Below are 72,089 nucleotides of genomic sequence, written 5' to 3'. Positions count from 1 at the left end.
TACCTCGCAATACGTGCCAGTTCAGTGCCAAGTGAGAGGGCATTTTCTATGGCTGGAGAAGTCGTTTTAGCTAGAAGGGAACTGCCTCTGCCTGACCATGTGGAGCAGCTGGTTTTACTTCACGACAACCTTTTATGTTCATCTCAGCAACGCGCTTTTGTGCTTATGGCAAGCTAGCTTTAAACAATACTCTGTACTAGCCATCTTCTCTGATATTTCCATGAATAATGATATTGAATAATGTTCGAGACTTGGACACTTTTTGTGCAGCCACACACACCTTTTGTGTTCATTTATAGTTGAACTGTGATGTTCTTGGGTGCAAAAATAAATGTTTAGTAGTGGTTAAATGGTTGGTTGGTTTGTGGGGTTTAACGTCCCAAAGCGACTAAGGCTATGAGAGACGCCGTAGTGGAGGGCTCCGGAAATTTCGACCACCTGGGGTTCTTTAACGTGCACTGACATCGCACAGTACACGGGCCTCGAATTTCTCCTCCAAAGAAATTCAACCGCCGCGACCGGGATCGAACCCGCGTCTTTGGGGCCAGCAGCCGAGCACCATAGCCACTGAGCCACCGCGGCGGCAGTGGTTAAATGCGTCGGTACTTGATTATTCGATATTCGATTCGATATTCGGAACCAAATATTCGTATTCGATTCGTATTCGAAAAATTTGCTATTCGCACACCCCTACCTAAAAGGCATGGACGAATATAAAAGGATGCATGGCGAACTGAGAAAATATTTTTTCTTGGGGCTGCACTCTTTCTTAAGCTGCACTCTCAGCTCTGGTGAATAAGCACTACAAATGAATTCTGAGAAAAACTGGTGTTTAAGGAAAGGAAATGGCGCAGTAATTGCCTCCCATCTGACACCCTAGGAAGAAGGGAGGAAGGTGGGAGAGAAAAAAAAAGAGAGAGAAAGAGGTGCCGTAGTGGAGGGCTACGGAATAATTTCTACCATCTTTAACGCGCACTAACATCGCACAGCACACGAGGGGGTGGAAACATTTATGTACAGGTATAATACAGGAGGTTATGCATGAGCTGACCCAGAGGGGGCCAGCCCTTACAAATACTAGGTGGAGGTCACTAGTTCGGGACCCCATTGGCATCGGCCGCCGCCCAGGCTCGCGCGACAAAGGCCCGTTGGGCCTGCAGGTCAGAGCAGCCGAGCAGGGTCGCCTCCCAGTCCTCCCGGGTTGGGTTGGTGTGAGGGCGGATAGCAGGGTTGGAGGGGCAGGCCCACACCATGTGGTAGATGTCCGAAAACTTCTCCGCACAGTGCGGACAGCTGCCCGAGAAAGAAGGGTCGAAGTGTTTCAGAGCTGCCGGGCACAGCAAAGTATTAGTATACAGGCGGAGCAGAAGCCGCTCCTCCGCCTTTGACAGACCTTTACACGGGCGGGGATAAAGTCCATGGCCAGATTGATAGAGTAAAACGATGTCTTTGAAGGTGTAAGCTGGAATAAATTCGAGTTCCTGATCGTCAGGGTCGGAGGGGAATGTGCGGTGAGAGAGCGCGCGGGCGGCGGCGTCAGCTGCCTCATTTCCCTCAAGGCCCATGTAGCGGGAGCCCAAGCGATACGCCGGTGCGCGGGGTCACCGGTGTAGACGCTGTTTTGAAGAATGCAGTAGGCTAGATACGGTACCCAGCCCTGCTCGACGTTCCGACATGCCCCTCGCGAGTCGGAAATAATTGTTTTTGAATTGGAATCAGATGCAGCCAACGCAATGGCGACCTCCTCCGCGTGTGTTATGTCACGGGCTCGGAAAGTAAGGCCGTTCACTGTTTTGGATTGGTGGACGACTGCGGCTGTGCACCATCCCCCATGGTGGGGGCCTGAGGCATCCACGTAGAATACGCTGGGTTTCGATCCATAGTGGCGGGCCAGGGCTTCCGCCCGCGCCAGGCGCCGGCCATTATGGTCCTCACGATTCATGTTCGCGGGAAGAGGGCGCACGTGGAGGGCGCATCTCCACTGGGATGGAATACGTACGCGCTCTTCCATGAGAGTGGTGTGTTGGATGTGTAGTCGGGCAAGGAGGCGGCGGCGACCCGACGATGTCTTCGAGAGACGTGTGTATTGGTTAGTCAAGTGGGCTTCCCGGAGCTCTCTAAATGTGTTCACCATGCCTAGCCCCAGGAGGCGCTTGTTGGAGGTGGTCACGGGGAGGCCTAGAGCCCGCTTAATAATTTTGCGGAGGATGACTTCGAGTGAATCCTCGTCTTGCTTCCGCAGGTGGAGGTATGGAGTCGAATATAGAATTCGACTGGTTACAAATGCATGCGCCAGCCGCAAGGCGTCCTTACATCGTAACCCCCCGCGCTTGTTAGAAACCCGGCGGACCAAGCGGCCCACCTGGTCCCCCACCAGACGGAGTTTGGCCACTGTTGTTTCTGACCGTCTGTCTTGATGTATAAAGAGCCCCAGTACCCGGACTTCGATATTTTCAGGGATTGGACCTGTCTCGAGAGACAATGAAATTTTGGCTGTGCACTTTTGTGAGGGGCGTATGTGCACAAATTCAGACTTTTGGGTGGAGCATTGGAGGCCGAAGCGGCGAGCATAACGGTCCACTATGGTCGCCGCCTCCTGCAGGTTAGCCTCAATGTCTGCAAGGGAACCCTGCGTGGCCCACAGGGTGATGTCATCAGCATACAGCGCATGCTGCACACCGGCGACAGCGCCCAGCTGGGCTGGTAGGCGCATCATAGCCAAATTGAATAAGAGGGGAGAGAGCACCGCGCCCTGGGGTGTACCCCTGGTTCCTAAATGAAAAGGGCCATGTTCTTTATCCTGGATCCGAATGTAAGATTGTCTGTCGGTTAAAAATTGCCGAATGTATTGAAAGGCATTTCTGCCGCAGTTAGTTTGAGAGAGGTGGGTGAGAATGATCTCGTGGGTAACGTTGTCGAATGCACCCTTCAAATCCAAGGCGAGTACGACCTTGTCATTGTGAGGGCATTCCACGGGGTCGAGGACAGCCCGATTGAGTTGTAGCAGGACATCTTGTGCAGATCACACGAGCGCCTTTGCGCTTTGCCTCCTTTCAAACGCGGTCACCGCTGCCGGGTTTGTACCCGGAACTCCGGCTCAGCGGTCGAGCGCCCTACCCATTGAGCCACCGCGGCGGGTACGAATTCAGAGCAAGATCGAGCGTTTTTCCATCTCTATTTGTTGGCAGTCATTCACGAATAGACAATGTATGAAGCAGAATTACTTAGCACATGTCATGTCATAAAACAGCTCAAAACAAAAGAAGAAGGAAAGAAAGGAACGTTGAAAGAGCGAGTAAAAAATTCAATTTGTCCGCGGGCAAGCGCACGTAGTACATGCCAAGCACGTATTCGCGACGGCAGGAACTCACGCTCCAGGCAGTCTCCGTTGCCATGCAGCTCGAAAGGCAGCGGGCAGTAGCAGAGGAAGTCCACGCAGCGCATATTGGCGCTCCGGTGGCTGCACTCCTGGTGGTAGCGGCAGGCCTCGTACAAGGACTTGGCTGCGCATGCGTTTCGAGGGTGTGACACTGACGTCTTAGCGCTATAGGCTTATGGAGCTCTCGATGAGGCTCCTTGAAAGCGAAGGCCACTTGCATTGATTTCTTCAAAAGCGAATAAAGCCATGATCCGGATCAGCAGACCACGATGAGCATTAAGAACAGTGAACGTATTTTCGATTTTTTAACCTTCATTGTAGCTCGTTTGCCGCGGTGTTGAGGTCTTATTCTACTAAGATTACTGCCTTTTAAAAGGCATAAAAGAATTTCTTCCGGGTGCCCGTCAATGTAAATTAAATTAGCTTGGAAAGTGCACCGCAAAATAACCTACGAAATTTCAGAAAGTACGCTATACTTGGAAATAAATTCTTTTGGTGCGTGCTGATCGATCACCGCGTTTCACAGTCTACAGAGCGGCCGAAAAGACGACGTTGGTACTTAACTGTATGTCAAGGTCGTTTCGTGTCCACTGCGAGCAGCTATGATTGCTTCTATTAGCCATCGCATAGACCTAAGCGATACATCCAAAATACTTGGCCACGCGTGACCGAAGCAAGAGGCTAGAGATATGTTGAGACTGTATACCCTTAACGGCCTTTATTACCGTGCGTTGTGCTCAACGCCTTGAGGACCTCGCAGTCACCGTGAAGTAGCTGCGCCGTTAGCGATTCGAAGCGACCGACCGGGCCTGAACCGGAGACTGGAACTCACCTGGCAGGCAAGTGTCGACGCCTTGGACCCGCACCGTGACCGGTGAGTCCGACGCACAACTGCACACCCACTCTTGGCAGGAGAGCCCTCGACCGGCCATGCAGTCTCCGTCACGGGTGCACGGATGGCCGAGGCCTCTCTGGTCGTCGCCGTCTGCGGTTCGCGCAGAACGCATCAGGGGATGGTGCCGCGGGTCACGCCAGATAGCAGAGAGGGCCTGCCACTAAGAGCATGGTGAATGCAGTTTGCCACTGTCCTCCTTAACTTTTGCTCTCGCTCTCTTTGTGTGACCGAATAATCAATGTTCCCATTTGTCTACTTGCTCTTTGTTATGCATAGAGAACATCTATATGCATGTGCAGCTGATTGGTTGGTTGGTTGGTTTATTGGGTTTAACGTCCCAAAACGACTAAGGCTATGAGAGACGCCGTGGTGGAGGGCTCCGGAAATTTCGACCACCTGGGGTTCTTTAACGTGCACTGACATCGCACAGTACACGGGCCTCTTGAATTTCTCCTCCAAAGAAATTCAACCGCCGCGGCCGGGATCGAACCCGCGCCTTTCGGGTCAGCAGCCGAGCACCATAACCACTGAGCCACCGAGGCGGCCTGCATGTGTAGCTGCATCGGCCGGCTAGATGCAATATATCAGATGGAACCTACCCCTATTAGACTGGCTATTGCCATTTTTCCGTCCCCCCCCCCCCCCCCCCCTCTGTGACTGTACAAGTAGTGCTCTCATTCGCAGACTTCTTTTTTATTGTGTATATGGAGGACAGTTTTGCATTTGCTTTTGTTTTGATACTCAATACAGGGCAGTAACCGCTCGTATTTTTCATCTCAGTTGCACGTACAGGGTGAATAAAATGTTCCCATGCCACAGGGTCTGTCTTTCAGCAGTATGATCTGTCAATTAAGCGTCCATGAAGCTACGAAGCTTCCCTGAGGTGAGATTGTTACTTTTGTATAGGCTTTGAGCTTCGAAGGCGTCATAAATGCTCCAATACACGTCTCAAAAGCGGACCATATCCCAGGGAACTTTTGACGCGTCGTGCATCTGTGTTTGTAAATGAGTACACATGGCTGGTTCTATCACCTGCAGAGGCAGCCACATTCTCAAGGCACGGACAGCGGCAGCTTTTACTGATTTCTTCATTTTATGAAATATAGTAACGGAATATAAATTGGAATTTTATGCTGAGCTGCCAACACTGGGAGAACCTCTCTTTGCGTGCACAGATTATACAGCAGTTGAAAAAATGTAGAAAGGAGCTTTCAGCAACACCTTCTTCACTCGACGGTTGCATGCCAAAAAAAAAAAAAAGAAAAGCCCTCCTTGTATACAAGGAGAGGAAGGAACTTGCCTTGGTCGTCAGCATTAGTCGACGCTGTAGTTGCGTAGCTCGAATTTCTCGCCGCCGCTGCTCTCGCGGTGGCAATGGCCGCATACCGTGGTGGCGTCTCGATTACGTGGCCCCCAAACGGCGAACTGCACGTGTGTTCAGAAAGTGTGTAGTGAATGTTTGCTGAGCTGTTTTGAAATTTGCTCGTCATGTCCAACATTCTCGAACGAAAATTTTGAATATTGGAAAAATATAAGGTACTGTTGTGGAAATATTGAAGGGAATGATTCATCTTCCGATGTGTAGCAAAACCTTTAGTTTTCCATCATTCGCATGTAGTAACTAAGACTGCCATTGAAAACCAACGGGGAACGCTTTTGACTAGCGAAAAAATGCAGTCCTGTTGACGGGAGTATTGATTATTATACTGAAATCTTACAATATACGAAAAAATGGCGTTCATAAACTCTTTCCTGCTCAAAAATGCTTTTGTCCAGAATTGTTGGTTACGATTGCTTGTTGAGAATAGCTCCTAATGAATGATGATGACGATGATTTTATTTTAAGCCATAGCTAACTGGTTGGTCTGCACGAGGTGAAGTTGAAGATTCATTTTTTCAAGCGTTTCACCCCAGAGGAGCCGAGCATCAGGCCAAGAGAAATATTGCACCCCTTGGAAAACTGGCGGCTATAAACCGCACTAGGGATTGAGTCCCGCACCTAGAGGTGATTAATCAAACCTCTGCACCACCGCTGCGGTCGCCTTTCGATGGAGGCAAAAGCAGAAATGCTGACGTACAAGACACTCGCTGCACAATAATGAAGCCCTGCAGCTGGTTGAAATTAAACTGAAGCCTTACAGTATACTTCGTGCTTCGTAGCCCGGGTTACAGCATTGACACGCAAAAAAAGAAATAGTTAACCCAAACCACCTCGAATAGGGAAATGTGATGCAGAAAACTTAGGCGAGCGAATATCAGCAAGATTAGCTCAAAGAACGTGACAAAAGGGTCGTTCTGAAATTTTCAAAACTCCCACACACAACAAAAGTAGGGGGGGGGGGGGGTTATTTTGTCACTACAAGCGAATTCAGAAAAAAAAAAAACTGTGGAATTTGAAAAAAAAGTGAAAATTTTAAAGCAAGTATGAGGGAAAGTTTCAGCAGAGAGCTCGACAACTTCGAACATTGACAGGCAGTGATAATGTATAAGCGCAAGTCAGCTGCGGTGGTAGGCATTGCTTTGGTGGTCGCTTTTCTTAACGGGATCCGAACACAGATGGGCGCTGCCCGCCCTGTGGAGAGATCTCCGACATCTTTCACATAGTGTGGGCATGTACTCAGAATCCTCACCTTCGCCCCCCCCCCCCCCCCCCCCCATCCGAGAGGCATGGCAGACTGCCCTCCTCAACTGCTCCACACTGGAGTCCCAAAGGATCTGGTAAAGCGGGCGCGAGACGGGGCCTCGTCGTGCGGTGTCCCGGACTAAGGATACCGACCATGCAGCAGGGTTTTGGGTTTTCTGACCCTCGAACTCTCTTTGAGTATGAAAGTTTTCATCATCATCATCATCCAGTAAAAGAGAGAGCTAGTGCATTAAATTAATTTCACACAGTGTTCCCGCACAGCTCACGCATAGGCTGTAAACCACCCGATGGCAGGAACTAAAAGCTGTAAGCTCGTCGTAAGCATATTTCCTCATCATTGCTTATGAAGAGAACCATGTTAAATGTCCTGAGCGCAGACCGCGATTTACTGACCTGATCGGGAGGCCTCGTCAGGACGCGATAAAAACTCAATTCTTGGGCGAGCGATATGTGAGCGCACCAACGAAGCCGATCAGAACATCTCCAGTTTTGGCAACTGCAGTTATTTTAGATCTGTTAGCGAAAAAAACTTCGTAGTCACCGCTTAACAATCTCCAAACGCATCTTTCATCGAGTTCATTCTGATGTCCAAGAAATCGTACTACTTTGAGAATCAAATTTTATGGGCGCGATATTGCCAGAAGTATATGCGAGAGTTTTTTTACGGATGATTGGCCAGCCGGGAAAATGACAAAAATTAGGTCATCACGAAAATTCAATTTTGTTTATGCAGTGCACCCATAGGATGGGTACCGAGCAGATTGGTTTGGGCTACGCGTCACTGACACTTGCTTCAAACGCATCGAGGATATTTGGCCCGGCTATACACAAGCGCTGCTCGACAGTGAAGCAACACTGTCGTAGAGAGCACACCATCATGTATCGTGGTAAATAAAAGGGGGTACATCATGTATCGCAAAAGTTTCGCAGACCACCGCATTGCATTAGCCCGTGCTCTGGCTAGAGACGATATCATGAGGAAACAGCAAGAGAGAATTTGGCGAAAGGAAACTCAGCTTCTATGATATCGGGTAAAGGGAAGAGAAATCCAAAATAGGGGATGGTGATATTGACAACAGATACAACGATGTAGGTGACACGGACGATCACTCTTCTGAGAAGTGCGCCAAAGCAGCTTGTGAATAGTGTGTTTACAACGAACCCCATCGCTTCTGTTTTGCATCGCGTTTCTGGCCATGGCGGAAATGGCCCAGATGACTCCTTTTGAAAGGGTAACCCAGGCGTGAAACAGGAATTCGCAGTGAATTGGCGTTCTCGCGTGTGGCGGAGACTGCTACAGGCAAAACATCTGTTTTCGATGGTACGCAAAGCAACACATGGCTTTCGAGGCTGTCCACGCGGCCGATTAGAACTGGTTCAAATAGCCAAAGCCAGGTTGCCGACAGTGCCCGCACCGCTCTTGGCCCCCTTGGCGTACGCAAACTTACAGGATGTCCCGGAAGCTTCTCTCGGCGTACGTAGCCTGGATGAGGTACAGCGCTGCCACGGCGAAGACCTGCATGGTCGCCGCAGAACGAGTCGAATTCGTAGAATCTTTTTCTCCCTGACGATTTCACGCGCTGGAACGAATCGTCTTCTTCGTTGTCCATTCGCACGTGACTTAGGCCTACAGGACCTTAGTATGGCCAATTTTATTAGAGCATCACACGCCTAACATTGAATTCCTGGTTTGTTAATAAATTTTTATGCCATGCTAAGTGCACTGTTGGCTATGAGAGACGCCGTAGAAGAGGGTTTCGAATTAACCGGGACCATTTCATATCACCATCGTCGTCGTCGTCATCATCATCAGCAGCAGCAGCCTGACTATGCCCACTACAGGACAAATGCCTCTCCCATATCTCTCCAATTAACACTGTCCTTTGTCACACCATATCACCCCAAACTTCTTAATATAATCCGCCAACCAAACTTTCTGTCGCTCCTGCTACGCTTGCCTTCTCTTAGATCCCACTCCGTTACCCTTAAGGACTAGCAGTTATTTTGCCTTCGCATTACACGACCTGCCCAAGCCCATTTCTTCCTCTTGATTTCAACTAGGATGCCAGTAAACTGCATCTGTTCCTTGACCAACTCTGCTGTCTTCCTGTCTCTTAAAGTTAAAGAATCATTATTCTTATCATAACTCGCTACATTATCCCCCATTTAAGTTGAACACTCTTCGTTAGCTTCCAGGTAAGGACCACTTGGGGTTCTTCAACGTGCAGTGCAATAACACAGCACACGGGCCCGTATTTAGTACTTTGATCAGAGTGTACTCAACGGCTACTCCCATGTATAAGAAGCGCGCATTTAGCTTTGTCTTTGCAAGTAGTCTTTCTATAGACGCATATTTTCTTTAATGTCTTCTCAATGTTAGATGCAGACGTAAAGTTGAATTTGGTTGCGCTGTGTCAAATGAGTGGTCACAATTCGTATTATTTGCACTAAGAAGTGCACAGCGCGCTGATTGCCTAAAGCACAAAGAGCTGAGCTCCGGGAGTATATAAAGAAGCGCTATATGACTCTCCCGAGCTGAGCACCACAGTCAGCGATTGTGCAGAACGACACCCACATAGTTATACAAGTCACGGTCGCTCAAACGCACTCAACAGTAGCCCAAACCCAGGAGCCGCTGCGAGGTATCTCTCCCATTGCTGGCCGACTTCCCTCAAGAAGCCCGGTGCTCCTTGTGGTCATAATAATAAAAAAAACAAAAACAAGAACAAAACGAAGATCCTTGTCAGGCTTAACCTAAACAGATTAAAGCTCTCTACCACACTTTATTTTTGTAAGAAAGCGGAACAAAATACACGAACATAACTGGGCCCTTGGTTCCAGAATCCAGCATGGCAACTTTTGCCGGAGACGAAGTCGTTGTACATGTAAAGGCCAGAAAAGAAGTGTATAATCTTCAGCTCGACCAATTTCTCTGCTATGACTAACTAAGCAAGAATGCCCCCTCTAGGGGAATCGCTACGGCCGTGTCGGCTCAGATGTCCGGGCAGCAGGGAAAGCGGAACTTGGCCGCTGCCCTGCTCAGCGCCGGTGCCACCTCTTCGGCGACGACCCGCTCGACGAGGTCCTTGGTGACCTTCTCGTAGCCCAAGGTGAGTTTCTGGTTTCGAGGGTCTTCACTGTCTAGCCCCCAGAAGCGGGTGGTCAACTTGTCGAAGCCACTCAGCTGCGTCAGGTTGACCGCGGGGTCCTCCCACGGCGCGAACCGGAGGACGAGCCGAGTGCTGAGCGGGAAGACGGCGCGCACTGCCACCCGAATGGTGTCGTTGCCGTCGTACGTCAACAGGCTGTCCGCGTGCACCAGAATGCCATAGAACCTGTGAGTCAAGAGGCACGGGTGAGTGCCCTGTGTGGTGACCCAGTGAGTATGGTTTGGTCGCTGAGGCATGTAGATTGCGGGTACAATCCCAGCAGCCGCAGCTGTTTTTGCAGGGAGATGAAATGGAAAGAAGCTCGGTGTATACGTAAAGAAAACCAACGGACCGACCGACCGACCGACCGACCGACCGACCGACCGACCGACCGACCGACCGACCGACCGACCGACCGACCGACCGACCGACCGACCGACCGACCGACCGACCGACCGACCGACCGATCGATCGATCGATCGATCGATCGATCGATCGATCGATCGATCGATCGATCGATCAATCAATCAATCAATCAATCAATCAATCAATCAATCAATCAATCAATCAATCAATCAATCAATCAATCAATCAATCAATCAATCAATCAATCAATCAATCAATCAATCAATCGAACTATTTCCCCCAAAACAGGGAGGCTTTGAGGCATAAGAGTTACGGAATATTGTTGCTATAGCTGCGCAAGTAAAAGCTTAGTACACAAAGCACTAGTGCGCAGCGCCCCCTGGTGTCTATGGATCCTCACGCCACTCCTTGTGTCCGTGTTGTGATGTTACTACTCTGTCATACCTACACCACTGAGCTCATGCAGCTACACGAGCGCCTGTAAACGCACCATAGGAAACGCACCAGGAGGCTTTGCTGAACTTGCCTGTTTTGTGAGGTATTAATTTATAGCAGGGAAAAATCTTATAGGGAAAGCGTTCGCCGATAGCATCGGCTTCTTGGGTGCATTCAAAAGGGCCTTTCCGTTTAACTCGGCGTAGTATGATTTGGATATCATGAGCTCGGGAAAGTGATTTGCGCAGACACTGTCGCTTGGTTGAATTATTCCTGTTCTGGACACTGCCCGTCATCAAAGTTCTATGCGAGTAGGCTCCGCCGAAGCTTTAAAAAGCGGCACTCCATCCGGGCAAGTCTGGTAGCCCGATCTGCAGTTGGGCATGAAGCACTTCCTACTCATAATCGCGTCGAGTCGGCTTCTGGACCCGGCTGGACAATCAACACATCGCAGCCGCCAGGCACACAGGCCGCGCCGACCGTCCTCGGGGTCGACTCGTTCCACCAAGTGAGCTTGTGCAACGATCACCGTGATTGTTACCTCACCGCGCTACAAAAGGATATAGACCGCACGAGCCTTGTTCGTGCACGGTGCCCACGACAACGAAGAAGAAGAGAACCTGACGCTCACATCTCGAGATTCACTCTGGCAGCACAAAATACAGAAAAGCACACCTTGAAACGCCACCAAAAGCCGGGAACTCCACATAGCAGAGTCCGCCATTACGAAACCAGTTAGCCCGTGGTCCGCCGCGCAGGGCGAGTTGGTGCTTAATGATTTCGTAAAAAGACAACCACAGGAAGATGTCACACATACACAAGTGTCGTCTATGTTTGCGCTACAACTTCTTGCGAAATCTCTCCAGTCTTTCTCCAGGACCTTGAGGTTGATAGGGAAGAGCAACCTGGATCGCGCAATCCATACCGGTGGCAGCACCTGCCATCGCAGGGCAGTGGCACATCGCTTAACCGCTTCACCACGGCTCCAGGAGTGGTATGAGGACTGCCAGGGATCTATGAATGTAAGGTAACCTGTAAGGTATTGTCGGAAACCTGCTGGACGCCCGAGCCTGAAACCGAAATCAAAGTGAAAAACCGAAGCGCTCGCGCATCTAATTCGCATTGGCCTAACCACGCTAAATTGTTCGCCACTTTCTGTAGCTTATGCTATATATACCAAGTGCCCCAGCTGAATGTAACCTAACTTTTGAACAAGACGAAATGTCCTAGCCCAGTGAAACCAACTGAGGGTTGTTCAGAGCCCCATGGCCTAGTCTGCAGCATTTGTTCTTCAAAGTTAACTAATTCATTGTCTAATTAGTTAATTTTTAATGATTGCCTTCAGGAACATAGTGTTAATGTAAATGTTGTAGATCGCCTCGAAAAACGGCTAGGAGCGTTGTTTCATCAAGGTATGATTTAGGTGGCTTTATTTATTGGTCTTAAAATAAAGCTGTCCGGAACCAGCTGCTAGCGCACATCTCTGCCCCAATGTGCGCGCAAAGTCTCATCGGAGACAGAAGTTCAGAAAAATCAGATTTTATTCTCTAAGATGCGTATCGGGACGTGAATTGGCACAATCGTCACATGAAATCTTTTTTATTGTGCGAGTTACGGTTTAAGGCCGGTAAAAAAGCCACTTTAAGTAAACAGTATCTTGGTGCAAAGTCAATAATTAAAAAGTTAGCTAATTAGGCTTATAATTAGCTAACTTTGAAGAACGAAAAAATACTGCAGACTAGGCCACGCGACTCTGAACAACTCTAAGTTGCTTTCACGCGGCTAGTGCATTCAGTGTTTTTTAAACGCTTGGTTATATTTAGCAGGGACAACTGGTATGAATATACATACATAGAAAAGTCTTGCTTGGGGCCGGTTTACGATATACGCAACAACAATAGTTCAGGCTGTCTCTTCTCATGTCTGATCCATTGCTGCATATATAGTGCATATGTTGCGAGAATATGACGTGCCTGACTGCTAAAATGTATACAGCGAAGTTTACACCTCGTTGAAGGAAACATTTTTGTATAGCTCGACGTTTCGATCGCAGGACCGACGTTTTTTAAGCGTGATTTGTCTTCGCTGGTGTTTATAGCGTTTGGACACAGAACAGATGAGCAAAAAAACGGATAGAGAATACAAAAATAAGTAGATGAAAGTAAAAAATGAATACACGCGGATAGGAAGGAGAAAAGGGGTGGGAAGTGGGAGCCGCACGAAGAAGCGAGAGCGCGCAGGACATGTAAGCAGCTCGGAAATATCTTCAGTCTTCAATATATCTCTACGTACGTCTGCCAAACGAATTAACTATCCAATCAAATAAGTAGTTAATTGTGAACTACCGAACTGCAACTTATCTGCTACTTCTCCTGGTGACAAAATAAAGAATACATGGCATAAACCACCTGGTCACGAACTCGGTCGTTGTAAATTGTGCGTGCTCTGTAAGGAGTAGTTTGAATGAATTACAGGGAGAGGCATACCTGACGTCACAGAGGATGGTAACTCGCTCGGGGAACTCTCCGACTGAGCTGTTGCAGTCAACCCAGCGCTTCATTCGCTCGTGCTTGCTGATGTTGGTCGACTGGAAAAGCACCGAGCCGTAGTGCGAGCCGTGGCTGACGTCGCGGGTGAAGGCTGCCAGTTGGATCGGGCTGCGAACCTCCTGGGGCAGCCTGTCCTCGAGGACCTCGTCCACGTAGTCGTTAACCCTAGCTGGGTGCACGGACTGAAGAAGCGCAGGCGCTGTGAAGAGAACAAAGCGACTGTCTATACCTATCTCAGGCTGCGTTCCTGGTACCAAAAATGTGGCCCGATTTCACTCTGCTTGACGTATAGTTGGAGGTAAATGACATAGCTAAAGAAAACACAAAGTGAACAAGGGAGGGGAAATCTCAGTCTGCTAAGCCAACGTTTCGACAATAGCACTTGTCTTCGCTTCAACTGATGTTCTCTTGTCGAAACATTGGCTAAGCTCCCTGAGGTTCTGCTCTCTATTGTTTAGTTTACTTGTGTTGTCCACAAGCCCTTTTTTCTGCCCTATCCCTACCATAGCTAAAGAAATGGGGATGGGGGGTGTTCAAGAACAATACACGCTGAAGTCTTAGGGGAATCCCCTCATCTCTGCCATATTCTTTAGCGGGCGCCCACGGTTCTTCTCGTAACTCACGTAACGAAGCAATGCAGGTTTGTGCACACTTCTTTAAAAATTCATTTACTTTATATTTTTGGCGCCTCGCTCCTCAAAGCATTCATTTATCAATTATTTTTGGCGCCTCGCTACCTCAAAACATTGAGGGCAACGGTAAATGCTGAATTCAGTATATATATTCTTGTTTGTAGTTTAAGTATTATGTGTTTTAAAGTGAATTTCAACGTCATCATTAGTGGCGGACTATCTAGCATTCTTTCCATCGCTAATCTTGGAGCTCAGATATTTCTGTATATCCTCAATTACTGCTTTGCGAGGGCTAGCGCAATTTTAGTGCTTCGCATTTGTGGCGAACTTTCGGGGCACGCATACCACCAAAAATAAGACACTTCGAAGTCTTAAAAGTCAGTGTGGCACTACAAACAATACAATGCCACTTATATGCTTTCATGTGAGGGTTCCACCATTGGCTGAAATTCGAAGAAACATGGAGGCAATGGTGAGGTGCATCGCAGTGCTCTGTTAGCAGCAGGCGGCCGGACCTGAACACTGTCTGTCATTGGCTGCTACATGCATCCAGTGGTAAGCTCCGGTCGCCACCACTCAATGGCCGGGCAGACGCTTGAAAGCCGCGGCTATATCGAGTGACCACTGACACGCGAAATGGGCAACGGAAGATGGAAAGCGTATAGAATACGGCCCCTGCCATTTTTATAGAATGCGGCTCCTGCCGCCTCTCATAAAAAAATACTAATCGGAGTCATTATCATAAAGATTACTATCCCCCACCTTCACTACGATAATAAAACTCCCCAAAGACAACGCTGAAATAAGGTGCAGCGAATTATTCCACCAGAATCAGATTCACATGTACACATAAGCGCCTCACCTGCCAAAACCAGGCCAGCCACGATGAGGTACAGTAGAGCCATCTATATCAGAACAACCAGAACAAATGAGGAAGTAAATTCCAATGTTATTTTGCAATTTTGGCGTAAAGTGAGAACGCCATTTTATATAGGTTCAAAAGCATGCAGTTTGCGTTCCGGGACGGCGTCTCGTTAGTTTCACACAGTTGTATGGTTTGGTTTGGCTTATGAGGGTTCAACGTCCCGAGGCGACACAGGCTATCGAGACGCCGTAGTGAAGGGCTCCGGAGGTTGCGGCCACGTGGGGTTGTTTAACGTGCACAGACATCGCACAGCACACGGGCCTCTAGAATTTCGCCTCCATCGAAATTCGACCGCCGCGGCCGGGATCGGACCCGCGGCTTTGGGGTCATCAGCCGAGCGCCATAACCACTGAGCCACCGCGTACAAGGTACTAAAGGAACTTAACTAGAAGAACCTCTAATTACAGCCGTAATAAGTGATCATTCTTAATCTTTCGCCGTTTCTTAGCCCATAAAACTTTTTTAACCGGTTCCATTGAATAACTGGAAAACCAAGTTTTCAATTTTATTATTACGGAATTACAATATTATTGAATATTCAAGTTATTGAAAACCTCAGCATCCCGAGGTTTATCCTCCTTTGTTCACTTTGTGATTATTGAAAAACCAAGGAATTAGATTCATTGTCCACGACTAGTCATTTCTGTGCAGCGTCACAAGCATGAAACTCAATTTATATACCCATCCATACCAGACAATGCAATGGGCGCCTCATACCAGACAACGCAAGGGGCGCCTCTCTTTTATTCATCATGGCTCCTCTTCCTTTCGTGAAACTTTTCTTCGCCAGGTATACCATATATCATCACGTGTGAATCATCCTGTCAAGGTAAATGCTATCGTTGCACGCAGCAACAAGTATAAATAATATTCACGACTACTCCTTGCTATTTCGAACATGAGCAGCTTGCCCAGTCATTTAACTACGATTGATAGCCATTCGTCCTTCTTTAGCGCCATTGAAGCGTTGCTATAACGACAATTGTTTGTTCGTTGTAAAAAAATGATCCTCCGTGTTATGACATGTAGAATGTCGACTGCGGATAAATGGTTTTCTTCTTATGATACCATATTCATGTACGCTGATTATTGACTGCGATGAAGTATCTCTGTACAGATGTCTGTACGGTTGCACTGCCCATTGTGTTCCAATTTGCAAGATCGCGTTCTGTTTCTCCCCACCTATGCAATGCCCGTTGGGGGCCTTTAAAGCAAATAAGGCACTTAGGGTAAATAAATAAATAAATAAACAAACAAACAAAAGTAACAGCCAAGCTTTGGCACCCAGGCCGCTGCAGACCAACGACGAACCTGCCCTTATGAAGACAGGAGTAAATGCTCTCATTAGTTCAGCATGCAGATAACTTTGCCAACTTCCGGCATAAATATTCTGAGACCAATGCTTGCTTCCGTCTATGAAGATTCGCATTTATTTCTGCTGATTCACTTAATTTAAATATTTTATTTTAATATAGATTTTTTCACGCTAGCATTGAAACATTCCAGGGCCCGAATCACAACTCGGATTGCATGCTATCTGCTGCTGTTTCATAATGAATGGATTAAACTTGGATGTTTTGTATCTGAAATGCGTTTACACGTCATATCCCTTCAAACTACTTATGATCTTTTTGTTGGCCAATGGGGTAAACAGTCACATGCCTTGTTCAAACCGGCATAACCTAGTGCATTGCATCTAATAGAGACTATGAGTATAAAATGCAAGAAATATAGTTAAATGCCTTTTGCAACAGACATTGCAAGAGAAAATCCAGTTACATAAAGAGAAAAAAGTGACTAATACTCACAGCTTGGTGTCGACTTGCTAGCGGCCTCAGACTGCAGCGTAAAAAACTGCCTTGGCCGCTGAAACTTTACATGCTTATATTGTGGTCGTTATCGAGAACAGGAGGTCACAAGGGCACCTGACATCCTGTGAGTCAAGTTGCTTTTGATCCTTGATGTCACTCATGGCGGCTTATGTCGCCTGTCCATGGCTGAACACTGCCTTTGTTCTTATGACACTGGGCGGATTTTCTTGTCCATCAGGACGTCGAGCCAGTCAGATAACACTGTAATGTGCTGACATTTCTAGTGCGCAGTTGGCGGCAGTGGTCTAGGATAACAGTCTGAGAATGCTACCGTTGCCGTATGATGTAGAAGCAATAGCGATAAAAACGTTCAGCCACATTAGATGCGACCAAACATATTGAAAGCTTTGTCTGCGTTAGATTTGATCACGTGGAAGAAACTTATTTATTTGCTATGCGTCAATTTGCAACGTCGCATCTCCCTCAGATATAGATGTCATATCTTTCGTTGCACCTGAGACCTAAACCAGGTCTCAGGTGCGACGGGCGTCGCGAAGGAGCGAATCGTCTTACGGGCACATTTAGAAGGTTCTAAATTTTGGATTAAACTAGATGCGTGCAAGACTATATAAAGCTAAAAAGTTTTTCGGCATCATGATTTATTTTTCTTTTTTTGTCTCTTTTTCGTTAAGAAGAAAGGGCATGAAATAGTAGCTTACCTGAATTCGGCGGCATTGGTACACCCTTGAAAAGAAATGCGAATAAAAGTTAATCCGATATACTGACAATGAAATATTAAGCACCAGCCATGGCAGTCTGACTAGATAAAACTGGCTGAATTAAATTAAACTACAGCTTGGTTGAAACATTCGGCGAGAACCATCATGTCCATTTCCCTCTCCACGACGGAGTTATTCTCGCTGGAGCGCCAAAAGCAGCGAAGTTAGCAGAGAATGCTGTTCAGTTCAGAAAAACGGCTGATGGCGGAGGCTTTCAAAGCCACGAAAGCAGCCTGGAAAACCAATCTCGCCGCCTAGCTCCAAGAGAGGTTTGTTTGGTTTGGTTTGGTTTATGGGGTTTAACGTCCCAAAGCGACTAAGGCTATGAGAGACGCCGTAGTGAAGGGCTCCGGAAATTTTGACCACCTGGGGTTCTTTAACGTGCACTGACATCGCACAGTACACGGGTCTCTAGAATTGCTCCTCCAAAGAAATTCAACTGCCGCGGCCGGGATCGAACCCGCGTCCTTCGGGTCAGCAGCCGAGCACCATAACCATTGAGCCACCGCGGCGGCTTCCAAGAGAGGAAGCAAGCGAGGACCGAGGCATGTACAGCATCCATACGTCTAGGTCTATACAGGTGCGCTGCTTCCACAATTTATAGAGTCCTAGAATGCGCCAGACCTTTCAGCAATACATTTCATGCTTGCAGCTACCATAGACGAAGGAATAGACCAATTTTTTATTCTGTTCAGACTCAGACGGGTGAAATAACAAGTAAAAGAACTGACAGAGTTTATTAGTTTTACTGCACGGTCAGGTCGGCAAAAAAATAAAAATAAATATGCAACGGAACAAAATATTAAGCGCACAATATTCCACACAGCACCGAGTCGCAAGGTATGCGTTGGCAATAGTATTCCCCCTGACGGTAGCGTTTGGCGTGATCCAGTACATTAGTGACCGTGTGACACATGGTACTCCCTCTCCACTCGCTTGAGACAATACAATAATCAGTGTTCGGCAGTACCCCTTCACCACTCTTCCCAAGCCTCGCCTATAATTGGCCACCGTGGTTTTCCTCCCGCAACCCGTCATCTCCAACCAACTCGCCCCTCTCTAGCTTTCCACTTTTCCCCTGCCTTCGCCCTCTCCCTCTCTCTCTCATTAGTTAGCACCCTTTCTTTCCCTCTGTCCACTTTGCCTCCTCTTCACCGAGACTTCACACGCCGCCAATGCTGGACACTTTTTGCGCTAAGCGGGTTCTAATGCTAACGCATTAAAAAAAATTCGCTGAAGGCTTAGCTTGGTTAAGCCTGGCTGATTGCGAAAGCAATAACACCTTGCTGCGCTTGTTTCTGCTGGTAGTTGGACATGGTTTCCCGTATAGTGCAACTCTGGTCACGACTTGGTTCTGCTAGTATGGTTATTCGTATGGATTCACTCTGGACACAACATGGGTCTACTGTAAATGTGCTTTATTTATTCCGATGAACACGCTTTGGTGATCCGTAAAGAAATGGCTTTTGACTCTGAACTTGTAGATGCACCCGCAGCAAGCCGGCGTGCTCGCCATTCTGCAGCGCACGCACGTTGCTTCGCCAACCGTTGTTCCCTTTCTTCGTCTGTTTCTTCGGCATGGCGCCGTCGCTTGGCCGCGGCACACCGTTCCAGCCTCGCCTTGTACGCATCCTCCGACATAGCACAGCACTGCGAGGAGCACAGCCGCAGCCCCGTTTTATCCCAGTCTAGCGAGCGCCCTCACTCGGCAGCTGCGCCGGAGCGAAGGATGAGCCTCCATCGATGAGACGAGTTGGGCCCTCAGCTCTCCTCTTGTCGTGACGTCACGCGGTCACGTGGTAGCGCGCCGCAAGCTGCGCCGGAGCGAAGGATTAGCCTCCATCGATGAGTCGAGTTGGGCCCCCAGCTCTCCTCTTGTCCTGACGTCACGCGGTCACGTGGTAGCGCGCCGCAGCCGCGCCGGAGCGAAGGATGAACCTCCATCGATGGCAGAAAAGTGCAAGCAGTATTGCTTTTGCAATAAAATTGCTACTTCAAAACACTACCCCTTTACAGTGAATACCTAAGTACGTGTCCACGTAGGAATTACTGCTGGCGCGAATCGCTTGTCGTTGAGCGCTTTTCTGTAAAATAACACCAGCATAGACGACACATACATAGATCCGTTTGAAGAGAAAGGCCCCCAATTTTATTTCCTCCTACGTCTTAATTAACACGTTAGCTTTAAGGCTCCCGTTCTCCAGAAAATCCAGTCTCGACGGCGGCGTCGTCAGCTTTGTGAGCGAAAACGCAGATTTGCCACCTGACATCTTGGTCACGTTACCTTGTGACGTCATCACAACCTGCACGCCGTGCCAGGCGGACACCTGCTCACCAGATTATGCTCAAACTGCTCCCCCCCCCCCCCCCCCCCCCCCCCCCCCCCCCCCCCCCGTAACAGGTGGCAACTAAATTAGCGATTGGTCGGAAGAGGTTGCTGGGGAGGAGCAATCTGGGTCTCACACGCAATCTGGGTGGCTGTGCTTGGAACAGCCACCTGCCGATCAGTGGCGCATCACTTAATTGCTGCAACGCTGCTCCAGTAATGGTATCAGGCCTCCCAGCGACCTATGAATGCAGAGAATGACCAATTCCGCATATATGAACATTATGCCATTAACACTATCACGTCATACCTTTAAGGCTGGGCTACAACAGAACCAAGAGTAACAGAAAATGGGAACGTATTAAAAAGTTCTAACGAGGATCACCTAAGGGTTTTGTTCCTGACATTGTACTCATTTCCATTCAGTGTTTATTGTTAGCTGCTAATTTATAATGGCAGTAGAGTGGGCAGTGTAGTTTTATATACTGATTCGTACCGAAAGGCACACAGATTGTGCTGATAAAGTTAGCCTTCCTCGATCGCTGATCATGCTTTACGTCGTTTTCTGGCAAATCATCCATACCTACAAAACGTTATAGTACCTATGATAAGGGAGTAACTTTGAAGGAGTGAGTGGATGTATATTTTTGTGCCTTCAAATTCACTCCAGGATGTCGTACTTGTTTGAGGATCTAGAGGATTTAGATAAGCAACACGTGCGTCCTGTAGGCGTGCCATTTATTTGACAGACGTAAGAGCTGGGTGTCTCCCTTTGAATACGGAGAAAGGTGACAACAGAAGCTGATAGGCGCGGGTTCAAGATTCCAGTGTCCACTTGTTAGCTGCCTGACAAGGAACGCAAACATGCTACCTTGGCGCGCCCTTGTTATTACGCGGATATCAGCGATCAACTAGAGGACGCCTATAGAAAGCGATACCAGCATTTTCTGCGTTAATGCCTCTACAGCGAAGTAGAAGCACAATACGTGACAGAAGTGAATAGTGTATTACCGGCAGGAAATACTCACTGGCATCGTTTCAAGCGCTTCCAGAGTGACAAAAATTGCTGGGGCTTAGCTTTGGTTAAGCCTAGGTAATTAGGTAATTAAAGCAATATCCTCTTGGCTACGCTATGTGTTTCGCTTGTGGGTGGTGCACATTGCTAATGTCCGTGCGTACCCACGAAATGAAAGGCCATATTTAGACGTTTAAACGGTAACACAACACAAGAATCTTGACTCGCGTCCGAAGTCTTCCATAGCTATACCGAAGAACCGGCGAGCAGGCGCTACTTTTCTCTACACCCCATAGCACCTAGATGTCTGTGGATGACGTCATAGCACACGCTGCAACACACATCCATCACCGCAGCAAGACCTGCAAGCTCTTGCAACTTGCATGGCGTCAATCGCTTGCCGCTGTTCGCAGGTGGTCGACCCGCCGCGAAGTTCTAGCTGCGGTGCGCTGAAGAGCCGACTTGGTGCCCCATCTCTCGCTTTGGTATGACGTCAGTAGTCACATGACCGACCACCGACCGTGAAGGGTACGCTGCGGTACCGCGAAGAGGCGACACCTGGCGTAGTATTGCTTTCGCAATAAAGCCCGCAATCAAGCGGTACTCAGTGGAATCTGATGCGAAAATATTGCAGTTCGAGCTGCAGGGCCTCAAAGGATTTCAACCCAAATCAATGGGAATAGTTACGCGCCCTGTCCAAGCCTATTTCTTCTTCTTGATTTCGACTAGGATGACATTAACCCGTGTTTAATCCCTGGACTACTTCGCCCTCTTCCTGTCTCATAACGTTACACCTACCGTTTTTATTTCCATAGCTCGCTGCGCTGCCCTTAACTTAGGTTCAGAACCGTGGATTCAACTATATAAATATAAAAGATTACCTTTCTCATGCGTATTTCTGCATCAAATACGGACCAAACTGGGATTGTGTATTTACTGAAAAACCATGTCTGAAAAAGTAAAGCGTACAAATACTTCTCATTCATAATACATACAGAATTTGATCTTTGGTGCGTGCTATATTAATATATTTTCTTTTTTACAGCGACGACGTTGCGGTTACTTGGTCATGCGAGCTAATTTTCTTTGTCAATCACAGAAAGAACTAATGAAGATCCTGAAAATCGGTTGTACGCGGGCACGGCAACCCTAATGGTGACTGCAATCTAGAGTACAATATTTTAGGTTGTGAGAGCACCTCGGGGGCTGGTACCTTACCTGATGTAATGTGACTAACAAATTCAGGTTTTAGCGCGCATCGTAGGTTCCCTGAGTGGCTTACATATTCTGTCACTAGTATATTCTGTTTTCTCCCACAAGGACTCATTACGTTGTAATGTAATTCAAGTCCTTTATTTTAAGCACTGAACGGCTCACTGGCGCAGAATAAAAATGATGAAGACGAAAAGTCTGTGCAATCTCTCATCACGGGAATGCCCCATTTAAAATTTTCTCTTCGACACGTGCACTGGCAATGACATTTTCAAACGATAATATACGCAAAGTTAGGTGGTCGGATGAGATTAAGAAATTTGCGGGAATATGGTGGCCGCAACAGGCGAAGGACAGGGTTAATTGGAGAGACATGGAAGAGGAGTTCGACCTGCAGTGGGCGTAGTCAGGCTGATGATGATGATGAGAACAAGAGGAGATCACCATTTTTCAGTCCCAAAAATCAGCGTGATTGCTTCGGCATATCAATTTCACTTTCCAAAGTAGAAATGAAGCCCTCCTAACGCATTTCCTGTTTCTGGCTGATGTCGTATGTGATTTACTTATTGCTTTATCCTCTTCACATTGTACTTCCTCACGGCGCTTGCCTTACGCCTCCTGATTAATTCTGATAGTTGAGCTAATTCTGCCCTATGGTTCGACACTTGTATGCTCTAACGCTTCTCAGTCAGATGTTTTGGGTGCTGTGGGAACTGCCCTTATTATGCCCAGGTACACCGCCTCCTACCTCATTTACGCACTCCGTAATTATTCTGGTAAAGTTGTCCCATGCTCGTCTTCATGGGAACATCTTGCGCCGACTGGAACAGAGGTAGAACCTCCTCCTTATGTCATTTAGGTTCAAATCGAATCGCGTTCTGGATTCGGGCACTGGGTTGGGATCTGGGTGTCTCCGCAATCATACTCTGGTACAAAAAAAAAAAAAAGATGTTTGTGAGATTAGAAATGGAGGTCTGAGATGCTGACTGACTCCGCAAACTACACCAAGGGTCAGGCTGACAAGAAATCGCGCTAACGCAAAAGACAAGCACAGGAGACGAGGTTGATCGGACAGGTGCAATCACATTTAGGAAGCTTGCTGATCCGACAGCAAAGCGATCTTCCCCACCAACACAGGAGTTGGCCAGCGATGTTGTAGTACAGTTTAACATGATACGACGGTTGTCGTGATCGTCCGGCCGAACAAGAGGTATACCTTTTTCATGGTATGATGGTCACCTACTTTTTTAATAAAAATGACAATGCAGAAAAGAAAAAAATAAGTGGCTGACTAAGCTCGTGTGTTTTGTTGAGCCCTTCTGCAAAAAAAATTGCACCATAGCTTATTAATATGCGCAAGTTAAGTCTAAAGCAATTTATTTCAAATCGCTTTGGGGTGTACGTGGCCTCCACCTCCGATACGAAGCCGTCCATTAGCTATCCTCAGCACAGCATCACATAAGATAACAAGAACGTGAAGACGGCCCACAGAAACACTTGTACAAAAAGAAAGAGGTTAAGTGCAAAGGCTGTCGGAGGCAGACCTTACACCAAGCCACGGCTTCAGGCGCAATTAGTCAGAGTTGTCCGCTCTCGTCGAATACCTCATTTCCACGCGGCCCGAGGCCCGGCGGGGAATTCCGCATGCAGCTGCTAGCGAACCTAGGCTGAGCCGAGGCATTCAGGCCACGACAGGAGCCCGTAGCGCTCGCACGCACAGCCCTAAGACAATACGACCGGTCATTGAGAGAACGAACTCCGAACAGCCGCCATACAAAGCGTCAGGTAGGCCCATATAGAGCGTGTCTGACGAGCGTTCGCAGACACGCTTCCCGCGAAAATTGAGATTGTTCCCGGAAGACAAAATAAATGCAGGCGAGGAAAGGGCTTTGTGAGTATCCCTTTGCTCGAGACCGGAGGTGGCGTTCCGGAGGAGCAGCTGCGCTCTTGGCCCTATTCACGAAAGTCACCGGGGGACAAGCGAACGCATTCACAGCGCACCTATAGTGCCGCGGGTGTTTTGGAGACTAACATGAAGTGGGAGTCTGCGCCGGCGTTCGGCTTCCTGGCCGCGCTGGCTTTGTCGCCGTTTCTGCCCTACGAAGCCTATGGGGCAGTGTTCCACGTAAGCGCGCATATTATGGAAGGTGAGTGTCCGTCACCGTATCGGAACTCGGGATCGAAAAAGCATCCGCTCACGCAGAACGACCTCCAAGTTGCGGACGTTGGCCGGACCCTGGCGATCTTTATCTGGGAAGTGTTAAAAGCACGCGTGAGCGTTTTCGATTACCCACGCAGCTTTATTCCTGTGCAGTTGCTATCTTTCTACTTCCTTTTGATACTCCAAGCGACGAAATCGTCAGGTCTTATATACTTGGGAGGCTAGAAAAAGCCGCAAATTTGCGTGATTTCGCTCCGTATACCAGCAAAAAGCTCCGAGCGTTGGATAAAAGATCCATGTAATGCAGTGGCATGGGGGCATTTCCAGCAATATGAAATAGAAAAGGAAAATAAATAAAAAAAGAAAGGATATATAGGATCTCTGGCATCTGGGTGAGGCAAGCGTCCATGTCAACGGTATAAGCAGGCACGTTGGTACTACTTATGCGCATAGGCCTACGCATAAACAAGCTCTGCGTTCATCGCGAGAATAGAAATCATGCACGGAAAACACAGGCCGGAATGTGGGAAGTAAAAGCGGCTGGCTCTATCATGTGAAAGCAACTGTCATAACCCTGCATTTAACGCAAACAAACAGCCTCTATCTTGGAGGGAGGTCAACCATCATGCCAAATATATAAGCAGAACAAACTACAATACGCAAAGAATCAGATTGAATCAGGTTAATGCATGCAGACTTGATAACGCAGCGTGATGTCTCTTATCCGGGTGAGGATCCGTATTTGAGCGCGTTGGGGATAGCGTGATATTCCCAGACAGAATGTATAAACCAGTGTGCCCTATCTAGAAGCCTGAAGGAGGCAGCTGAGCATTATTTTCGTCTGTGGCATTATTACAACGATAATTTACGTGACACATTAACGGCGTTTCCTTAGCTATCATCGTAGTACGTCGTAATTGATAATTCCCCGTGAATGTGCCTCGTGGGGTCACGTGATCAAGTGAGGGAGAAGACACAGCTATATCGCTGTTTATCCTTCACCCAGGAAGAAAGAGAGGGGAATTGAAGTTTTTAAACCACCATTATTTTTCCTTGAACACCGCAGTGACAATACGTGGTACACATTACTGCGGTTATTTTGCAGTCAATTCCACTGGGGTGGCTCAATGGTTATGGTCCTCTGTTAGGGTATATTCGTTGTATTTCAGGCATGCCTCGCCTATGCTACTTCGCCTGTGCAATACTCGTCCGCCCTTAGCTAGAATTTTCTTATTAGAAACTTCTTATCGAAAGTGGTAGGTTTTATAGTGCGAGGGGTTTAACGACCGAAAAGCTCCACAGGGGCCATGAGAGACGATGTTGCTGCCGCGGTGACTTAGAGGCGATGGCGCTCGGCTACTGAGCCCAGGGTTGCGGTATCGAATCCCGACTGCGGCGGCCGCATTTCGATAGAGGCGAAATGCAAAACGTGGTAGGCTTTTAACGCAGTTACACCGAGGAGACGTGCGAAAGCTTGTGTTTATTCTTCGCCCCATTTTTCTGGCATCTGCACGTGCACGCACTCGTCGGATGCCGGCACGACGCTCCTCCGAACTAACCCGAGCTTACCCGAGTCACTCCGAGGCTTCACACAAGATTTGTGGTTGTGTTGGACACCGTTAAGTAGTGCTTTCACACTGAAACGCTCGTGTGCTGAGCGATGCCAATATATGTTAAAGAACCATACGTGGTCTGAATTGATCTGAACCTATGCACAATGGCGCCCCTCATGACCCATGTGCAATTTGGGACTCCACATACCGTGGCACCTACCAGTATTGGCCACCTGGGGTTGTTTAACATTTCTTGACATCGTGCAGCACTAGAGGGCATTTAACGCGATAGCTTTGAGGCTTCCCTGTCGCAGAAAAGCCGGCATCGTTGTCGGCGTTGTTGGCCGTGAGCGAGAAATGCCAGAAAGAAATCTCCAGAGAAGCAGCCTAGGTGGACCACATAGGCCACGTGACATCGTGACGTCATCACAAGGCGTTCACGGTGCAGGAGAACCTCCTAAAATTTGGAAGTTTGCCCACCCCCTAAAATTACAAAAGACACCCAAAATTTTAGAAGCAGGCCCCAACCATGAAATGGATTAACGTGGAGTAGTGAGGATTAGTGGGTGGACTAAGGCGGATAATTACGAGCCGGATTAGTACAATCCCATACCATAAGCCAGTGGAAGGTAATCGAACATTCTAGAAGGTGATGGCTGATGCGTACCATATAAGTGAATAGGAACTAGTTTCAACCGTAGTATTGACGGGGAAAATTGCCAGAACATGACACTCATCGCAGACATCATTGCAGGCAACCTAACCGTTATCGCATTTTCTTCTTTAAGAATGTCATTAAGAAGCCCAACCCCTCCCCCCTCCCCTATCCCGCAATTAAGTTCTTTAGCTGTGTGTTTTCCTGCGTTTTTTTTTTAATCGATTGTACGCTTTGGTCTATATATTTCTGCTCTTATCTCCTTGTATGTAGTCGTTGGACGTACAGTAAAGCCCACTTAGAACGGCAGCAGATATAACGAACGCCTGCTTATTACGAACGAGTGCGGTGCTACAGTCAAAATATGAGTTAGGGCAATGGCAGTTGGTCTCAGATACCGCGAACTGTGACTGCACCACTAGGTTACAGCGGACATGGAGTTGAAAAATTTGCTCTTCCAGCTTAGTGCTAGACCGAGGCGCGTCTATGAATCCCCGTGGAGACGGCCCTGAAAACACAAGCCAACCGAAAAAAGCAAGAAAAAGGCGGCATTGAAACTGTATAGGTGACCGCCGGCCAAGCGCACGGCGATGAAGGCCAGTCACTGCCTGTGCGTGCACCGGCAGAGCGAGGCGCCGCTAATGGAAGCTGGAGCGCGGTAAGAACGATACAGTGGCAACGTCACAAGCGAAGCTACTGTGCATGGTCGCAAATCACCTAACGGCAGCGATTAGACACGTTTGAATGCCTTGCTGGCCTCGCTGGTCAGGTGGAATGCATCACCTGCATAGTCGCCTTCACCTCATGCGCCGCTACCACGTGCCAGCATAGCCAGGTAGCGGCAGTGCAGCTGAAACATTTTTTGTGCACTTGCGCTGCGCTACTTTCGTCGCTGCACGGAACTAGGAACGGTAGATGGCGACTGTCGAAGACACACATGATCAGACGCATGTAGATTTGTGGCAACGTGTCACTGATGCATAGTCCCCCCTTGTTGCCTCTGCTGACTATACGTTCGTGCGGACGACAGCATCGCAGAGCCGTGCAATGACGAAGCCGTTGTACGCTAAATATTAGCACTTCCTTACCTTAAGGGATCAGATTAATGTGGCCGACCTGCCACTTGCTGCCGTGGGCGCTTCAAGTACAATGATTTACATCCTGCCCCTAAAACAGATAGTTGGCAGAAAGTATATCAGCGACGAGGACATGACCAGCCTGGAGAGCCTAGAAAGCACCTAGAAAGGGACTAGAAGTGGTAGGGTCCGCTTTGAAAATAAAAAACAGATGCTGATGACGTAGTACTTCTGGCTGGAATACGAAGAGTCCGTTAGTACGGACGTAGGGACACAGCGACCAGAATCTGCGCGACCGTGAATTTCGTTAAAAGTGGGCACGACAGTATAACGAATGGTCGCCTATTACGAACAAGGTTGGCGCTACCGTAAAAATGTGTATTACGGCAATGGTAGTGCATCTGAAGCACCACTCCGGAAAGAACATGGCGAAGCGAAAAAGCAATGACGAGAAAGGGGCAGCGTCGAATCGAAGCTAAGTTGCGCTCTGTGGGGGAGCAACCAAGTGGAGAGATATGAAGTTAGAAAGCCACTATAGTTGGTGGCTGTAATTGGAATGCATATTATAACCGTGCAAACAAAGAGGGACGTAGGGTTGCGAACCGTCCTATGCCCTGTGTTTTCTCTCCTGCGTCCTTGTTTGTTTGCACGGTTACAATATGTGCCAGCGTTATGTTGGCCATATTCGATTTGGATGGCCCTGTGGCCTATTATTGTGAAGATAAACGGGTTTGGAAGACATCGTCACCGTCACGTCGGCGACATTAAATATTATTTAGGATCTGTATTCCTTGTGTGGAGGTAGGTTCACAGTTCCAGCAAGCTTTCTTTAGTTGATCTCTTAGGGTGGAAACAGCCTTTGAGACAGTGTGCGCCTGGTGGTCGGTGCCGAATGCACACGCCATGCGTGGCGGGGCAGTCCTATAAAACTGCTTCATAGTTGGTCTGTTCTCATCGCAAGCCTTGCAGAGCAGCTGTTCGAGACGTGGGTAGGTGAATACGTGTTCTTGAAAGCCCGTCTCGTCTACAAGCCGGTTGCGAGAGTCAAACCTGACCGTGCCTTGGCGGGGAACACTTGGGCTACTCGCGACTGGCAAGTTGTATGGGATCTGTGAGTGGAGGTGGTACTGAACGGAGCTTCCTCTTGCGTTCTTGCACAAAAGAAACGCAGGTGTGTTCGAGGCTCAGACTGTGTGGATATAATAGTTCGGGTTGCAAGGAGTGAGTGAAGAAAGTCGCTCTGCCAAGTTTGTGAGCCACCTTGTTTACAAAGCGTCGTTTACTTTCCGTCCCTTGTGTTCCCTGTGCGCTATTTTTACATCATGAACCTTGTTTACAAGGTGGCCGTCGTGACCTGGCAACCATGAGGTTGTAATTTTCTTTTTGGTGCGTGTGCCGTAGCACTGTTTTTAAAGGCTGTTTGACGACCTGCGTGGTGGTGTCACGGCGAGAAGACATAATGGAAGGAAAACTGAAAGGAGAGAGAAAAGCACAGATAAAGATAACGCACATAGAAGCGGATTCGGTCTACACAGAGTCTCTGATGCCTGTTGTGCTCAGGTGTTGCAGCAGGAGTGCGCTGGCTTTGTGAGACGTGGAAAGGTGACGTCATGATCCAAGAATCTTGGCCTCCGAGGTAGGTCTGGTATTGGCTGGCTTAGGTTGCCCGCAGGGCTAGGCGCGGGAGTCAAAATGAGGTGAGAAGCAGAGGATATGCGGGATGGCATCGGGAGTGTGTGAAATAGCGAAACTTCGTTGTTTACAACGTTCACTCAAGCGTCTTCTTTCCCTCTTATTACGGAGAGCCACAATATTATCTCATAATCTCTTAGTGGCACAGCAGCAAATGAATCTCCACAATGCGGCACTCGTCATTAGAGAACTTTCACTCACTGGACATTGACAAAGACGTACGAAGAAAAAAATCTTCCATTCATTGCAGCAGGCTTTCCATAGCTGTCAAACGACGAAGCCGTCGTTTGCCAATCCTCTAGAATACGGCTCGCAGACATCCGTATTGAGTTCATGGGGCCAGGAAAGGAAAACACTTCGCGCGTCGACGTGAGAAGCCACTCGCACGTCGACGTCGTTGTTGCAAGCGGTGTCGCGTTTCACAACAGGGCACGAAGAGGTGCCATCGCGTCCGTCCATCCGTTGCGTATCTGCGTGCGTAAGCTGCGGAAGCAAAACATACACGCACACACATAAGAGCATCCGCACTGCGCCACGTCAAGGCACCCCCACGCTCTCGGATGCGGACGCCGCTGGCAAAAACAAGTCGCTCGCCTGCTAATGGGCACGTGCGAGCACGGCGCATATTTGGCACCGCAAGGGTCGGGAGGGAGCTGAACCACCCTCGTCTGCGTTGTCGCACCGCGTAGGATGCGTCTCCTGGCATGTGCACGTACCCGACGCGCGTCGAGGGCCTGCGTCAGAGCAGCCCCGGCGCCCCCCGCGGTGGAGCGCCAGCCGCATTGGCGCCGCCCTCGTCAGAAGATGCGAGGTCAGAGAACAAGCAGCGGCACAGGAGTCGGCTGCCGCTTATGCCTTGTATAGTGCGGGCAGTGGAGCCCTCGCTTACGTAACGCTTACTCGACGTCACTATACGGATATTGCTCAACCGCTTGCGCGGGCGTTCATTCACTAGTTTCTCTCACGCGGAGGTTCGAATTATACAGGTGCCCGTTTTGTAACAGCAAGAAAAATTAATGCGAGTCTCTCTTGTGATCGCTTAGCAAAAGAAGAGCTTATGTTAATGTGACACGCGAGATCGTCATGCCAAATCATAATCTTCCGGGAGAGAAAATTTGGTGCCGGGGAAAAGAACGAATAAGCTGGGCAACCATACAATGCGAAGGAGGAAGCTTTTGTAACAACTTTCGGGCATCAAGGAATAAGCTGGGTTCCCTTATCCCGTTTCGAAATTAAATTGCAACCGCGCGCTGTTAAGAGGGCATACGAGGAGCAGAACGGAGCCGGGAAGCGAGTGCTAGAAGGTTAAAGTGTATATTAATATCCTTCGTTGCGTTATTGACCTCCGCAAGACCGACGTGACAAGGAATCTGTCGTTCTTAGAAGAGGCAGAAGAAAGAAAAAAAAACATGCAGGCTTGCCAGCCTTATTGATTTAGTAGCCTACGAAACGAGAGGCGAATAAACCACGAGAGAGAGAGGAGTATGAAGAAAAGTCTAGTCTGTGGTGTCTATGGGACGTGACCACAGCCACGGGTCCGTCGTTGCTGATGGAAATCGAACAAAGAAAAACATGCACAACCTGTCTATAGGCGGAGACTAATGTGCGTGTCGTTTAAGGTTTTCTACAATGGCGAATGTCCAGGTGGTCATGGAGTGCTACAGCGTCACGTCACCACCTATGCCGCAACCTGGACTTCACGTGAATTCTCAGTTTATCGAAGGGCGGCTTGCAGAACGCAGAGCACTTGTGAATAGAGCACACCAACAAACAAGCTCAAATAAACGACTGGAACGCATGTAAAGAACGTTCATTCAACTCTGAATTTTCGGCGTTTCAAAAACTGCGGCCTGCTGATTTTGTTTTCAGTGTAACTGTTTACTGAATCACAGAAAGCAAAAGCGGGAAGATAGGGTGCAATATTTTGTCCTTAATTTACTAAAGCCATGGGATAAACGATGAAGAGTAATTGTGCGTTGCGCCTTCAGCATCCTGGAAGGAGAACGAAAATAAGGCATTCGTTTACAGAGCGGAGCAATTATTGCTTACGAGCTCGTCTTAATAGCCATAGATCACGGACAATCCCACATTATTATCTGCCTTAGCATCTTCACAGGAGCTACTGAAATCAGAAATAGTGTAGAGCCGCCATGGTGAGTTTAAGTCGAGCACGGCGTGCGAGCAAAGTTCGTTGATACTGAACTACTGGCAAATTTGTAAGGTCCTTTTGGTAGCAGAAAACATAGCCTCAAGAGCACCACATTTTCAAGGTGGAAAAACGCGGATACGACCATGGCTTGACATACAAGTTCGCAGCGTAGGAGATTGACAAATGTTCAGCCGAGGCCTTTCGCTGTAAAACTCTCCTCATAGCCTAGGCTTTGTTGCAGTACAACTATAGACTTGCGAGGGTGTACTGGGAGCCCACACATCTCGGCGATTTATGGTTTTGAGTCAATCGGTTTTCTTTTGTGCTATACAACCCCCCAGCGCCGTTCGTAGATACCAAAATTTTCGATTCGGGGGCCGGTTTTAGGGCCTGCCGATAGTTGGAAGTGCAGTTGTTGCTGGTGCATTAAATGAGGACAAGACAGCGCAGTAGGCCTACTGGTTTTTCAGCCTGCCCAATAATAATCGAGGTAGGCAACGAACGCTTGGAGGGGCAAAGAACGTCCCAGCGGCCAACTTAGATGCAGTGTAAGCAAAGCGCGAAACTCTGTGGTATGACCCCAAAACAAACTTACAAACCTGTATGAACGATCAGCCTTGCTCCATATTGAGTAAGGGACAGCAACAACAGCACCACACGCTCGCTTTCACATCAGGTATATCCTCAGCCAGGCTCATGTGGGTCGGACCTACCTGAACTGCATGACCCCAGCTAGCGCATTTCTGTCTTGGTACACATCCTTGAAGAAATTTAGGTCTGCGTACCTTCAATGGCCAGACAAATCTAGATAGCGCTCTCAGTGACCAGCAGGTGAGTGTGGCAGTTTTTCATCACGACATATCACGCCGATCCCATGGCAAGTTAGCTCTACAGGCCTCGCTGTAAAGCAACCCATCCTCTCAATTGGCCGACTCGGAATACACCTTTTGCAGCCCTTCAGCAGCGTCCCCGCCCTCTACTGTTTACTTTGCACAATCACTACACTCGTGATTCCGAACACAGGCTGCGATAACAGCCGAAAAAAAATGAATAAAACTTGTACGGTCACTCGTTTAATGCCTGCCAGCCATCACAACAGAGTGCCCACTATAGGACAAGGAGGACACATCTCTTCGACTATGTCCTCGTTCCGCGAGCGCGACATTCTTTATTCCAACAGTTCGGGCCCACGCCAGCACTGGGGAAAACAAACCATTCAATGTGCCCACTGCCGCCCTTGGCGAAACGCATTTTTAACAGCCGGCGTAACGCATGGGCTCGTGGATGCTCCTTAGGGAAGATAATGAGCACATTTTTTTTCGTTACCTCCTCAATGGAAGGACTCTTGTCTGGTCTAGAGGAGTAAAACACGAACAGAAAGGACGCCGTCATCTTAGGTACCACACGCACGAAAACACACGCACGCTCCAAAGCAGGCTCCCCCTCTCCCACGAGGGGAATACCCATGTCCGCTGCGCCAGACAATCCGGTTTTCACTCAGGGCACCCGCGCGCCGCCGCAAGTCGAGCCGGGAGACGTTTATATAAAAAGAGTTTCCAGCCCCACGGCGGCGCCTCACTCAAAAAGAGACAGACGCCGAGCGGTCGTCCTGCGCCGGTATCACTTGTCAGTGCACGCGTGCAAGCGAACAGCCATGCGGTTCGTCCAGAGGCGAGGACTCGGAACACTGCTCCTTCTGCTGTGCGTCTTCGCATCGCTCGCCACGGCGGCCGTGTTCGTGCAGCCTGTTGACGTGAAAAACAGTGAGTGTTCGGGGTCACCGCTTTGCATTCGGATACAGCTTCGTGACAGGGCCTGTAAAGTTTACTATACTGTCGCGAAGACGACTTTCATGGTCACGTGCCATTGGTTCAAATTCACATGCACGCAGTGAGCTTGTAACTCGATTCTCTTGTTTCATGCAAATGCACTGGCCAGTATTTGTCTATATATGCACTGGTGAAGTTTATTCAGGCGTTTCGGGCAATGTGTCCTTTTGGTGGGCGTATGGCAACGCTTTACGGTCCTGTGCTCTACGCAGCTTTAGTGCAAGAAAATATATCCGAAGAGAGATTAGTTGGACTTTAGCGTTCGAGAACTATGCCTCCACCCGATAGGGAGTTGGGGAATATAGCTACTGCCCTTTTTTATTGTGCACCTCTTTCTTCCCCTAGGAAAGTGTTAAAAAAGATGCGTAAGGGGTTTTGTCAATGTTGTTCGGCTGCACGATAATTTTCGCTAATGAAAATGCTATCATTTTGGTTGACTTGTGTCCAATAACGTTCTCTTTCTCTTCGACCTGATGTCCTGAGCGTCTTAACTTTCTGAGCTTTGAGACGGTCGCTCAGAAAATGACGAGCCGAACCATTTCTTGACATTCGGTCGTGCGCGTATCAAACGTGACCACAGGGCTCTTCCCTGTTAAAATTTAAATGTGTATCCACGAACCTTTAGGCACTTTAGATATCTAGGAGCGGTGACGCATTCAACGGTACTACACATGAGACATTAAGCTTCCGACCTGCGCTAGGTGCCGCATTCGCACGCAACGATATCATATATGTACAGGGTGCATCAAAAGTTCTCAGGCCAGAGGGTCTGCTTTCCATAAGTATGTTCCGACACTTAGGGCGCCTCTGAAGCTACCAAGGTTCTCAGTCGGGAGAATAATACTCCTACTGCCAACGGAGATTTTGAGGTCGGAGGGCTGTCGTAAATGCCCCACTACACGATTTAAAAAGCAAACCTTATGGCCTGGAAACTTTTGACTCACCCTGTATGTTCAGTTAGTTGCCTTTCTGGTTGTGTTGGCACGTACTAGTGGTGGAATGTAAAGATCAGGTTCAGGAAATCACACATAACCGTGCGATGCCCGGCGTATCACATATAATAGAAGGGCAGAAAAATTGTAAATTTTTTTTTGCTCGCATAACAACATAAATTGCTAATATGCTGGCACGATTGGTCTCTTCTAGCATATTTATCAGAGAAAGGTATAAGTATCCTTTGCCAGGGATGCAAGTAGCCTGCTAAAAGATAAATTCACGCAAAAGCTGACAATCTACGAATTGCTTTGGGCGTAAGGCTGCATCGGCAGGTGACGGAGCAGTTTCCATTTTGCTCTTGATTTACATTCTAACAGGGAAGTTTAACGTCCTTAGAGATTCAGAAATCATCAAAATTGAGTAAATTCAATATTGCTGTGATTGAATTTTACTAAATGAATTTCAACTTTCTTTCTTTTTTCGTTTCTGCAGTGAAGAGTCCAGTAGTTATGGAATCCTGGAAGTTCGTAACTTTTACCCGATGTTTTCAATGACTGGGCGTTACAGGGTAAAAACGATGGTCTAAATCAGGGAGCTGCAAGCAGAACGGTAAAGTTGGGATGAGACTCGAATACCATGCACCCATACGATTGGAATACTCGGTGAACATTAAGAACGGGAGCAAAAACTGTCCATCATCTGCGCAGACAGCTTTAATTTACTTCACAGGTTACCCGAATTTCTTCAATGCAAAGGCTTGGAAATTTCTCCGTATGGCAAGCCAATGGAAAACGTTCGGATAAGATTGAGATAATTACCCGAAGAAATGGTACTCCTGCCATTGAGCTCAGTTTGAGAAACGGCAATAGCCGCCTATACTTGATGGCACTTGTGAAAAGCGATCACAAGCAAGCGGCGTTTACGGTAGTTACAATATTACCACCATTTACTCATGCGATAACAAGCAAGCGGCGTTTACGGCAGTTACAATATTACCACCATTTACTCATAAACAAGCGAGACACTGGACGTAGATTCAACATATAGCCTCGTTAGTAGCAAACTTGTCAGTGCATTCCTGTGCGAAAAAAAAAAAAAGAAAGCAGCCTTTTATGAGGCGGTCCTCTTTTCCTCATTGGAATATTCCTCCCATCGTTTTGGCAATAAGTGCTTGAGCGCGGTTTCGTGTTTCGCTCTTTCTCATGCGAAAGAGGCAACCTGCTCAGCCGACCGTTTCATCTTCGCGTTTCGCGTCTGCCGTGGCTTCCTGCAGGCTTCTCAGTTCTTCTTTATCTTATTTCTTTTCCCAAGTATTCTTGTCTTTGAAAACGCGGGGACGCTCTCCGGAATACTGAGTGCAAAAACCGAGTGCTTTGCGAAGACGCGGCAAAAAAACGCGGAGCTGGTTCGAGGGGGGGTTCCCACGTACACGTACTTGTCGCTAACTTACACAAAACGGGTCGCCGCATGCAGGCTCTACTCGCCAAGAGCACAATGTTATCGGAAGCTTCCATCTCTTTTAGCGCATAGGACAAAAAAAAGCGTAAGCAGTCGGAAAAAAGTGCTTGCATACAAAGTACAAGCAAAAGTAAGCCGTAAAGACTGGACGTGCTCTGAGAGGTAACGAATTCGTGAATGCGCAGCCGTTGTTTACGAAGCAAAGGGAAACGCCTCAAGCTATTTAAGACTCCTATAAACGCAGACGGACACGCGAGGGCCCTTAAAGTCAAGGTCCAGCAAAATGAACTCCCGAAAACATGACCTTGGAATGGGGAACGACCATGAATTTCGGAGCCGCTTCGCTCCGTTTTTATTGCTTTACGGATCCCAGTTGGTATGGGAACAAAATTATAGAGGACAAAAATCTTCTGTATGTACCGTTGATTTTCCTATGGAATCGGGGATGTTCTCTGCGGTCAAAACAACATCCACGCACATTTATTAATTCGAAAGCATTATACGGCTCATGAGGCAGAAAATCCGGCGTTGTTGTCTACGCCAAACGCTCCGAAAACCCACGTGGCCTTATGACGTCATCGACAGTGCCTACATCATCAGGAAGGGAATTACATAAAATTTCTCCCGAAGTGGGTTTCGGACCCATGCCGGCGCAAACAGATCTGCTTCGCTGGCTACCTCATTAGAGCACTGCATCATCACCACAGCTCTAACACCCCGCGATCTAAACTTCCAGTCTCTCGCGCTGGATTTAGGTATCGTCGTCTTCATCAACTTCCATTTATGCAGAGCGATCAGATCAGCTTCGATGTCCCCTGCATTAAAGTAGCACGCCATCGCCGGAGCCGAACACCCCGCGTGCATGCTTTCGCATTCATAGCACATAAGTAGTCTTAAGTGCACTCCGTAATTTCTCGAACGGTGAACTTTATTCCAATTACTTCAGCGCATCATCATGCCAACACGAAAGTCTAAAAGCATATCTGATTTTATTCCTGCAAAAAACAGCAACATGTAACCAAGTCTTGAGCTGTAGTTATGATCGTATAATCATTACTAAACAGCATTTAAGACATCACCTTACCAGTCTTGTCCTAAAATTCTTCAGCCCGAAAAATACTCAGTCCGCCATGCAACAAACCTGCGTGAAAACAACATGCGTAAGAAATTAGAAAGGGGCACTTATCCATTTTTACTACATATACACCGTGCTAGGTTCCCTTGAAAGTTTGTCTTGACCGGAAGGTTCGTATGTACAGTCGCGGGTAAAAAAGATTAGCACACGAGACGGAACACCAGAGCGCCGGAATGACAACGCGTGGCGCTGCGGGTGGCAAAGAGGCTGATAACGAGAGTGCCGGGCCGTTCCCATTCTACAGTATTAGGGGGGTTCAGTGGACTGCCACGGACCAGCAAAATTACTGGCTAAAAGCAGCGCTATCAGCTATTGTTCCCGCGAGTTCCTTTTGACAAACCACCGCGGACATAAAAAAAAAACAGTAATAAAAAGAAGCCATATCTTTGCTTGATAACCGAGCCAAAATAAATGCCGCATGCACAGTCACGTAGGGTCGGCACTTCACCGCTCGGGCGGCGCACGCTTGATAAAGCTTACTTCCTGCCGTCCCCCCCTAGGCTGCAAACATGGAAGCGGCCCGTTAGGCAGGTCTGCGTACCGCAGCGACGCGTGGTGAGATATACGAATTCTAATCGCCAGTGATCTGTGCTAATATTTTTTGCTCGCGACTGTACCGCCCTGATGCCACGCTTTTGAATCCAATGCTTCAGCAGCAAAAAAATTTTCAGGCATCGCGCGGAGTTATTACACGAAGGACGTTTCCTTGCTCTCATTCACTGCTGTTTTGCGTATCTCATTATTATTATTATTATTATTACTTGGCATACAACGCCCGCAGAAATTGCTTATGGCAGAAGCGAAAACGTATGTCGTCGTGTATCCTTTAACGATAAACGGCAGAATATGGTGGCCGAGTTTGGCTGGGGACGGAAATATCTAACCTCCGCCACACGCATTGCTTCACGCGCTGTGGACAATCGGGAGAAAAATTATCTCTAGGGCGGAAGTTGGGGCAATGACTGTTTTAAATCAGCTTTACAAGCGCTTCACAATCAGCTTTACAACTGCACTTAATTTAAAGGACAGGATGCCATAAGTATCCCTATCTCGAAAAGTCGGAACAGCAGGGGTATTCACGTGAGGTCACGGCCGCCATTTTGTTGCCCGGAGCAGGCCGGAGCGGGCCATAGACGACAAAATGGCTGCCGCTTTGAAGCCGGTGAATACTCACTAGATGCGCACAGTGAATTCGCAACTGGTAATGTGTGAGTAAGATAAGCAACCTTACGCTAAGGGAAATTCTTAGACAGATTCAGCATAGCGCGGTCCACTACTCGTTATCGTGATTCACTTCCGCGGGAACACAGCGGAGCCTGCGCAGTGACACGAGTGCGTCTCTCGGAGTTATCTGCTAATGCACATCGGCTCGCGGAAACGTATCGCCGATAACGCTATGCTAAATCTTTCTGCAAACGCGACAGCCTTAAATCGCCCCTTGAGCAGAAAATCCGGCGTCGTCGTCGGCGTTGTGAGCGAAAAATCCCGACAGAAGTAACTAGATGGGCCACCTAGGTCACGTGACCTTGCGATGTCGCCCCAGCCTGTCCACCGGATTGTGCGCAAACTGATTATTGTGGCAGGTGGCAGCTAAATTAAGGATTGGTCACTCGGGACCCTTATAAAAATTGTCTATAGACAGTTTATAGACTTCTTGTAGACTCTATTGCCTTCCTATAGATATTTATTTTAGAGCGCAGCTCTTTGGCGTCCGTTCCTGGGTTTCGCGTCGTCGTCGGCGTCGGCGTCGGCCTCGTAACCAGCTCCGCCCCCAATGTCATGCTTTTCAATTGGTCGAAATGCTCGTGACGTCACAGTGCGCGAATTTCAAATGGGGCCAATTGTACTTTGGCTAGTAACCATGCAACCAATCAAAGGGATCGTATAGTGATGCTGCAACTAAGTTGGACTGAGTTTAGTTAATTGCTTAATTAATCAATTAGCCTAATTAATATAGACGAGAATGAAGAGGTCAGAAGAAAAGAAAAGAAAGACGCGCGCCGCAGCGACAACAGCGTCCGCGGAAGGAGACGCTGCTGAAAAAAAAACAGATAAGTACGAAACCGCGTTCCCACCACCACCACGCACTTCCCCACTCAGTAAGACGTTGCTCGTTTCATATACGTTGTGTCGAACATCCTAGACAGTTCCAACAATTGACAGGTTAATGACAGAACACGATGGATAGAAATGCAATAATGTAAATATGAAATAGCCTAATTAACCTTTCTAGTTAGACCGCATAAATCTATAAAACCGAGAACGAAATTGGTAGAGTTGGGGAATCGAACCAGGGTCTCCGGAGTGCGATACGAGCACGCTAGCCACTCCGTAATGCCAGCTGAATGGTTTGGAATGAACAAAGGCGCGTCTAGCTAATACGGCGTCTTCGTTCACTCCCATCTTCCCCCTTCCCCTTACGGCGAGGTGCAGGTGTCCACCCAGATATGCGAGAGAGATACATTTCCTTTCCTCAAAAAATAAATTTACCGTCCAGCAAGGCGTACAGCCGAATTGGCGATGGCGTTCTGTGGACTCCCTGGCAGCGTTGCAAGACGCTGTCGCGTTCCACTCTTACAGGCGAAGCTTAACATGTTAACCACACATCAGTAACACACGCAGACAGCCAATGGACGCGTCATTCGCTGGCAGCACTTGATTCATCATTCACAACCACATTCTTAACGTACGCTCCCTTGCCGCACATGCCAAGGACGTACACCACGATCACATTCTGCGCCATTCCTCTGTACTTTGCTTTGCTGAAACCTGGATGGATCCCGAAGAGCCTCTCGAAATCATAGATTTCCTATACTGCTGTGGTGCTCGCAGAGACCACAACAGAGCGGCGGGAGTCGCTATCTACTTGCGCACAGGTCTCTCTGCAATACCAGTCGAAATGTTTGGCACGTCACATGAACTTGGCGAACTGTGCGCCGCAAAGTTGCCCAACGGCTTGCTGGTAGTAGCTGCCTACTTCGCCCCTACCGCACTCACGAAAGACGTCGTGCACTTCCTGCAACTCGCATTAACCGTCCATCGATCCACACCGATGTTAGTAGTGGGGGACTTTAATGTTGACATAAAGACAAACAGCAATTTCCTAACACTTATGCGGGAGAACATCCCGTTCCTCTCGCTCGTAACGCGTCCCACGGCTGTGACAACCTCGCGAGGCACTTGTATAGAACTCGTCTTTGAGAATCAAGCATTGGTGTACCAAGTCGAACATATATCAGTCTATTTCTCCGACCACAAAGCTTCATTCGTGACTGTCAAGAACTGTTAGTGGAATCTTTGTTAAAGGAATACGTGTGAAAAAAAAAAAAAAAAAAACTCTGTGATAGCGCATACATGTGTTGCTCGATTTCTTTGCCTCAATCTATCGAAAAGGTGAAACAGCTTTTTGCTGCGCTCAAATTTCGCATTAGGAAGTAACGTAATCGTCGGTAATTTTTTTTGTCTGTTCATAGTCTATAGACTGTCTGTATACAAAAGTCTACTAAAAGTGTATGGCCATAAATCTATAGATTGTCTATAGACTGTCTATAGCATTTGTATTGCCTATAGGCTGTTCTCTAGGATTTGTCTATAGTCTGTAGACTTTATAGACAAAACTCTATGGAATGTCTACAGACTGTCTAAAAAGGTTTTGTAAGGGGATGAGTTACCTGGGTCGCACAAGCCCCACCGGTGGCAGCACTTACCAACGATTAACTGTAGCGCTACTGCGCCTGGAGTGATATGTTGACTCCCAGGGATATATGAATGTTAAGTCGAGAATGGCCACTTCCGAATATGTGGGCATTAATTAACCCATGAACGCTATCATGTCATACCCTTAAGGCGGAGCCTAAGTGTCCCCCCCAAAATCTGCCTACACGACCTGTGACAAGCCATGATAAAAAGAGGAGGAATGTTTTTAGTGCGTAAACACTAATTCGACGGGTACCAACCCCGAGCAAAATCGCCCTTGTCGGTTCACGTTGTTTGTTCGCAGCTGGCCTAGCGCGAGCGCTCCGTCCCGTAGTACTGCTCGCTCACTGTCCTCTTCTACGTAGCAGAAATCCGTGCTTTCGCACTAATTCGAATGTAGCAAGCATTTTCTGTATTTTTTTCGTGTATCTTTATGCACTCCTTTCAGTTTAAAAACTTCTAAACAACAACAACAACAACAAAAAAGAAACCAGATCAAGGAGTCACGCTTTTTAGCAGCGGACAAACAAATATCGGAAATAATAAACGTGTTCAAATAAATTACCGTTTTCTAAATGCTGCGCCAGGCCACTAAAAACGTGGGGGCTAGACTGATTTTTATAGCAACTAGTTTGTGAAAAAAAAAAAAAAAAACGCCGTCTAGCTGTGGAGCAATTCCAACGCAAGCATTCCTTCTTCGCGAACTTGTGAGAATGTAAACACACTGTCAAGCTGCCATTTTCTTCAAGGATTTCAGAACAACCGAGTCTGCTGTTCGCAACAAGGCCACGGAAATGAGCGTTCGCAACGAAGCACGACCACCAGCAATTGAGCGAGAGACAGAAAGAAAAAAGCATGAAGCAAAGTACCGTGCTTTCTGCAGTCGTAGAGGCGCGCAAACACAAAGGAACTCGAGGAGTGGCTTGCCCTTCCAAGCGAAAACTTCGGCGACCTCGTCACCAGGGTCGGTCGGTGCTTTCGCTCCGGCCTCCCCGCCGAACGGAGTCATCAAAAAGACGCCCAGCCGACAAAACAGGACACCGTGAGGAGGTCAGCGGACACGGACACAATCAGGGCCGCGATCAGCTTTCTCCTCTGACCTGTTTGCGAAGCCGGCACGTGCAAAGAGCTAGCACAGTTGAATCTAGGAGAAAAACAACGTTCGTCGACAGCGAATGGGGCATAATGAAAGGTTGCAAATGTTGTGTGCGCTGTCAAGATGAATGACAGCCGCCCAACGTACAGGAGTGACGTGTGCGGAAAAGTGATTCACTGGCTGTGTCCGGCAGTTAAATAACATAGATTGTTGCTTTTTAGCTTGCCGTGGACACAGCGTAATACTTTTATTCTCTTGAGTGCACCAACATGCCAGTTACAGTTCGCTAACAACATTTTGTTGGAAGCGACAGCGGATGCAAATAATACTGAGTCACGCAGACGGCAGCTCATGCCTTATGTGCCCCTCCGATGGGAGAGCTGGGACCAGTGCTAAAGACAGGGCAAGGTAGCACTGAAAACTTTAAAACATTGCAGCGCTAGACACACACGGGACCCAGTACAAACACACACATGGTACAGTGCACGTTTTACGGTAAAAAGTACTGATGACATTGAACGAGACCAGTGTCATCGTTTTTTTTTCCCGAGTCTTGTTGCTGTTGGAGTGCCTCTAAATAACGATGTTTCATTCATTGCCGAAGTATTCTTCAGCGTTGACATTACAGATGCACTGGGTGCGGTATAGAGTCTTTATCTTTGCAAGTTCCCATCTGCCGATAACCCTCCTATTCTTACCAAAAGCAGATCTATTAAGCACTGTCTTCTTAATGAATGTTGTTGTCCTTCATGTAGTACCATGTGAATGTAGCCGTGATTATTACTAGTTTGATCATAATCTGGACAGGGAGCCTCTTGAAGTCCAAATTCATTGTGCGTCAGATGCAGATAAAGTAAGAAATCGAAAGCACCTGTAATGGAAACGACGATGATGCCATAAGCTGAGGAGCTAGGTTTTGGGAATGAACAGTTGCCGGAAAAAGCTTCAGTGCCACAGTTCACGAAAGAGTGTAACTCTGACGAGAAATATTTAGTGCTCTATAAACGGTACCCAGCGTCCCTTGTCGGGACAGGTAGCAGAACGCAAATAAACTGCAGCGAATAATTTTTTCTCTTTATTGTTTCTTTGGCAATACACAGGTATTGCCCGCAAGGCAGATCTTAAGGAGGACATGGACCTCCTGACTAGGTCCTGACCCCGCAGGGCAGCACAGTAGCAGTCATGTACCAACACAGACAATATACCGGGTGTCCCAGCTAAAGGTAACCAAACTTTTAAAAAAGGCGAAGTGTCCTAGCCCCGTGAAACCAACTCAGGGTTGTTCATAGTCGCGTGGCCTAGTCGTGAGTATTTTTTTCGCTCTTCAATGTTAATTAATTAGTTATGTTTAATTAGCTAACTTTTTAATTATTGACTTCAGGAAGAAAGTGTCAATGGAAAAGTTTTAGATCACCTCGAAAAACCGCTAGTAGCGCTGTTTCCGTCAAGTTACTATTTACGTAGCTTCATTTATTGGCCTTAAAAGAAAGTTGTCACGTGACCAGCTGCTCGCTCACTTCTCTGCCCCAATGTGCACCCAAAGTCTAATCGAGGAGAGGACTTCAGAAAAAAACGGATTTTATTCTTTAAGGCGCGTCTTGGGACGTTGAAGTGGCACAGTTGTCATGCGCAAGTTTTTTCTTATTGTGCGGGTTATGGTTAAAGGACGGTAAAAAAACTACTTTACGTAAATAGTACTTTGCTGCAAATGTCTCACTAAGCTGTTTCTCAAAGCGATCTACAACTTTTCCATTGACACTTTGTTCCTCAAGTCAGTAATTAAAAAGTTAGTTAATTAAGCTTGACTAATTAGTCAACCTTGAGGAACGAAAAAAATACTGCAGACTAGGTCACACGACTCTAAACAACCCTCATTTGGTTTCAGACGGCTAGGACACCCAGTGTTTTTTAAAAGCTTGGTTACATTTAGCTGGGACACCTGGTATAATGCATGCATTCAGTACTTGAATGCAGAACTTGAATACAAGATTGCTGTACATGTAATTTTACACTGTGAAAAAATGCCAACAACGACGAATCGTTACGGTCAGCCCCTTCAACGTAGCCTGCACAGTTCTTTCGCCATGATTCAGTCGCTGAGCTCCATTACAGATATATCGCTTACATTGCGGAGGCTTTCGACGCATTTGTTTTTCGCACGAATCCGCGTGCAGTCCTTGAAGGCCAAGGAGCCGCGGGAAGGCTGCTTAGCACACTGACAACTCGCACGGCGTCTGGCCATCTATTTCGACGTCGCACAAGGTCGCATATGTCAGCAGCACCCCCCACCGCGTCAGGAACACGTGCTTCTCTCGGAAACCAGTCTCGGGTCGGAGGTTATGCCGACACGTTTGCGCATATCTCTGCACAGGCCAGCCGTTCGGAGACACTTCTCTGAAATAAAATTAAGAGAGCCCAGCCGCGCATCGTCTGAAGCAGAATGCGGCGCAACAGGATGCGCACGCACCTGAAGGGCAGCAATGGAGGAATGAAATGAGGCGACATACTCGCGTAGGAGTTAAAGCGGAACTGTACGAAAAAAAAAAAATATGTACAGAACAGTTGTAGGCCAAGGGCATGCATACCCTTGCAGCAGCCTTCAGTCTTTGGTTTTGCGTTTCTGTAAAGCAATGAAAAGAAGGCAGTAACGATACGCTACATAAAAGAGCGGCGCGCACTACGCCGTATTGTAGGCACGAATCAAAAAGCGGCAAATCTCGTCATCGTAAGGCCTTCGAACGTTGTACGATCAGGATTGACGCTCTCGCAGTAATACGCCGCGTCTATTGGGGATAAGTCGCCTTTATTGGAAGCACGTGTTGGTTGGTGCGTACATGTTTCAGGCGTTTCTGCAGTCTTGTGACCACAGTAAGTTCACAGAAATGAAGCCATTTAGAAATTAGCTTAACGAATAAATTAGGAAGTCGAAAGAGTATTACAGGCGTATTTTTGATAATGATTGCCTACATGGCAGTGGTGTTATTTGGAAGAAATTAAATAGAATCTTAAACCGACAGCATATGTAAAACAGTATTTATCACCTTGTCGTTGATGTGGCCATATTAAGGGGAGAAGACCTTGTGAACCAAATTAATGACGTTTTGCACATATAGCTAATACAGCGAACACTTCTGCATCTGCTACGTGTATTCCAAGATCTCCGCATTCTCTCTTCTTTCAGCCTATTTCTATCGCAGAAGAGAAAATAGTTTTCGAAGGCCTTAAGGATACCCATAGTCGGGACGCCAACGACAAAATTAAGTCCGTTAAATATATGTTAAATGGGATAGCGCACGTAATTTCGCATATCTTTAACATCGCGATTTCTACTTGGGTTTTTCTGTATAACATGCAGGTAGCTATGGTGACGGGAATCCATAAAAGTGGGGATAAAAACGCGTTTTCAAACTGTCGGCCAGTCTCAGTTTTACCAGTGTTCTCGAAAGGCTTTGAAAAGGTGTTATGCGCCAACTGGCCGTTTCTGTAGCAAACATAACCCTATAATAAGCCATCAATTTGAATTTATGAAATGTCATTCCAGACAAAGTGCTCTTTTTGGTCCAAAAGAAATATTAGAAAACATGAAAAATAAATTTATTACACTATGGCTATACTTGAATTTCAGCAAAGCTTTGACCCTGAAAATGGCACCATTTTGCTGGATAAAATAATATATCCTGGGTTCAGAGTAGTAGCGCCGGAAACAATTCGTTCATTCCTTACAGGTAGATCGCAGTATACTGAAATAGGAAAATACAAATCGCGTTTGAGAGAGATGGTATCAGGGATACCACAGTGAAGTATTTTAGGACCTATTCTATTCCTTTTCTACATCAACGGGATAGTACAAATAAATAAAACTTTCAAATTTTTATCTCCGCAGATGATTGATCCAAGTTTTCTGCAGGAAAAGATCTAGCGCACGTTACTATCGAGGGAGATGCGGTTTGTGGCAGTTCAAACGAATAGTACAAGAGAAACTGCCTGACAATGAATGAATCCAAGCCAAAGTGTGTGGTGTTTTGTGCACTCAGAACATTGCCTAAGGTCTCTGAATCCATTATGCTCGACTTGTACAATATTTCGATTGAAAAATGTGTGGAAACACTTGTGATATTTACAGGACATATGTTCTGGAACCAGCACATTCACGCATTATTGGTTATATTAACCAAACATTGGGCATAACTAACGAACAATAACGCCAAACTCTCCCAGCGACGATTAGAAGACTACTTTATGATGTCCTTTGTAGGTCTACTTCTGTTATTGTGTTCTGGTCTGGGCTAATCCTACAGCTGAAAGCATGCAAATTCACAGCAGTGCAAAAAAAAAAAAAAAAAGAAAGCGTGCGGTATAAAATATTTTCCATTTAGAACACTCGGCGCCCTTTTTGAAAAGCATAGAATCATTCGAGTTGAGGACTGGTACGCACACTATTATGTTCTTATAAAAAAAGCGGCTCAAGGCAGATTACACGTCTTTATCGGCAATCAACAACTTGAGCACACCCCTACAATATTTACTTTTCGCTGTCAACCGCTTCGGCACGTCCGTTTTTCGCGTGCACAGTACGGCCGACAGAGAATTCAGCATATATTGCCAACGACATTAAACCACTATGACGCACTGCATATTGACACCAGAACCATTACAAAAAGACATGTTTATTTAAATAATAAAAATAAAAGGAACGTTTGTTTGTGTATAAATGTATTGGTCCATATTCTATAATTTTATTATATACGGTATTTATATCCCACTACCACTTTTTCTATAGGCTGTGAATTACGCATTTTTATTATGTGCTTTATTACACTTTTAATGCTTCAGTACGCTCTACAAGGTGCTAAATGCTATGTACTTATTGTGGCGCGTTTGATTTTTCATATATTCCTGTTTCATTGTTTGATATAGGCCTTTATTATTGCTGAATGTATTTTCGTTTTCATTGCTTATGCAGTGTGGAAGCTTTTTCTCCGGCCACGTTTTCATCTTGTAAAGTTGCGGAATAAAGTTGGTTTGATTGATTGATTAATTAATAAATAGAAAAGCCGCCGGTGCTAGAGATTATTTGCAAACATTGTTCTAGGCCTAAAATCACACTCAAGCTTAACACTAATAGGACAAGCGAATTAATCCTCGTCCAAATGCTGAATGCTTGAAACTTGGAAGTCGGCAACCTTTTCATCCGGCCCGTATCCCGGGGCACCTTCAGCACTGAGTCAAATAAATATGGGCGACAGCACAGAGAACTATAGGTGGTCAAATATTTTAGGGGAATCCCCCAAGGTGGTGTACATATTGAAATAAGGGAGTAATTACTCATTGGCATCCGCCGCCCAGGAGCAGCCATACGAATACACATAAAATCCATATAGCTTCCGCAGAAACTTCGTAGTTAACAAAATATTAACTACTAACTATGCAGTTTCTGTGGCAGCTGTATAGTTTTCATTTGTAGCCGTATGGCTGCGCTTGAGTGGATACCGATGAGTGATTACTTCCTTACTGGAGAACTATAGTGCACAGAAAAAAATCATCTTTGATCCTTCAGTTGTGAAGATCCTGATGCTCGGAAAAACCGTTTAACAAGATAGACACCGGGTACTGAATATCCTGCACTTTTCTTCTGGTTCTTTCAGAGCAATGCATATGGAAAAAGTACGCCATCCCAGACGGGGCGCACATCAACCTCGCCAACCCCTGCATAAGCCTCACATGCGACACAAGGCTCAAGTACCTTCGGGGCGCCTCGTAAGTGTCCTACCGCAGCTTTTCACGCAACTATTGCAACCTGTGCGGCAAAAAAATTGGCTACTCCTCGGATACATTGTAATACGCACATTCATTTTAATACGCATTTTAACACGCATGTTATTACAGGCGACATCAACGCCAACGCAGTTAACCCAAATAAAGCCCAGTATAAACAAACCTTATATCACATACAAAAATACGTTTCTAATAGTTGTAAAAATGTGCTAGGCATAGCGAACAGCTAAAAGGCAAAACGAAAAAACTTGAACTTCAGGTGACGAAGTACACGTGCGGCAAGAGTGAGCATAACACGACGCCGCTGTGCAACTGCGGTGAACTACGACCGCACAGGAATGAACAGGAGCAGGTGTAGCTGTCTTGCTGCAGTGATTACAAGCTCACTGCGCCTATACCTACTGTCGCTACGTCACAGTTGAATGCAGTTGCGCTTGCCTTTGGTTGTAGTCAAATGTGCTCGCGCGCAGCACCCGCATTTAAAGTGCGTCCACTCATAGCGCCAGGGGGAGACGCATTAGGCCTACGAGATCGAGAGAAAATTTCCGCCACGCGTCCTGCATAAGAAATTCAGTGGCCGTCGCCGGAGAGAGAGGAGCCGGACCGTGCATGCGTATCGTGAGCTCCTTGCGCTGTGGCTAGGCGGGTATGGAGTTATGTTTCCTGCTACGACGTTCGCGTGTTATCAGCACCAAAATCACGAGACGACACGCAACAAGTCCTTGGGTAAAACCGAGAGCTCAAATTAGGGGTGCATTACGAAGAACTAGCGGGGAAAGTGTATATCTGGAGAAGTAGAAAGGAACTGGAAAAAAAAAGAGTGGCTGGCTTTCTTGGAGCAGCTAGACAAATACGCGGTGGCCAGCGAGAGCTGTCAAGCGTGGAGAAGGATCCTCAAGAAACAGTCACGTTATATCTAGCGGAGTGTCAATTACCTTAGCTACATTATTAACTACACGCAAGCCATAATATAGGTCATAAACTGCTTTGAAACGCAGTGATACTCTAAATACGATATGCTGAGTTAACTACTTCTTTGATTCGCACGTGAATGCAGGTCTTAACAATGGTTAAGCTCACACTGCTTCGCATCCTGAACAAATTGATTCTGCCCATACTGACATTGACAAAGTTATCAATTAAGTGCTCCAATACATTCTGTTTTCAACAGAATAGCTTCCGTCATCGTTTCTCAGCAAATCTGTCATTGCGATTTCATTGCTTTTTTATTACAGCGAATCTCTTCCGCGACCACTGTGCTCTGTGTCTGCAGGAGTTCTTCATCTGCCGTTCATGTTATTATGATTTGTTTTGTGTATGTGTCTGACGCACGCTATGCCTCCTCATGTCGCCGTATACATACTAAAATGAAAGGTCTGTTCAATAGGCGCCGAGAGCTGCGCCGGGGAGGGCAGTCATTAACGAGTAATCGCTATTACTCGTGCCTCATTTACCATCATGGGATAATATAAAAAAGTACATAAAAGCTTACCGGCTTCGGGCATTAATCAGCCTTCGCTGGTTGACATTAGCGGCCGAGAGGTCTAGGGGCAGGCCCTTTTTGACGTTTCAACGGCTATTGCCTGTTTCGGCATCTATACACTGATGCGCATTCTCGACCTTCTTCCGCAGCCTTCGGTTCGATTGCGTTCCCGGCACACTTCACGGACTGCAGGGTCCGCTTGCACGAAGCAAATAGTTTAGTTCCCAGTGTTGTCTCATTCGCAGTCTACAGCCTCCTTTGGTTTTGAGGGATAGAAAGGCGCATAACTGACTCTCTGGGTCAGCGGACACCTCAATCGCGCTTTGAGGTATGTGGCAGTGGCTCCAACCTACAGGAACACATTACGCGTAACGCGTTACACGGCTGCCGTTGTACCCCCTAAATTGCTTCTGCTAAAGTGTTTTTGTTACATTTATTATTGAGCCGACAGCCTTACTAGACGCCATAAGACGAAATTCTATCAGCGACCGTTGTTGAGGCCTAGATGGTCCCAAGAAGATGGCGTCGCAACAGCCGTCGCCTAGCCACCGAAGTGCCGAGTGCGACGACGGCATGCGCTGCAGATACCAAGAGCAGTCACCTCTCCAGCGATGTCAGTGCACGTTAATTATCTCCGGGTGGTCAAAAATTATTCCAGAGCCCTCCCCTACGACACCTATTTCTCTCTTCATTATCTCACTCCCATCTTCTTCCCTTTCATTCGAGCGCGGTTCAGGTGTCCATGGACAAGTGAGAGACAGATACTGCGCGATTTTATTTCCTCAAAGCCTCCTAATTAATTAAGGCGCGTGCCAAACCAAGCCTACGTTATTCCGTTAATTCCCTTGCGTTTCCAGAAAGTTGCGCGAATCACAGATTTGGTGGCAAGCGTTTCCAAAAATGACTCCGAAGTAATGACTCGGAGAGGAAAAAAAAATATGCGACTTCAGTTAAACACACTCTGTCTACTTTGTCCAATCTAGGATCTTAAGTCAAGCCTATGACTGGGCTTAAAATACATTCTTTTGTTCGTGTATGAACCGCTATGATGACCCCATCAGTAAAACACTGAAGAGTTTGTTTTCGCATTTTACGAATTATATTACTGGAACTTTCGTGAATGTTCGATCATGTTTTTGCGGATTAGTAATTTCCAACCCGTAGAAGTCCATAAACTCAGTGCTGCGTACGAACTTCTAATAGTACCAAAATGAAATTTTACATTTTGGCTTTTGGTTGAAGCCTAGCAAACGTATCGTGCTTCTGCTTCCTGTCTGTCTTGTACAAATACTGTTAGCATTGTTAGCCAGAAACCCTGATTCATATAATCTCAGTGCAACTAATTCGTTTGTTTTTGCAGGTGTGGCCGTGTCTCGCTGGATGGCTACCCAAAGAACTGCACCCTGAAGAAAGGCAAAGGCATCTACCCCAAGTGCTGCAAGACGCATGTCGTCTGCACATGAGCCTTCTGCTTTGACCGCGCTGAAAGGAACCAAGTACAAGTCTAACCCCAGCTTCGTGGAATTTTCCAAAGCAGAAGCGAAACTCTTGGGCTGAAAGCCCTGTCTGCCATTATGTGCCAAAACAAAAGCGAAACAGCCACGGACGCTGTGCGAAGAATTGTTTCATTTTCTTATGTCTATTTTTTGGTGCCCGTGTACTTGTTGTCGTAGCAGCTTGCTGTGTGACTTCCTCGACCCTGACAAAGGAACAATTCACTATGGAGGTTGTACGTGGGTATGTACTGTATAATAAATATATGTGATACGATGTGTTGAAAACCTTAAGAACAATTCTTGAGAGTATTCGTTATAATTCAACCACACCACACGAGTCTCTGAGGGCGAGCTCTTCATGCATTATGAGCCTTGGACAAACCACAGCCCGAGCCGAGTTCTCAGGCTACAATCGTAGGAAGATATATGTGAAGCAGTTAAAGCTTTCACGGAAGCTATTCACCTTTCCTAGTCGCTTTAGTGCATCCCCTAAGAGATCCTACTCAAATATCGCAAACTGTCGCGGGTAACAAACGAAAGTGTTAACTTTCCAAAGTGACAAATGCTATGAGCGAGGCCGTAGTGGAGGGATCCGGATAATTTCGTTCATTTGAGGCCCTTTAACGTGCACCGACATCGCACACCACTCGGCCGCTCGGATTTCGCCACCACTGAAATGGGAACGCCGCGGTCGGTAATGAACCCGCATCTTCCGGTTCAGCAGCTGAGCACCATAACCGCTGATCCACCGCGGAGGCTTAAAATCTCTTCAATGTATTGCGGATACTGTTTTTTATCTTTAGTTCGAAGAAGAGACCCACTGACTTAAGGAGGCACGTGAATTTATTCATGTCACGAGAATTAAAGAAAAACAAGAGTCATACTTCGGTTGTATTTTGGCACTTGATAGCGATAACGGTGCACGCGGCAAAACTATTACTATGTCGGTTGCTCTGTAGTTCTTCGAACTACAAAGATGCTTGGGTGTCATCGAAGAGAACCAAGCATGATGATGTCGTGACGTACGCTTTGATGTCGGTGCTCTATCAACGATTCAATGTCTATCACGACAATTATTGCACCGTGCCCTTTCTCTTCCCTACGCACAAACGGTAAACGATAAATTCAAGATATATAGCGACTGTTCGATGCTAAAGCTTATTAGAGGTTGCCACGATGTCACAGTTTATGCCCGCCAGCTGTGTTCAGAAACGACAAATGTCGTACGCTCGGAGAAAAAAAAAAGCACGTGGGTTATCAAAGTCCTCAGTCACAGATACCGCGACAGGGCTAAACGTGCGCCTGAAACAAAGAAGGTACTTTCAGAGGAGCAGTCTTGGAATGAAGGATGAGGACCTTAGATCAAGATGTGGCGTTTTCTTCGCTCATATGTCGGTATGCAGAAACACAAGGAAGCAAAGTAATGTGTTCCTAATGAAAACGATGGCGATGGCGTGCTCTGATTACTACGAGCTAAATCTTGCTGTCATAACACTAAGAACGAGCGGCTGCGTACCAGATGTGTGGCAATCGCAGTGATGCGTACAAGCATACAAGTTAATCACTGTGATATTCCTGCACTCCCCCCTCCAATCTTTCCCTCAATAAAGAAATAAAAAAAGCTGTCGTAAAACATCTCTCTTATGAAATCGCGGCAATCGCGATATTCGACTCTAGAAAGGGAACAAAAAGAGAAGGCATTGGTAGTTGTCTCAGTGACAGGAGGTGGTACTTGAAAGAGTATAGCAACCACTGGACACGTTACGTCACAAAAGCCTAATAATGTTGAATATTCGACAAAATTCCTTTGAAAAATATGGTCCACCTCGACGCCGCAGATAAAATAAAGATACTTCGCGTATGTGCAAAAACTAAGCCACTGCATTTGACCACTCAGTTTTGCCCATTTAAAGAGTGCCTTAAAATACTTGAGCTGTGCTCTCTCACATAACTGCTCGTCTATGCCACGCTCAGTGCAGTCATCACACTAATTAATGATGCTCTGTTCTCGCTTTCTTCGCCTTCCCCGTACTATTTGCTTGCTCCAGAGTCTTCATCTTGCATAACCATGACTTCGATATTGACAAGTCGGTTCTCTTTCTGCAAGCAGCCGAAAGGTACTCCGTAGCGAAAGAAAGGAACTGATTTTATCTTGAAGCCGTTGTCCCGCAATAAAAACGCCTCGCCCTGAAAGCATCAATTAGTAACAATTGCTCCCAGCGTAATTAAATGAGGCACGCGGAGAGCGGAGGCCCCTTTATACATCCTCTGTTATGCCTGTCGTGGCATAACACCTCTAACATAACAGAAATGGCACCTCTAAGCGCTCTTTGGTCCGAATCACCCTGCGCTCCTTGCTTATGTTAAGGAGGTCTCAATGCAGAGACGGCAGCTAACGCAGGACCTGCATATACAGCGGGCGAATAAAAGGAGCCGAATAGACAGCAACGAGGTCTCCAATCGAGGAGGCCTGCGGCTGCGAGGAACGGTTGAGTGAAATCTTACTGCAGGTTTTGTCAGAATGGCTAAGAACTTGTTTGCGGTTATCTTGACACTAAGCACTGTGCGCGTAGCCATGTCTTACGAGAAGAAAATTACTGTTCCCATTGTTAAAGGCAAGTGATTTTCCTTCTTTCCTTTCTGCCTTTTTCTCTTTCCTTTCTTTCATTTCGTCCTTGTCATGCGTCCTTACTGTAAAGGCGAAGCTTCAGGGTAAGACAGCGCTGCCTTGTCTCAATTACCCGTTGAATTTCTGACACTCAACTTTATAGTTCTGAAGCTTAGTTTTCACGCGATAGCGTTATGAGTGCCGCTCTGAAGAAAATCCGGCGTTGTCGTCGTCGGCGTTGTGAGCGAAAAATCAGTGAATGCCGACTATAGCGCTCCTAATACACGAAGAAATCTCTGGAGATACGCAGTCAGTGCCGGTGCCGTCAAGAGTTCTAGCGTTCCCAGAGGCATCCACCACAGAACACTAAATAAATTGATATTATAAGAAAGGAAGAAACTTCCGAAAATTAGCGTCGTACTCCTTCCGGCGGGCAAGCATAGCTGCTTGTATAGCACACTGACATTAAAGCAAGCTCTGTTCAGTTTGGATTGCAATCCCGTTAAAAAACTGGTGCTCATGCGCTATGAATCTAATCAAATTTCATGGGCATTGAAAAGGGCTGAGCGAATAGTAACAGCTGTGACATTAAAGCAGAAAAACGTTGCCAGGAAATTTAAAACTTTAGCTTAGCTAGATTACACCTCGATCCCGGATGCAAAATTGCCTGCTCTGTAGTGGGGTATGGAAGAAAACAGTGCTAGGTTCAGCCTGGGTACAGTGTTCGTCATTCGAATAGGCCTGAAATGGTTGTCTGGATGCCCATGTTGACAACTTTTTGTGAAGTTAATGCAATAATGTTTAGCACATCTATTTTGTAACATCACCTCATGACACCCCGTCGGGCGGGAAAAAATGCGACATTCTGAAATTTAAAAAGAAATAGTTGGTTTATGGGGGTTTTACGTCCCAAAGCGACTGAGGCTATGAGAGACGCCGTAGTGGAGGACTCCGGAAATTTCGACCACCTGGGGTTCTTTAACGTGCACTGACATCGCACAGTACACGGGCCTCTAGAATTTCTCCTCCAAAGAAATTCCAGCCGCCGCGGCCGGCATCGAACCCGCACCTTTTGGGTCAGCAGCCGAGCACCATAACCACTGAGCCACCGCGGCGGCTAAAAATAAATATGAAATTTTACTGTGCTCTCCTTCAGCTGGTCTTTTCACATTTTGTGGGCGTTCGGCAATATTTGTTTTGTGATACCCGTCAATAATAAAAATAAAAATTTGATTAACAATTTTATGATGCGTTTTGTCCTACGATCCCCTGAATAAAACAAGAGAAAAAATTTCTGGCAGAGTTTTATTTAATTAGACTGTGCCTACTCTCCCAGCCTATGCCTAATGCGTAAGTGAGCTTCAAATTCAAACTAGCTTAAGTATGGTTAGCCGCTCGAAATCGAACTGGCTTCAGCAACATTTAGCGAGGTAGCACAACGTCACCGCTAGGAGCAGGCTGCGGAGTGTACTGTAACGTAGCCAGGCTTGTAAAATCTATAACAGGCACCTGCGTTGTCACTATAGGGGTGTGCGAGTGATCGGAAATTGAGTACAGAGAAACAAATACCTTCCTATTCCACTCACTGAGCGAATAAAATAGTGCAGGCTCAAAATTATTCGATACTCTTCGAAAGCTATTCCAGACTTTCGAATACGTTTCGAAAAGTTGACATGAAGACACGCTGTATTATTATTCGATGTCTGTTTCGAAACCACAGACTACTCGGATCCCGCACTGCATGTTGCCGCGTTCGCGGTGGGTGCAGAAAAGAGAGTCTAGCACCGCAACGCGGTCAATTCCTTCAGCGGTGTTCATTATGCTATACATTATGCTTATGTGGAGGGGCAGAGTTTAGCCAGCTTTAACGCACTCTGCCCGGGATGCTCTAGCTCATAGTTCGCGTCACTTGTTAGCGGCCTGGACTTGTGACGGATAATAATTTTTTTCTGTGTATCTAGTCTACTGAAACGTTGCGCCAATTTATTCGTTGCCATCACCAGCAACAGAAGTTAATTTTTCCACGCTTATGACATAACGGTGTGGCGTCTGTTTAGCAAGGCTCTTTAGTGCATCTTTTCACCGTTGTAGCTACAACTTCATGTGTCATCGGTGTGCTATTAAAAGCAAATATTCACTTCAGGCAGCGAATAATCGTGCGTCATATGATTCGTATTTCATTAGTTTGTTTTGCTATTTGATTCGTATTCAAATCCGTATTCAGCTACATCATGCGTGCTGAAAAATATGGTAGCAAATCTACACTATTCTTATTCGACTTGATTTCATAGTCCAAAGCACTATTCGCACACTCCTAGTTGTCAGGCAAATATGAATTCTAAGGCAGAACTGTCGTACACTATCACGCAGATCTCGAGCAACATTAATTTTAAACAACGAAAGAAACGGGCTGGTTTTGGCAAAGGATATTCCACAGTAGACCATATTCACGCCACCAGTCAGGCGACAATGAAAGGGGCAGAATATTCACCTCCTCTTTGTATCCTTCATTTATTACGAAAAAGCATTTGGTCCAGTCGACCTGAAATTTTATATGAAGGAAACGACTGCTTAACAAGCTCGGAACGAAACAACAGGAACAACAGGCAAGGTGCCGGAAGTAATAAGAAAGTACATTTACCAAGGGCAAGTAGGTTCTGTGGACCAGATGATGTGAATAAAGTGGATACGTGAAAAAGAACGGAGTAGAGTGAATTAGACAGGAACCCTTAGGTCATAATAGTGTCCATCAAGAGGAAGATCTTTAATAGCTGCGTCTCCAGTTGTCAGCTATGGAGCCCAAACCAGACGAGTAATGACGAAAACCCTTTAAAATGAATCGCTGAGAACGCACGTACCTATGAAAAGGTAGTGGTAGGAGTAACTTTAATGCGTGGGTAGAAAAAAACGCCAGTTAATGATCACCTAGCTGGAATCAAGATGAGAAAACAGACATCTCCCGGGACAAAGCAGCGTGGATTAATATGGAAGTCGCTCCCGATGTGCGATTTGTCATCCGATGAGTCCACACTTTCGAGGCGTTTCCGGCAGATCTGGCATTGCCAAATCGCTGCGTATCCGCTCTTCACCTCGCTCCAAGCGCCGCAAGTTTGCCTCCGGTGACGCCGGCAGCCGAGGCGCGACGGCGGAGAAGCGCTCCTTCGTGGTTCGACCTTTAAGGAGCGCTGCCCGACGCTGCGTCTTTTTTGTAGACGTGCGGCAGAACTAGGGCAGTACCTTACAAGACTCCCGAAAGCTGGCTGCGGAAATGGGGGCAGGGGAACGCGATAGAGTTCTGGCTGGTGTTGAAAAGAGGAACGCCTTGGTTTAGATGACGGGGTTATGCGACGGATAACGCTGAAGGGGAAAGACGGAGTGTAAAAATGCGAGGGCGCACAGGTCTCATGCGTTTTGCGTACGAACGGCGCCGCATTTCGCGAAGATGTAAATATGTACTTGCCTATTGTACTCATGCTTCCTCTACTGTGCGACAGAATTCTTCAAAAAGGGCTTGTGCAGTATTGTAGTGTGCCGCACTGCTAGCTGGTGAAAAGTCATTTGAAGCCTTGCAACAGCTTATACTGCCAGTAGCGCTCTGCGTTCATGTCACCGTTACCGTGGCCGTCATCATCATTGTCTTATTAGCCAAGCATGTTCGCTGCAGGCAAAAAGCCACTGCCACTGATTTGCAATTGACGCTGTTCTGCACTAGCTGCGGCCGACGTCCGCCCACCTAACTCTCCGTTACCCTATGGAACTACCGGTTATCTGTTCTCCACATTACATGCAACGGCGCAGTCCGCTTCTGTGACGCAGAAAGCGCCACTGATCTCCCCGCAGCAGCTGTCCCCATTGCCACCGTAGTATGTTTGTGCTACAGATCGAATGGGGTGATCAGTACGAGATAGGCTAATCCTCCGAAAACGCTCCCGATTTCTTCCTAGCTTTGTCTGAAGACGCCAGCTTGTGCGTGCTAATGGGATTAGTCGCCTTCCCTTCCCAGGGCCGAATGACGACGCCGGGCAAGCGTTGCTTCGGTGTTCGGACTAAGCACTCCCTTCGCAGGCATGCCTAGCCCCAACCAGGTTCGCTGCCCTTCCGTGGCACACTAACAGCCAGCGTTTTTTGCTGAGCTATGCCAGCGAGAGAAGCAGGGCTACGACTATGCCCCAGGAAAGGCAGCGCATAAGTTCCAAAGGTACACAGGTGCCACCCACCCTCCATGCGCACAATGCTGTGTGTTTCATTTACAGCTTGAGGGTATCTGTAGCACGCAAATTTCGATTCTGTCTCTGACATCTTTTCATACCTCGCTTGTCTTAGACCCCCTGTCACGGCATCTGCAACGATACACATTGATGACCAAAGCTAATAATTCTTCTGTTTCTTTTATGAGCACAGAGAGATGCTTCTACAACAATAGGTTTATTTCCATCGGCGCCAGATTTGTTAATAACAAGACCTGTGAAACCTACCAGTGTCGTGTTTACACTGGACGACTCGTCATAACAAGGTAAGCAATACAAGAAACCAAGCTTGTAAAGTGCTACCCTCTGAGACACTTCCGGTTATTACATTGAAAAAAAAGATTGCTCACGTATTTTATTCAGGTGTAATGAAAACAAATTAGTTTGTTTTGAAACGGGAAACATCCAGCGCTAATTTCCTGCTGGTTATACACACAGTTGTCTACAAAGCATCATGGTGGTATAGCATATTTGTGACATAGGCCGGAATACATAACCAATCCTCTCACTCGATTCTTTTATTCTTATCAACCGCCGGGCCAACTGTGCGATCGGGTGATAACGGGATTGGGGAAGGCTTTGAGGTAATGACGAGGGCCAAGTAAGAATAGAATTAGATTAGAAGCGTTACATTACTCTATGCTTTTGACGAATGAAGGACGAAAAACATAATTTTTATCTAGGAGTGGATTCTTGCAGAACATTTGGAAATTTTCTTTTCAAGCTCCGGAAACAATAGGATTTGCTTCTATGCATGTAAAGTTAGGCTACGAACCAGCCGGCTTCCCCTCCCGATAAGCCGTAAGCTTATGGGAGTTCTCCACATGCAGTATCGTTTTCCTTTTTGTGTGGCAGCATCCTTTCAATACGCCGCTGCCAGAAAGAAGTTGTGGGAGTGGAAAATCATCTCTTCTAATAAATCAATTTGGTTTTTGAAAAGGCCCTCTAAGAATCGCACAATCCCGTAACAGTTATTTCGAAGCTGCACATAACTCCAGACGCTGAAATAAAATTACAAAATAAGCTTTGAAAGATATTACTTGCGCTCGCTGCCCCGCACGATTGCAATCGCTAATCAATTAAGCTAACCCAGGTGCGATTCATTGACCCCCGAGGACGTCAAGAATGGCTGTCGATTGGACAAAACCGCTGATGCCAAGCCAAAAGTTTCATGCTGTGGACGTGTGAAAGTCTGTCCCAAGTAAGGAACAACGTTTTGTTATGTTTTCCTCCTGTGCCTGCTGTCAATGTCAACGTCTTTGTCGACTTTTTCTAGCTCATGTAAGCGGTCATAAACAAGAGCTCTGTTCCACACTACGTAGCACAGACGCCTAGTGACGGTGTCCGGAAGATGTCACGTCAAAGTTTCTTTGGATTGTATTGTCGGGGACAAGTCTCCAGGACGCATCATTGAGAGCGGAAGCTGATTGTGATTACCCGCAGGCTGGAGAACATACTTGTCGCGGAGAAAGTCGGACTCCCGTGCTATGAGTTGTGCTAGTGATAGCAGGTGATCGCTAGCAAACATGGCAGCTATTAGCCGAAATCACTTGTAGCGCATCCTAGAGAGTTTTGTCTCCCATAGTGCTTTCATCCCATGAATTTTACTGGATTCGACTCGATTATATTAACTTGCATAAATTTTCAGACGCGAGAAAGGAAATCAATCGGTCATGGCTATTAATCTTATGTAGCCGATTTTATGTAGCTGTGAGCTGAGAGGACGAAGTTATGTGTTCGCCGTATCTCTTCTTGCGTGTGGCGAAGGCTGAATGGGGGCCGTTCGGCTCGGGCTAACCTCTAACCCGTGAGGGTATAGACCCTATGGCGGCAAACTTTCGCGAGGAGACAAAGCTGCAGGCTAGGCTCTCGCCTACTCTTCCACAAACAATATCGCTGTCTATTTGAAACAGGATCGGTTAAACTTCCGCGCGCCTGCTACGGTGTCTCAGTGGTTAGCGCACTCGGCTACTAAGCCGGATTACCCGGGCTCGAACCCGACCGCGGCGGCCGCGTTTCGACGGAGGCGAAACGCGATACGGTGCCCGTGCGCTATGCGGTGTCAGTGCACGGTAAAGATCCACACGGGGTCGAAAAATATTCCGGAGCCCTCCACTATGGAGCCCCTTTCTCTCTTTCTTCTTTCACTCCCACCTTCCTTCCTTGCATGACGGCGCGGTTGAGGTGTCCAGCGAGTAATGAGACAGTCCCTGCGCCATTTCTTTTCCTAAAAGAACCTCTATTAAACTGCGGTTTCCGGTTGCTGCCCCGTGCATTGCGGTGAAGTACGTCTTTGCCTCAGCAGGTTCGCCGGCTTCATCATCACCGCTGTCTCGTGCCTTGGCTGTGAGCTAAAATAAAAAATCAATCAATCAATCAATCAATCAATCAATCAATCAATCAATCAATCAATCAATCAATCAATCAATCAATCAATCAATCAATCAATCAATCAATCAATGCGCTTTGTTTCCAGCGAAGAGTTGGAGGGTCGTCAGGCGTAAAAAGCTGTCATTGACAGCTTGAGAGTGCCTGATAGCCGTACTAGGCAGCAGCGCATAAACACTGTGCCAAAACATTTGAACACTTATGCATAAATTTTCGTATATGGCAGCACGCTTTTACCAATGCAGTTTTGTGCGTTGACGTACGGTCTATTACGTTGCTATGAAATTCCATTAAGTTCATTTTAGATTAGCATTGGGAATACATTTTATAAAAGAAAAGCGTACAGGACAAAACACTGAAAAACAATGAAAATTAAGTCAATAACGTTATTTTGGGCGAAAACTGGTATCATTTGCAAAAATATTCGCGTTTCTGTTTGCTTTTCAAAGTGCTTAATACAAGATTTTCATGCAGGGATATATTGAATAAAAATGGCAAGCTGTACGTCCGTGACTGCAACATGTAATTAGGGCGCCTACGTGGTATCAACCATCTGTCAGATCCACGGGTGCGAGAATTACTTTCCTGCCTTCTTCACTGCGATATAAATTTTAGGAGGCTCTTCAAATCTGCATCAGAAAAAAAAGTAAGAGTGCAATAGACGGAACTCATCAATTATTTCAACTCCAATCATGTTATTTCGCGTGAATAGTGGTGCAGATGAACATTTGCAGTACAGCGAAGTGCTTTCTTTTGGAGAAGGAGCGGGGTTTGGACATTTGCTTGTGTGGTTGTGGCCCAAGCTAATGAACATTAATTTATACTAGAAGAAAATAATGCATGATATTCGCTCTGTTTGCTCTCCTCTGCTTGCCGGAAAACAAGAACTAGCATAACGCTTGTTAAGGATTACAAGGTATTTGGGTGACAAGACATTCCATGTCCAAGCCTGAGTCAAGGCATTCCACGAACTCCGAGAGATGACTGTCGCCAAAGACTTCTTTTCTCACCCTTCAGGAAGTCTCCTAAAGTCTGCGCTAGTCTGCCAGCTCGGAAGAAACCACAAGGCGCAGTTGGGTAAGCACGTACAGAGGGCGTCCACACAATTGTCAAAGAACTCTAACAGTTCTCTGCAGAACAAACTGGCTTTATGCTAGGGCAGTTCGTTCCTTTCAGGAACACCGTTTGCGCTATAGTGCCAGCTAGATATATTTCATACATCTCAGGGGCATGTACAGCCTTGGTCAAAAGTTTTCGGGCCTCACAACTTGTTTTATAGGAACGCCCTTATATAGATTCTGAAGTCCGAAAGGCCCTAACAGGCGGGGACGACCATTTTCCTCATCCTGCACAAATTTAGAGCTTTATGGGTTGCATGAGCTCCCCATTACACGGCTGCAAAACAAATGATGTAGCAAATATTGTTACTGGAGAGTTAACTTTCGGCCAATTATGGGTGCACATTTTCAAAAACTGTATTCGAGCATCTATGGCCAGGGTGGTTGGCTATGGCGACAACTCACTCTCGATTTCATGACAGACAGCCGAAGCGTTGGAACCGTCTTATTTGTAGGCGAAGCGCCTGAAAGGGTGCAAAGGAAGGCCAGAAGGGGACTACTTACTAGTGCATCCAGCGGTAAAAGTAGCCAGCAGTTTAGCGGAAAACGCTTAATAAGGACGCTCTAGAACGCAATAGAAGAGCTAAAGATAGTAATTTAGTGATTTTCACTAAGACATTTTTTTTTGTGGTGATAATTGAAAGAGGCTTATCAGGGTTTAGGTTTCTAGTTTATGGCAATGTGCCTAAATGCGAAATGGCGTCAGAAAAAAAGTTTTCAGACGTACGCGATATCTACTCTTGCTGCATACTAAATAAAGAAAAGGATGGACCATAATTTGTCGCAATGCGAAAGCGGCTGTCTACAGAAATCGCATGGTAAAATAAAATAAAAACGCCTTCGCACCCAGTTTTGAGGGCTTGTTAAAGAACACCATGTGATGCCCCTACGTTTTCATGGAGCCCCTACTCCAGTATGTGTTAATGACATGTGTCGGTGTGTGTGCCCAAGACATGAATTTCACCTCTGCTCACCGCGATGCGAGTGCCCGCCAGTGTGTGTGTTTGTGTGGACATCACCCATGAAACTCATTGTAATTATGCCATCATCAATCTTCATTCGCACTTTCCCTTTTCTCCCCTTCCTTACCCAACGTGGAGTAGCAGGCCAGGGCTATGCACCAGCGGTCGACCTCTCTTCCTTTTCTTCTCATTAAAATTCCTCTCTCTTTCACTAATTAGGGTAAGCATACGTAAGTCTACCCGACGTCTGAACCAATCGTGTGTTCTCAACACATTCGCTTTAGACGCTGTTCCTAACTCCATTAATCAAGTAAATTAGAAAAAGTTGATCCTGCCTTGTGGCACCAGCCCTTCACACGTCGTTAAATGAGCTGAGTTTCTCAGTTGCGGCGTCTGTACATGGCCTTGCGTTCGAATGTTTTCGCAATGCCTAACCCACAGCGCTTATTGTGATTTGATGATCGCATGCTTTTAGTGCATGCCTAACTCTATGACAGCCCTTTTTGTATATAGGCAAAAAAAAAAGGGGGGAACTTCTGCGCTTGTCACCTACTCGCTGCGCTTTTTATCTTTAGAAATTCAGCTAATTAGATGGGCATTACTGCAAGAGCTTCTGTGCCAGCCAAACACGTGTCATGCAGTTTGTAGGCTTTTGAGGACATACTTTCCTCATTAATACCAACTACAAAACAGCACTACAGATAAGCGCGGAAGCTTACCTTGAGTGGTATGGCATTCGCGCGATTGCCAGCGCCCGCAGATGTACACACTGAGAGGAGAGCGGCAACCTAGCACGCTAACTAGACGCGACGTTCCGTCATGCCAAAAATCAAGGCATAGTTTGTGTGACATTTCTAGAACTGGCGCAACTGACATTGATACACTGGGGAAAGACAGCACGGTCGAGAACTGCCTACACTATGTTGCGCGGAATTCCGCATTAGCGAACTTAATTTGGGACTAGCGCATAACGCTTTTCCTCTGCTTTATTTTATGTCTACTGGTCAACTGGTGCTGACGATTGCGGAAACAGAATGACAGGCCCGGAATGTATAATCAGACGGCCCTCAGTATTTATTTGACCCTTGCAGGAAAGCTCTCCGGCCCGATACGCGGAAAGCAGCTGGCTTCCGAGTTGTGCCATTCGCGTTTCCTGCACCGCCGGAGGAGAAGACGTGACGCGAAAGGTAAGCGCGAGGAGTGAATCCTTACTTAAGCCTATGTGGCTAGAAAGGGGATGATCAGGCCCAGTTTAGCAGCGCTCAAAGTTCGGTAAGTTTGTGCATAGTTGGTGCACACAATATGACGTATGCTGTAAATAAAGATCGTAAACATCTCTAAGAGGGTGCTCACTTGGTGCGGCTTGGGCACTCGCAAATAAATGCTACCATTTCTTAGACTGTTCTTTTGAATTCATCTTCTTTGCTTATTTGCGGCGCAAAGTCTGATAAAAGGAGCATGAAGCATAATCACAATGCGCAGCATTCATGGTCGAAGCAATCTTTATTACTGAGGGTGAAATAGAGGAAGAGACAGCGAGAAAGCCACAATGTGGAAGTCACAAGTGGGGTCGATGCGATGTGGGAGACTGTACTGACTGTCCGGGTCACACCACATAGTGCGTTGCGACAAGTGTCGCTCCATCATTCCGCGAGAGAAATGAACAAGAATAACCTGGAGTGAAACACAATGCGCGGTTAGCAGGTAACCACTGCAGCGCCGTGCTGTGGTTTAGCTCGAAGGCTGCGACGTGAAGTGTGTAATATCGACGATAAGCTGTTCCTGCACGCGTGAGGACTTCACCGACTGCGGCGCACCTCGAAAGTCTGCGAAAAGAACCCACGCTGTAGGCGGTTGCTTTGGAATACAGGCAGAAGCTCACCAAGCGGCCACTTTGTACCAGTGGCCATGTCTTGTGGCTGAGTGTCGCCGAGACTGAGATGTGCGAGGAAGGTACCCAGGCGCCTATAGTGCAGATATGGGCGTGACAAAGCCAGCAGTGTACATGGTACAATGCACACTGTAGTATAAATTTAGAAACATATCAGTTGCAATGACTGTATTAAGTAAAAAAGGCCACTGACTTTCGCTTATAAATACAAAGGCACTTCATTAAAGGCGAATTACCTCATCGGATTTAATGTGGCACAAACACGTATCGCGTGTAACAAACAAGTCACTTAGCGCTCTTTGCTCACTCCATATCACACGTTCCAATAGACTCGCCTGACCATTGCATACACATCCCGAGTACGATCAGTCGTGTGAATGCAGCATACTATGCTGGTTTCCTCACACAAGGCTGCTATCAGATTTGCTTTTAATAATTGCGGCCGCCTTAATTCCCCATCTAAATTTCTACGACAGGCTGGTCTACACACTATTAGTATGCACGCAAAGAATACGAGCCTGAAATTTACTTATCTTCTTTTGTCTAAAGCCCTAAACACTGACTCTAACCAAATATTATCACTTTCGACAGCTCGTAATAAAGAGAAACAACATTCTAAACATTTAGTATAATATCGAACACACAACGCGACTTTTAAGTTACTTTTTTTTCCACAAGCAATTCGAGACTGGAACTCATTGCCTGATGATATTATTAATTGCTCATATTTGAATACCTTCGTTTCTCATTTCAGTCCCTATTTAAAGCATAGTGCTCTTTTCGCTTTGTTATTGCTGGTCCTCTTGCTTTGTATTTTTTGTACTTTTATTGTGAAAGAAGTCTGTTGAAGCTACTCTCATCCTTGCTCCTTCATGTTGTTGGAATTTTACGAGTTGCTGGTAACAATATTGGCTGTTTGTGTTGCACAGTGCCGCCTAAAAGTTTGTACGGCTCTTTATATATGTACAGTTGCCGTCAAAAGTAAATGGAAGGCGACTTTGTCAAAAAAAATTAATTTTGTTAAATCTAAAGCATAATGGTCCATGTTTGTTGGTGCACAGTGCAATTCGCCCAATCACACTTAGTCTACACATATGTATTCAAAGATGCATGAATTGAGCAGGCAATGATTAATTTTTTCGTTAATATTGCCTTCCATTTACTTTTGACGGCACCTGTACATTCCACCTTCTTATATGTGTTTCTATAAGTGTTTACTCGCCAAGTCCAGTAACAGCCTCGTACACGAGGCTAACGGTGTGCATTAAAAATAATTAAATGAATATATAAACAACCATTGTCATGGTTTCCCTTGCCGCTAGTAGCGCAAGAGAAGCGCGAACAGTCTCTACAAGCGAGCACAGCAGAGAACTAACACCCGAGCGAAACCGTAAGGCTACCAAGGAAAACTATACAGCTTCCTCATAAACTTCGTAGTTAAAGAAAAACTCGTTCCGGTCTGGGATTCGAACCCGGGAGCGCCGCTTCACCGGAGAAGTCGCTCTACCAATTGAGCTAAGCGGGACGGCAAGCTTATGCTAGGTAAAAAAAAAAAATAAATATGAGTAATTACTCCATTATTACAAATCTACTCAATTTTGAGGAATTCTCCAAAACATTCGACCAACATTGTTCCCACTTCGAGTTATTGATCAATTCTCTCTCGCCCTACCGTAAGCTCGCCGTCCCGGTTAGCTAAATTGGTAGAGCGACTGCTCCGGTGAAGCGGTGGTCCCGGTTTCGAATCCTAGACCGGGACGAGTTTTTCTTCAACTACGAAGTTTCCGAGGAAGCTGTATAGCTTTTTTTTTTTTGTAGCCGTATGGCTGCGCTCGGGTGGATGTCAATGAGTAATTACTCCCTTATTACAAATATACTCCACCTTGGGGGATTCTCCTAAATGTTCGACCAACAGAGAACTGGCACTTTCTGCGTTTCGGAGAATGGACCTTTCGCGTGGCTGCTTCCAAGCTGCAGACTGCGACTGTGGCGCCCAAGGGTATTCTCATAACTTCTCGCTGCGGGAGGAGGCTGGGCCTCTTCGCATGGCAGCAGAAGAGTAGCTTATCACATCCTCAACGCGTGGGAAGCTGGTTGTAGTTTCGTCCCGTAATTTAGGAGTTTCATTTTCCGGATGAGAATGTTTGCCAGCGCGACCACTTCGGATTTCTTTTTGTCATTCAAAGCAGTTTTGCGGCCTTGCATCTGTGTTGCTTGAGTTTCCGTATCTGTAGACGGTTTTCTCTTTTTGGCAGGCAGCAAAGCGGGAAAACATGGACTCATGCTGCTTATCACACTTCGGACAATAGGTGTTATCGCTGGGACATGCAGCTCGGTCGTGGCAGTCCCAGCATCGAGGGCAGCCAAAAAGGTGCCTAAAAGGCTGCAGTTTTAACAGCAAAGGGCGAGCTGTTCTTACATTCTTTCTCGCCTTTCATCACCTTGAAGCTACTTACGAAAGTGGCGAAACATTCATGATAGAGCACATGGATTGTAGCCGAAATTCCCTTTTTGTGCTGAGAGATGCGATGTGTTTGAGAAAAATTTGAGGCCATTTTGTTCAAGCTCTGAACACACATTGTAACAATACTAGGATACAGGGTTTGCTCAGTTCTTCTGTTTAGGATTCAGATGCTGTGGCTCTAGGATGACTGTTCAGAACCATTGGGTGAGAAAAAAACGTTTTTATGCTTTTTTTTTTTTCAGCGCCGCTTCGGAAATGTCACCAAAGAAACTCATGGCCCAAGGATTTAACCTTCGGTGTTTACGGAGGGCAAAGTTTCCCTCAAAGGATTAGTGGACGTCGCATACGCATACAGCATTTTCACGCACTTGAATAAACCATAATAGACTGCAGACACCTCTCCCGAATATGCAGTTATAATTTCATGGTTCGCACACTGTTAAAACAATAAAAAGTTCCGCTCAAATGACTCGACATGGACGCTGTCTGAAATTCTCTACCATCTTACTTTTGTCGACAAAAAAGTTGTACTTAGAAGCGTGCCTTGACACTGAACATGTGTTAGATAACGCAGTATTTGCAGGTTGTCTCCATTTTAATTTATTCCCGCGCCGAAGGCAAAGCCTATATGTTTTGCACGCGCCACAGAATGGAACATAATACGGGTTTGTTTTTATTAATATTATTTTAAACTAAGCGTGCTTGCCAATTTAGGACGCCCAACTAAGTACCAAGACTTGCCCAGTCTTACTAGCGGCAACCGCCGCGCTGGCTCACGCAGGGCAGAGCTGATTGAAAGTCATTTGAAAGGTTTTTGTCACTTAGTTTTTTTTTTAGTGCCCAATATTGCTAACGGCACCCGCCGCGGCGTCTCACTGACTTTGGCATTCGACTGCTGATCCCAAGGTAGCGGGTTCGACCCCGACCGCGGCAGCCCTATTTTGGCGGAGGCGAAATACAGAAAAGAACCATGTGCTGTGCGACGTCAGTGCATATTGAAGAACCCCAGGTGGCCAGAACAGCTCTGGAGTCCTACAACACGACGTCCCTCATAGCTCACGCTAAGCACCACAATTTTCAATCTTTGTTCGGCTATTAGGTCCCGCGTCCATATCGAGGCATTCTTCAACAGCCGTGCCTCCTTTTCTTTTATTCCTCGGTCTTCGAGAAGTGATTCCTTTTGGCACCCGTGCCACACTAACGTTGGACAAATGTACAATTAAGAATAAAAACTGCAGCCGCCATGTCTTATGGAGCTCGCTACCTCATTTTAGTGTGGGCTGGGTGATGAGAAATGAAAGAATGAAAGATGAGCAAATAAGTACAGAAACGAAACAAGAAAATCGTCCGAAACATTTGAGCTCATTTCGATGATCAAACCGCGCCACTAGATAGAAATAAAATGGTATAAAGGATGGTAAAGCACCTGACGTTTTTTGCTGGAAAGAAAATAGGAGAAGGAGAGGAGCAAAACTTCATTAACTACGCGTCCCATGTCTGGGTCACACTCCACATGTGCACAGCAACGAAAAAAAAAATAACCGGAGCAGAGATGTAGAAATTAAAGTTTGGCGCGTGTTGCCCAAGAGGCCCAGCTCTGAAACCAGGCTCCCAACTTTCTACCGCCAATTCTTCCCTGGAGACGTGGCTGACAGACTAGTCCGCAGAGGCGCCTAACGTGGGCGCCCTGGTGTGCTTGGCATCACAGCTCTGCCTCTGGGTCAACATGCCCAAAGGGGCGTGATCAGAGAAAAAGGTACAGCCAAGAAGCGTCAGGTCATCGCGGCTTGCAATGAGAACAAGCGGTGGTACAAGGCGTACAGCCAAATTGCACATGTCTGGTGCCGTCTGGTGCACGATCTAAACAGTAAGTAGCACTTAATACTACAAGATTCGGCGCTAAAATCACGGGAGGCTTCAGCTACTGAATTTTGCAAACGCTAGAAAGGGGCCTTGGTGTGTTTTTTAACACCCTACCATGCCAAGTTTCGAGCCTTTCTTCCATTGGGTATCGGGCTGTTTAGTTTGCTACATATGACTGGTCGGCGTCTGAAAGTCGTTCAAGTAGCGTCGTTACGTAAGAGAGGCGTTGTTGGTTCTCGACACTGGCGATTTATATGCCAATCAAGGCAGGCTATATCGATAGCAACCCCACTCACTCAGGGTGGCCCCAGAATAACTCGTGGAGTGTTCGCGTGGCATTTTTTACGCTTGAGAGATCACATCACGGCAGCTCCGGGTACGTCACAAGACGAAATCGCGCGTTTCGTCTCGCTGCAGTGCCTAAAAGCGCAAAATAGAAAACAAGCATGGGCTAGCAGCAAGGACACTGCGGTACCTGCCAACAGTAGTTTTGTTCATGGCACTCGAACTATTTATAGAGAGAGGGCATTGGCTTCTGCGTCAGCGCTGTACATATCGCGTTGCAATTAATCGAATCCGGTCTCACGAGGAAAGAAAATAAGAGGTTCAGAGAAAAGGACTGAAGCTATGCCTGAGGAATGAAGTACACACGTATGAACTTTTTCCACTCGTGCACTTTTCCTTATTTATGTGACCTCAACTCCCCACGGGTGAAGCTAAATTAATCCTCAGTGAGTCTCGCACACACGTCACAACTTGGAGCGGAGTGGGGCTACAAGATCGAGACGATCGCTTCCTCTAGCGTGTCGTTGGCATGTTAGCGCATGAGGACAGCACACTTGTGGATGCGGTCACCTCGCTCATGCAGCTTGCATTCCAACGCCAGAAGTAGTGAGATCAGCAGCCGTAGGGGCGAGCGCAGGGTGCAAGTGAATGGTGAGTTGAATGAAACTCCGTGATTCTGAGCCCTGTTGGCGAACGCCTGAAAGGCGCCGTGAGTGAAGCGGCTCCAAAGAGCGCATGGGCGAGTTTGAGCTCTTCGTTCACTTTTACACTCCATGCTCGGGAACAATATCGAATTTAATTGATAAGCCGCAATGGTGGCTCAGTGGCTATGGTGCTCGGCTGCTGACCTGAAAGATGCGGTTTGATCCAGGCCGCATTTTGTTGGAGGCGAAATCACTGTTGTCCTGTGTTCTTCTGCTTCTGGTGTTCTCGCACTTTCGCCGGTGAAGTTATGTCTGCTAGAGACCTGTGTACTGTCCGATGTCAGTGCACATTAATGATCCTGAAGTGGTGGAAATTATCCGGAGCCTTCCACTACGGCGTCTCTCATAGCCTTATTCGCTTTGGGACGTTAAACCCCATAATCAGTAATTCATAAATTTAATTGATAGACTGCCAGGCAATTTGGTATAAAAGTTTTTTCTTTATACATTCGTCTTCTTGCGGCGATCCCAGAATTGCTTGCGATTCGGTGGCATTTTCGAGAAAAGAAATTGAATCGCATCGCGTGAATTGCAGTATACAAGGCGCTGACACCGCCGCACAAACATGCGATCACACAGCCGATGAATCGCGCGAGCTGAGTGCAGTAAGTCGCTGACGCCATTGGATTATAGGAAATAAATTGATCTCACCCAAGTTTAGGTCCGTCAAAAGTTCCTATAGAGGCCAATAAGTGGCAAATGACGTTGATCATTTCACTGAGAATATCTAATTGCAACTACAAATGCATTCCTAGTAAAATAGGACGCAGAGCGGTACAAAGAACTGTGAAGAAAATTTGCCGCGTCATTTCCCATCTGGCAGAATAAATTACCTGGTACTCATGTCGCCTATTTTTAAAAGGGCAAAGCGGTTAGAATGCGGTCGTGTGAGCGCATTGAAGAACGCGGCTTACAGTTGCCCGGCAGGTTGAAACAATCAATCGCAAACACGCAGGACAGCAAGAAAAAAAAATTGCACATGGACGGCACTGCGTGTGTTTACTTTTTGTTGTTCTGTACGTTCACAGTGCTTCGTTTAAAAAAAAGAAACTAATTTGCAGTTTAATTAACTCCCACTAAATCTCTCTGCTGAAGAATGCATTTCGTTGAGGACAGCCGCCAGCGACGAAAATGATGGCTAGTGATAAAAACAGTGCTGTGAGAGAACGGAAGAGGAGATAATGATGAATGAGTCATTCCGTAACACGACTCTAAGAGCGGTTCTTTATATCAGTTATCTCAAGTCTTGGCTCAAAGTTGTTAACTGAATTAATTCATTATCAAAGGAACGCAATCGTATTAAGTGGGTTGCAATTTATAAATTTAGATAATGACGTGGTTTAACATAAACAAGGTATTACTTGTGACTCCTTGGGTGAATTTATTTTCATTACTGAGAGGCCCAAAAGTGCCCGTAGTTTGAATGTTTTCCACCCCAACAGCTGTTAAATACAACCACATCCTAATCATCCTTTGAAAGTCATTATAAATAAATAAACGAAATAGATACCGATTGGCTTACAAATTGCATTTTCAAAGAGTGATAAGTTCTTAGTTCGTAGAGATACCAGCTTTAAACTCGTAGATTTTTTTTCTTTTATCTATTATAACGGCGCAAAGTGTAGTCGTCTTTCGAAAATTTTTGTCCGACAAATGCACATGACACATCAGGAAGCAGCTTTCAAATTAAGTGTTCGTCAGAAGCCACGCCGCAACGTCTGCACTCACACGGCAGGTGAAATGCACTTTGGACAGGTGACCAGTTATGTCACTTTTTAATCGTTGCCGTGAACCTTAAAACAGAGGGAAGATCCTGAGCGCTAAAGGCATCGTGGCTGCCGCTGAAAACTTAGCGCAAGCGCAATGAGCCTGACACGATCCAGGCCATCCGAAAAAAGACAGCAAAAACAAGGAGAAATATGCCCAGAAATACTATCACATTTGAAATGAACCGAAGGAGAGCCTTTCAACAGCTCTGTGCACATGAAAGCATTTATTTAGGTAAATCAGCTCACTGCGCATAAAAAAGTTTGGCGTAGACATGTAATGTACTCCTCTATCCTTTCCACTCAGGTATTCGTTTTATCTTTCACCTAATGCTATCCTGCCGTGGCTGTCACCAATATCATCAGGGTGGCATCAGTATCATCACCAATATCAGGTTTGCAACTGTGCTGCAGCGTCGGTTCATGGGCTGCCGTCTTCTGGGTAGCGGATGTGCGCCGGTTTCGCCTCACAGACACAAGGAGGCGAGGCTTCTGAAATCTCAAATCGTAACTGATCATACACGTTCCTTGGGGTAGAATCGTTACGAGTTCGCAAGGTTCCTCTCGACGCGTGAAACTTCACACCCTCCCGTACTTTTCTTCGTCTTTGAGGCGGCAACAGGCAACAGCCGGCTTTTCATTTCTTACAACAAGACGCACGACCGTGGAACCGAAGTTTGTAGTTCACAGAGGCCGCGACATTTCATCGTGCGTATGTCGGAACTCAAAGGTGCATTTCTGTGGTGCAGACACTGGTATGGACTGCAACTCTTACTTCCGGCTAATATGACGGTTGTAAAAGAAAATTCAGTACTGTCTCATTCTCTTTTTTCAATAGACTCCCATAGTTCGTAAATTTGCTAGTATTCTCTTTCTTCAATAGGCTCCCGTAGTTCGTAAATATGCCAGTACTTCGCATTTGCGTGTGCATACCCGTGTTAATCAGGCTCGCACCGTGTTTCGGAAACCGCTTAGGCGGGTCTGCGCCCACTACGCAGTTGGCGACTGGAAACCGCTTTTTTGCTTGCCGCTGCAGGCGGCACCGCGGGCGGCCGTCAGCTGTGAAATGCACATACGTATTCGGAGTCCCCTTATAACGGCCGGGAAGGGCCGCGGGTAGAAGAAAAATGCCCCTAAAACTGCCAGAACCGCGTGGCGTGCGCCCCTCTAACGAACCTGACTGAAAGCTGTATGGCCGTGTAACCCCAACTCGATGGCTTAATCTACCGCAGGTGTGAATACGCACACCGTTGTACATATTCAGCCTTCATTGTTCATTTCTACCCGGGAGACCCATTCTTCGTGCTCGGGCTGACAGACGCGTGGCAGCGGCCTGAGCGCTAATGGCCCACAAACGTCAGGACTGGGAAGACCGGGCGGCTGAGAACGATGCCGTTTGAGGTCGCCGCACGCGTGAGACGGGACGCTTCAATGTAATGAAACCCGATAGCATAAGCAGCTTCGGTTCCGCTGTCAACGAAGAGGT

At 46.8% G+C, this 72,089-nt stretch overlaps 2 protein-coding genes across 2 annotated transcripts; one reads left to right on the top strand and one right to left on the bottom strand.

Moving 5' to 3' along the window:
- Positions 1-9,681: 9,681 nt before the first annotated feature.
- Positions 9,682-16,885, bottom strand: LOC149371814 (uncharacterized). The gene is made up of 4 exons (XM_089585326.1): positions 16,783-16,885; positions 14,912-14,954; positions 13,355-13,616; positions 9,682-10,253 (listed from the first exon to the last, which is right to left on the bottom strand). The coding sequence occupies exons 2-4, from the start codon at positions 14,952-14,954 to the stop codon at positions 9,911-9,913; spliced, it is 648 nt and encodes a 215-aa protein (XP_089441452.1). The 5' UTR covers positions 16,783-16,885; the 3' UTR covers positions 9,682-9,910.
- Positions 16,886-32,964: 16,079 nt separating this feature from the next.
- On the top strand, positions 32,965-50,581 carry LOC149371813 (uncharacterized). Its single transcript, XM_089566094.1, has 3 exons — positions 32,965-33,166; positions 47,199-47,310; positions 50,172-50,581. Exons 1-3 carry the CDS (start codon positions 33,058-33,060, stop codon positions 50,272-50,274), a joined length of 324 nt encoding a protein of 107 aa, XP_089422220.1. The 5' UTR covers positions 32,965-33,057; the 3' UTR covers positions 50,275-50,581.
- The last annotated feature ends 21,508 nt before the right edge of the window (positions 50,582-72,089 follow it).

This window comes from Amblyomma mixtum, chromosome 1, assembly GCF_055824585.1.
Source record: "Amblyomma mixtum isolate Tamu chromosome 1, ASM5582458v1, whole genome shotgun sequence".
NCBI lineage: Eukaryota > Metazoa > Arthropoda > Arachnida > Ixodida > Ixodidae > Amblyomma > Amblyomma mixtum.
This window is presented reverse-complemented; position numbering and strand designations above follow the sequence as displayed.

What these genes read in the sequence shown, in the direction of transcription:
- LOC149371814 (XM_089585326.1), bottom strand. Translation starts at nt 14,954, where the DNA reads ATGGCTCTACTGTACCTCATCGTGGCTGGCCTGGTTTTGGCAG. An exon ending in GGCTGGCCTGGTTTTGGCAG is followed by an intron (nt 13,617 to 14,911) that starts GTGAGGCGCTTA and finishes TTCTCTTCACAG; the next exon opens with CGCCTGCGCTTCTTCAGTCC. An exon ending in ACCATCCTCTGTGACGTCAG is followed by an intron (nt 10,254 to 13,354) that starts GTATGCCTCTCC and finishes CTTGACTCACAG; the next exon opens with GTTCTATGGCATTCTGGTGC.
- LOC149371813 (XM_089566094.1), top strand. Translation starts at nt 33,058, where the DNA reads ATGCGGTTCGTCCAGAGGCGAGGACTCGGAACACTGCTCCTTCTGCTG. An exon ending in GCCTGTTGACGTGAAAAACA is followed by an intron (nt 33,167 to 47,198) that starts GTGAGTGTTCGG and finishes TGGTTCTTTCAG; the next exon opens with AGCAATGCATATGGAAAAAG. An exon ending in AAGTACCTTCGGGGCGCCTC is followed by an intron (nt 47,311 to 50,171) that starts GTAAGTGTCCTA and finishes TTGTTTTTGCAG; the next exon opens with GTGTGGCCGTGTCTCGCTGG.